Source organism: Cupressus sempervirens, chromosome 10 (assembly GCF_028749045.1).
Source record: "Cupressus sempervirens isolate cs-2001-9-10 chromosome 10, ASM2874904v1, whole genome shotgun sequence".
Lineage (NCBI taxonomy): Eukaryota > Viridiplantae > Streptophyta > Pinopsida > Cupressales > Cupressaceae > Cupressus > Cupressus sempervirens.
Genome location: NC_143127.1, coordinates 99,240,405 through 99,312,493, shown reverse-complemented (window position 1 = coordinate 99,312,493; position 72,089 = coordinate 99,240,405). Strand labels below are relative to the sequence as shown.

The window sequence follows — 72,089 nt, the reverse complement described above, 5'->3', positions numbered from 1 at the left end:
TAAAATTATTAATAAGATTATTAATAATTCTTAATTAGTTTTTAAATGAAAGTATTAACAAAGTTTTATTATTGTTTATTTAATAATAATGTATTTAAAATAAGGTTATTTTAATTAATAAAATTATTAGTAATTATATTAATTATTAATAATTGATAATTCTAGGAGTTGGTAATATAAGGATAGGTTAAGGGATATATTGTAATTCATAAGTACCTAAATTATACACTGGAAACGAGAATAGAAACCCGTACATTTGAATTAATGTTATATTATTAGGATTAAATCAAATTGTGAGACTATTCTATATATCTATGTGTTATCTGTATTATGGGGTGTTTAGGTTTTGTCCTAGCATTGACCAGTCCTAGGTTGTTACCAGAGGCTCGGGGATTATGTGAATGCGATGTTATGTTGTTTTGATCTCGATCTTTTAAACCCAACCCTGTTGATGTGTTGATATGCTCTATGACATGTTTATGATTACTGTTTGTTATTGCTTTCCAGTTTCCTTGTGTGAAGCTAAGATGTATGTATTTAAGATACCTGACTTAACCATTTTCGAGTTTCGATCAGTTATATTTGATAACCATTTTTGAGTCTCGATCAGTTATATTTGATAACCATTTTTGAGTCTCGATCAGTTATACTTGGATTGCTTTTCGGTCGCTTAAAAGGACTGAAGTGTTTGTTATGTTCTTGATGATGTCATGTTTTGACTTGACCATTTTGGAGTCTTCGATCAGTATTGTAATTTACTATTGAGATACTTTCTGGTTGCTCATTGGAGAACCATTGGATTTTGTGATTTATCATTGATGCCTTCAGTTGCTGATAGAGAACTGTCGTGGTCATATGATTATTATTTGGTGCTTATCTGTTGCTCATGAAGAACTGATGTAGTTTTGTGGCTTATCTTTTATGATGTCTTTTCAGTTGCTTGTATAGGACTGAGGTGGTTTTATTATGATTCTTTGATTTATGATTTCATGAGCCTAGGGTAGGTTATCTATGTGTAGTGTCGGGAAGTGGCTTGCAATGGGGATCGGGGCCCTAGGAGGTTGCCTGGAGTAACCCATTGTAAGTTGTTTTAATAAGTGAAAACATTTACACTAAATAAGGGAAAATGAACCTAATAAGATAATTGTATGTTCTCTCCCATGCTTTGAGTGCTAGTACAGACTAGGATGGGGTAGAGAGAACGCTTGGTTACGACCTTGCATTCCATAGTATGCCTCGTCAGTACGAGAGGATACTAATGGCCGCAGGGATCAGTAGGGACCCGAGATTCCTAAGGGATTGCTCGGGTAACTTCTACGTGACTTTTGCGATGACACTTTCCCGCTTGCATATTAGGTTTCCTACGTGTCTTGTGGTACCTCTGGGATTTAGATGTTGATCTTTTTAGGAACCCTTGAGTTAGCATACTTATAGGATTTCCTGGACTTAGAGAGTATTTATGATTATAGGTTTTGTTATCCTATTTGGGACTTGAGACTATCTCCTCAGCGCGGTGGGAGTGGACCATTTAGGTTCTACGCGGTCGGGTGGTAGTGCTTTTTACTCTTACCATTGAGATCTGTTCCATGGTCACCGTGGTTGGAGTGTTCGTGATTGGCATTTACCTTCACTATGTTCTTGGATTATTATGATGGATGGTTAGATTTTATGATAGATGTTTTATCATTATGGATGTATTGATGTATCATGTATGGGAATAGTTTCATATATTTTTACTGTACTTTGTATCATGGATTTGAGGATGTTGTATCTTTATCTTTACATATGTATATTCTTTTAAGCCTTTCATACCCTGTGACTTGTATAGTGGATGATTGAGCATTCCGAATTAATTTGCCAAGAGGCATTCAGAACAAATGTATTATATGGACATGGGACTTCTGATTATTCTTTCATATGTATGTGATAGTTGTTAGACTTAGAATTAATTAAATTTAAATGTGACTCAACGTCTTGGGATCCTTAAGGTGTAACTTGCAAGGTATGGTTATCGATGATTACATGTTATTGCTTCCGCTACTATGTGTTTGATGTGTATGTTATACATTCTTACTTTTAAAATAAATAAAAAATGTTTAGCAAACTTAGTGAAACTTGAGGTTTATTCTTTTGGATCCCTTGGCGGGGCGTTACACATCATACCCATACAGTGCCATAAAAGGAGACATTTGAATAGACATATGGCAAGAGGTATTATAGCAGTACTCCTCTAGATGTAGCCACTTCACCCAAGCCTTCTGCTCTCCTGCAATGTAGTTTCGAAGGTACCCCTCAACCCATTTGTTCACTATCTCTGTCTGCCCATCAGTTTGGGGGTGGTAGCTGGTACTCGGAGTGAGCTCTGTTCCACATAACCTGAACAACTCCTGCCAAAAGTGGCTCATAAATCTGTTGTCTCTGTCACTGACTATGCTCTGTGGTATCCCATGTAGTCTGAATACCTCTCGAAAAAATAGTTCTGCTGTTTGTGCTGCTGAATATGTAGACGAAATTGCAAAGAAATGTGCAAATTTCGTCAATCTGTCTACCACAACAAAGATACAATCTCGACCCTGTGCCTTGGGGAGGCCTGTGATAAAATCCATGGAAATGCTATCCCACTTCTTCTCTAGTATGGGTAGGGGCTGTAGTAAACCACCCGGAAAAGAATGTTCATGTTTGTTCTGCTGACACACAGGGCATTCCCTAACAAACTGAAGCACCTCTGATTTGAGTCCTTTCCAAGTGAAGCGCTCTCTCACCTGCCGATATGTCTTAAAGAATCTAGGATGTCCTGCCATTGGTGAATCATGAAATGCCCTCAAAATCTTCTGCTTCATAGCAGACCCGGGTACTAAATAAATCCTTTCCTTGTAGATGATCAGATCATTTACGACAGTGTATCGACTATCTTGAATAGCTCCTTCAATAATGCTAGATGCCCAACTATCCTTAGCATATTCTGCCAAGATCATCTCTCTCCAATCATCCATGACTATCCCAACAGCAAGCAAATGAGGCCTTCTAGATAAAGCATCTACAACAATATTTTTCTTCCCTTTGACATAGGCTATGTCGAAATCATAGGCCTGTAATTTACTCACCCATTTCTGTTGCCTGTCATTAAGGTCCTTCTGTCCAAGGAAATGTTTCAAGCTATTATGATCTATTTTTACTGTGAGTCAGCTTCCCACTAAGTACTGCCTAAACTTAGCTAGCGCGTGCATGATTGCTAGCATCTCTTTGTCGTAGATGATGTAGGTTCTCTCCACACCTCGTAATTTTCTACTCTCATATGCGATGGGATATTTTTCTTGCATGAGAACAGCTCCTATGCCCTCTCCCGAGGCATCACACTGCAGCTCAAAAGGCCTGGTGAAATCTGGAATGGCTAAAATAGGACATGTACTCATCAGCTCCTTAAACCTGTCAAAACAATCCCGAGCCCTCTTTGACCACTTGAAACTATCTTTCCGTGTCAAATCTGTAAGTGGTGTTGCTATCTGTGAAAATCCCTTCACAAATCTGCAGTAGAACCCACAAAGCCCGAGAAACCCCTTGAGTTGTGAAGTGTTCCTCGGTGGTGGCCAATCCAGAATGGTCTTGATCTTGTCTGGGTCAACCCGAACACTTCCTGCACTAATAATATGCCCTAGATAGAGCAACTTTGTCATCCCAAACTCACATTTACTCATCTTGGCATATAATGACTCCCTCTCTAGAATACTGAGCACTGTATCAATATGCTTCAAATGTTCCTCCCAAGTACGGCTGTATATCAGTATATCATCAAAAAATATCAACACAAACTTCCTCAACTGATCTCTGAACACTCTATTCATACAAGACTGGAAAGTGGCAGGGGCATTTGTCAACCCAAAGGGCATGACTAAGAACTCAAAATGTCCATAGTGGCATCTAAAAGTTGTCTTCTCCACATCCACCTCTCTAACCTGTATCTGATGGTAGCCGGATCTCAAATCAATCTTGGAGAAGTAGCATGCACCATGCAATTCATCAATAAGCTCATCGATGCGTTGGATAGGGTATCGGTTCTTGATTGTCTTCTTGTTTAGCTCCCTATAATCAATGCACATCCTCATTGTACCATCCTTCTTCTTCGCCAATACTACTGAAGAAGCGAAAGGACTTTTGCTTGGCCGTATGTGCCCCATGTCAATCAACTCCTTAATTGCCTTTTCTATTTCATCCTTATATCTCTTCGGATGGCGGTAAGGTGTGATGATAACTGGCTTAGCCCCTTCCTCTAATTCAATAACATGCTCGATTCCCCTATCCGAGGGTCTCCCTGGAGGTATCTCTCCAAACACCTCCGCATGTTTGGTTATTATTTTTTGTACATCAGGTGGATACTCTAGTTTATGCTGCTCTGTCATCTCAGGCATTACTCTAAACTCTGTTGCCCACTGCACCTGATCATGTCTAAAGAAACTCTGCATCCGCTTGAGTGACACCACTTGAAGTCTCCCATCTGACAAACCTCTGAGCACTATCCTTACCATTTGCCTCAAACCTCATTTCCATTTTCTCAAGGTTAAATGTAAACTCTACCAGAGACTTCATCCAGTTCATCCCAAGCACCATATCCTGATCACCAATGTTGACCACAAAGAAATCTCCTGTCATGTCATAATCTCCCAAACGAAGCTGCAAGTTGGAGATTTTCTTGGTACATTCAATTTTGAAGCCATCGGTAACCATCACCTTAAATCCCCTATGCTCCTCTATATGTAGCCCTTTGCGTGTCACAAACTTCTCATCAATGAAGTTATGTGTCGCCCCTATATCAATGAGTGCCACAACTCTTTGTCCATCCAAGGTTCCCCTAACTCTGAAAGTGACGGCCTCCTATATACTTGACAACTGAGCTATCGTGCTATCACCGCGTGCTTCCTCCTGTGAAGAACTATCATCATCTCCATCTGATTCGGATGACTGCTCTGAATCTCCATCTACTGACTCTTCGGCTGAAAAGTACTCCATCTGCTTAGCTTTTGCTTTCAATGGACACTTATGTGACAAATCCCAAGACTCCCTGCAATGAAAACAAAGCTTCTTCTTCCTGAGATCATTAAGTGCCTAATTGTCCAACCTCTTACTTTCCTCCTTAGTTGGCTGAACCTCTTTATGAAAAGGTTTCCTGTCCTTATCTTTCCTTGAAGGGAAACTCTTTGCCTGGAATTTATTTTTTGAAGATGAAGAGGAATCCATGTCACGAGCTTTCTTAATGGCTTCCTGCAAAGTGGGAGGGTTGAGAGCTTTAATCCACCCTCTCAACGAATCAGCTAACCCATCCATAAATAGAACTAGTATCCTCCGTTTAGATACATCTGTTACTAACACTGCAAGTTTTTGAAACTCTGAAATGTATGTTTCCAATGATCCCCACTGTTTAAGCTAAGCTAACTCCTTGAAATGGAGTTCTAGATCCTTCTTATCAAAACGTTCAATCAGCCTCTCTGTAAACTCCACATATGAGGTAATGTGTGCATGTCCCATAGTGACCATACCATGATGCCACCACTCGTGTGCTAACCCATCCAGATGAATTGCTGCATACTTAATAGCTTCTTCCTTGGGCATAGGGTTCAATTGAAAGTATGTGTCAAGCTTTTGAACCCAAGCTCTTGCTGTAGACTTTCCTGAGCCATCATAATATGGTAACTCAAGTCTCCCTACTTTCTTCCACAGCTCATAGCTCTGGTTCCTGTCATGTCCACGTGGCATATGTTTCATCCGCATATCCATATACTCCTTAAAGGTAATTGCAGCAGTAAAATCTGGCCCTCCGGCTTCCCAATCTCTCCTCAACTGGTCCTGTATATCAGTAATCTGGGGCTCTGGTATGAGCTGCTCTGGAGCTCTAGGAGGAAATGTAGGAATCATGGGCCTTGAACTCACTGTCCTAGCTCGCTGGGGTGCATGACCGAAATTGTTCCCAACTTGTTCATCTCCATTATGTGTCCCATCCTGATCATTTCCATTCTGATTGTTACCATTCTGATTATTTCCTCCACCCATGTTAGCATTCAACCCCATTTGACGAGCCATCATCTGCATCATAAGATCCAATCTCTGATTCTGTTCATGTGCCCTTTGTTCTGCTACTCGCTGACCCTGTACCAAGGTCTCTAATAACTGTAAGAATCTTTCCTCTCCAGGCTCTGGACCGGCATTCCCGCCTCCACCTAATCTTGTATTCCTGTCATCTCGGTCACCCATATTGCTGTCTTGATCAAAGAATACCTCTGCTGTGTCTGTATGACTGGATTCTATACCTCCCTATACGGATGAACTAGACTGTTTGCTTTGCAAGTCTGAACTCCTACTTTGTCTTGCTCTGGTATTGCGGAAATTATAAGGCCCCTGTCGCATGCTCAAACATAAATGCTCTGATTTTTAGTGTTTTGACATTTCATCAAACACTTTCCCCTCTATCCGCCAGTTCCAAATTTTCTATAAGACCTCCACAGGATGGCAGGACTTATAGCTCTGATACCACTGTAATATCCTCCCCTAATTTGAACTTTGACTTGCAGAAATTTAACTTAAGGAATATTGTCAAACACTTTGTATGCAAACTCATAAAGCTGATTTCCTCAATAAATTGCTTTCCAATGAGTAGATTTACGAACAACTATGAAGTGACATTAAAATGCATAATACACATCATAACATTTTCACAAACACTTGGCACACATTCAATAGTATATGAAAACTCTGGAAACTCTTTCAATCTGCTAATAAAGGGTGATTTTTAAATGTAGATGTGCACTTACAGCTGCCTTAAAGGCTGTAACAACTATTCAGACTTGTATTCAACAATTATTATGCAAAATATCAAAATTTGACAGAAGAAACTTGGAATTAGTTGCCGTAGTATTTTGCAGATGTAGTCGGCCAGCCCTCCAAACTTCTAATCAGCCGGAAAAACAAGTAAACTTGATACCAACACTGTTCACGCCGTACTGTAGCAAAATACTGTTCATGCCAACTATAGCAAAATAATGTTCATGCGGCACTAGAGCAATAACTAACTTCAGATCTGCACCTCAAACCCTTGTAAATTTCTTTATGCGAACGCCCCAAATGAAACCCAGTGTGTTTCCTGAAGTGAAAACACCCTTGATCCTCCTGACTGTGTCTTCCAACAGCGAAGAGAATGCTAGCAAAGAGGGATTCCGTCCTCCAAGCCCGATAATCAGATATCCAGCAACATAACATTAATCTTCATCCAAGCATACATAAAAAAAGCTCTTCCATTTCTTTTATAGTGTTCTCACAAGAGCTCAATCCTTCGTTTTCTCAATGTGGGATAAAACATAACTCCCTTTATGTACCTTATGTCTCCAATGTGTTATAAAAATAAAGGGAACTCTTTTAATTTAAATATTTCCCACAAACTATAGTCTATGCATTAATAAAGTTAAATATTTAAATTTAACTTTATAAAATGGCTTTATCAATGCATAACAAATCTTATCAATGATAAATAAGTCTTCCTGTCGATTTTAAACAATTACCATCGACATACCACTGTGACTGAATGTCCGGCCATGTCCAAGATGACTTACTATAAATAGTAAGTATGCCCAAAGTTGCCTCAGAACCCCTCAGAAAGACCTGCAACTGAAACTGTCTAGGTCAAATGGCCTCTAAGCCCTTTTAATGTCCTAGTTAGCCTACGGGACTGTGGGAAAATAGGCTAATGACAACATCATGCTATGAATGCTAGAAAGGGGACATTACACAAGACCCCAAGATAAAGAGTTTATTAACCTAGATGTTGGGGCATTAGAGGACATTTAGGACTCCTCTACAAGAATTATAAATTTTTTAGTGGGTTAAAGGAAATGTCTTCTTTGTATCTTCTTGTTGTTGGTTTGTGTTTTTAGTTTGTTTTGTTTCATTATTTCTCACCATTTCACTCCATTTGTGAAGTCTAGTTTTTTGTTGAGGAAATAACTTCTTTTTGTGTCCTATTATAAAAGGTTTAGAACCTTTTGTAAACCAAATTTTACTTGGCAATATTTAAAAATAAATAGATAAATAAATGTTTCCAAATTATTATTATTTTAATATTAATTATATTATTTATAATACTTTCCTTTAAAACTCATTTTGAAGGTTTTTATGACATAGTCTTCTAATTGTATTGAGTTGCAAACTGTATTATTTTTACCATTATTTTTTAATTTTAAATTATATTTTTACTATGTTGATGATTCAAGTAATGTTATAAGATATCTCATTATCATGTTACAATATGATAGTATTTGGATAGCTTGCCTCTAATTGGAATAACAATTCGTTATAATTTAAACAATGAAATAATATGTGGATTTTGTTGGTTTTCATCAAGATCGTTGCATTTGGAATGACATTGTCATAATGTCTAGCATGTGTTTTTCAAATGATAGTGACCTCTTGTATTTGTATGAGGAATAAACCAAGAGGAGACATGTTCCTTCATGGGGCATGTCTATTCGTTTATATAATTAATAAAATGATATATATATATATATATATATATATATATGAATCAGTATTATATTAATTAATCTCACAAGTTTATCTTACCAAAGCTACCAAACATCAACACTCCCTTTTAGCTAGGAAGGATAAACACAAGACGTATATTACACGATTGGTGATGTTAGGAATGACACAAATGAAATATTCAATCAAAAGATTTCCATTATTTTGATATCATAAGTATTGGTCTATATTCATCAAGTACTCAAAAGCTTTGATTTCACATATGATATCATGAGTATTGGTCCCCAAAATATTGACACATGATATTCACCAAGTATTCAAAAAGGTTTGATTTCACATCTGATATCATGAGTATTGGTCCCCAAAATATCGACACATGATATGCACCAAGTATTCAAAAAGGTTTGATATCACATCTGATATTAGAAGCATTGGTCTCCCAGAATATCAATGATATTCACCAAATATTCAAATAAGGTTTGATATCACATATGATATAATGAGTATTAGTCTCCTAGAATATCAATGATATTCACCAAATAATCTTTGAGTAATGGCCTTCCAAAATGTTGAGATGTAAAATATTCACCAAGTACTATGAGTAATGGCCTCCAGATCATCAAGTTGCACGACATTCATCAAGTACTCTATGTAATGGCCCTCCAGAACATCAATTTGCATAACATTCACCATGTACTCAAAAGCAAAAAATGTTTATAAGGTATGTGCACACACATTCTCATAATGCTTACCATATAAACATCCACCATGCAAAGTATAATCTATCATGATCGACATATACATCATAAGATATCCATTATAATAGAAAATTAAATTATTGTAAAGCCGTCACCTTTCAATAACTTTTGCAAATACAAGTGACATCATTTGGAAGTCATCACTTACTTGTGATGTATACAGAAGTCATCACTTCCTCGTGATGTACATTGGGGGTACGCCCATTAAAGTCGCATAATCACAAGTTATATTCATGAATCATAGTCCTCTTGATTGCTATAATTTATTGGTCACTAAAGAATCCATCTCAATATGGTTTACTCCATTTCAATCAATATAACCAAGAGCTCTAAAAATTGACTAAATCATATCCTTTATTTGCTCCCTCTCTTTTAAGGTTGCCTCCTATAATGAAATGTCAAGCTCCCTCTGAATCTCAATCTCCCTCTTCTTGCAATATTATTCTTGGAAGCAAAGATCAAGGCACATAGCTCTTATAGAAATGCGAATAAAATTTGACTATAAAAAAAAATTAAAATTTATTCTCTAGATATAATAATCAGAAAATACTTATCTCTTTTAATCAAAAGATGATGCTAGAATGATAAATCCCCTTAGGATCTAGGCAGATTTGCTTTTGAGCTCAAGTATAAGAGAGTTCCTCTTCATCAGGACTCTATTTCACATACCATATTACAAAACTATAAATAGATCTGCATGATATAGTTTCATCTTCTATCATATGAGTATAAGGGTTTCAAATTTTAATCTCTCTATCCTCTTATAGGTTCCTTATGACCTTCCCTTCAACTTCGATTTAATCCACTCTTACGTAGTCCTCTCTGTATATGGCTTGATAGACTTGAATATATATTCTAGATATTATATACACTACATAGTCTTCACACGTAACAAATCAGATACATATATATCAGATTGATAAACATGACAACATATTTCTTTTCTTTTCAAACACTCACTCCCTTGTCACCCTCCTATTTTAGTTATTTTTAATCAATTACTACTCTTAGTAAATTATAATCATCAGTTTAGTGCTTTACTCACCTCTCGACAACATTGTTATTAGTTTCTCTTTAAACATGTGACTGTTGATATATTTAGGAATGGTTATTAACAATTTATCTTAACAGCTTGACTTAGTCTATCATATATCCCTCATTACATTGTTTCCGTTCATTTGAAAGTAATGAGAATTGGGACTCCTGATGTCTTAGCATACTCATACTCATAAAATCACTACGGTATTCGGTCTTTGTCATCGGGAATTTGATCGTTCTTGACGCTTCATCGGGTTCCAGTATGGATCTTGGAAGGAATTCAGAGCGCTCAGTTTGCTTTGTCCCTACATTTAAATTGTTCCACAGTTGTGTCTAATTTTGAATAAAACTCTGATCAATACTTAATACGAGCTACGTCAGATATTTTATTTATGATTAGCGGCGTTTTTTAAGACCTGGCTCGTAGCTTTCACCGAATAGTTATATTTGATTGCACTTCTTGTTGAATCCCACTTGTTCCTATTTGATCTTCTTAAAATAAAGTCACTTACAACATTTAGAAATACGAGGACATCCATTCACTACTTTCCCAAGGATGGCCATATATTCCTTTTGATGTCAGACTTAAAAAGAGTTCTACTTACGGTAGTTCTAGCACTTGCCAAGATTTGCAGTTGTATGTCTTGTTTTGCAACTATGACATTAATCTTTGAATATATTATGAGTCCCGAACAAAGCCAATTTTGTTTGTATATAGGTGTCAACTTAGTTTGCCAGTTCTCTATGAAATGTTGGCGATATTTGACTTCCTTCACAATTCATTAATTACTAAGTTGAATCGCTAAATCTAAAACTTATTCTTTCTTTCCATTTTCGAATGCAAGCGTAGTGAGTTACCCTTTGAATAAGGACCTCTTGCATTCTCTGATTTTAACGATGGCTATCGAATGGTATATGCAGATCCAATTTGGAGCCTTCTACGATGAATCCTCCATTCCTAACCGTAGAACATAATGTTTTCCGCCAGTGAATTATTCCCTTCACACAGATGAATTTCCAATGATAAAAATGTTCATTGTTATCAATTGTTATTATGCATCATTGATAAGTCTTTTGGTTTTCTAATGCATCCTATTTAGTACCTCTGCAAAATATTTTTGAAATTTCACAGACCTACTAAAGAACCTGCTCTGATACCATGTTGGTTTTCATCAGGATCATTGAATTTGTAATGGCATTGCCATAATGTTTGGTATGTGTTTTTCAAATGGCAGCGACCTCTTCTATTTGTATAAAAAATAAACCAACAGGAGACACGTCCCTTCATGGGACATGTATATTCATCAATAAAATTAATATAATGATAGTTCATAGATATATATATATATCACAGGTTTATCCTACCAAAGCTACCAAACATAAACAAATTTATATGAATAAAGTGATTTCCGCAGAGGAATTGGATATTTCATGTATAAAGGAATTTTGTGATGTAAAATGTTGCACACTAGAGTAATTAGAAGGAATTTGTCACCAAATTAATATATAATCACTCAAATATCTATAAAAGAACACTAACGAATGTACTACTAACTTTGAATTTGCAATGGGTTGCTGTCACAAAATTCTAACCCATCATAACATGATCTTTTGAGCCATTCATCGCAGAGAAAGAAACTATAAGATATATGGCCCTTGTCAATGGGCATCGAATTACAAAAATTTAATGCTCTCTCCCTTTAAAAAATTAATACAATCACCACGAATTTCTTGGACAACTATTCCACTCTGTTAGTGATCTTCAATGTCAGCTACATCAGGGGAAAAAGATGGCTTTTGAGAAAACGACCCCAAAATGTTACAATTAGACGCGCCTCAGGCAGGTATTTACCAGTATAAAATGATTCAATAGATTGGTATGAATATTTAGGCCAAATTGGGCATCACCCTTCTTAGAAACCCAATGACTTTTGATTCTTCAGGTGCCCCATCATCAAATGCAACATAGTTCTTTTCTCTGTCATAAATGTGACACCTTGTCATGATTGTCTTCATTAAACGCCAGTTCCACTTGGCCTCATTAAGATACTGTGGCAATAATGAAATCAATCAGTGTTTCTACCTGACACTATTTTTAGAACATGACCATATGAGTCAAATTTAACTGCATTGAATTGAAAACATGGCTGACTGCACAGATACCTTGCCCCAATTCTTCCGGAGAGAATCATGAGCTAGCCTCAAGTTGTAACTTGGAATCCTTTGTGATATATGATGAGGAATATGCACATTGATGTCATGACACAAAATCTCAATCCTGCAAAATCACACCATTTAGATGTCAGTATATTTATCAATCTGACATGCCTTGTTTTCACAATATTAATTCTATATTACATTAACTGCTTATGGTCATTAAATGAATTAGTATTATAAATAATCTACAGATTAAATGCAAATAAAACAAAAGTACTTAAGAGTAATAACCCAGTGATCTGCAGCCCTAAAAGTCGCTTCCTAAGCGAAAGCATAACATGGCCTTTCTGATAAGACAGTAAGCTAATAGTAATTTATTTGACTGAGCTAGGTTGTTGTTACAAGTGAAGAGATAGCCTTCCACGAATTTATTTACATAGTTTTAATTCATTTTCCCCAGTGCAAAAAGAAAACAGGTATATTGCAGAAATGCAAGTGTCAAAGTTACATGAAAAATGCTACAATTCATAGTTACATGAAAAATGCTACAATTCATTGTGGCTGCGGGGAAACGGTGAAATTTGTCATGGCTGTAGGGAAAAAGGTCAAAATTCATAGCAGTTGCAAAGAAAAATGTTGAAACTTGTAGCAGGTTATCGCAGCATCATCCCAGACAACCCACGCAAAGATTTTCGAACCTTATTCACATCCTCTGCTTAACCAAACCTGAATCTGAATCTAGGCCAGACTGGATCCAACCTGGAAGAGGATTGAACTGGTAACATTGAAAAAATTGAGTACAAAATCGAAAAATCATGCAGACCCTGATAAAATAGATAGCTGATAACTAAAAGTGTGCTCACTTATGGAACTCAAGTGTACAGGTTGGAAAGTCAAAGCATCAAAGTCAGTTTCCTCTAACTAAATATCTCTCAGCTTTATTTCATAATTTTTTTAAATGTACCATCAAAAAAATTGAAAACACCAAACAGAAGGCCAAAAAATGAATGGATTCACATTTAGCAAGTTTTACTCCCAAACTCGGTGAGGATTTTTTTTGAGCTCTTCAAAAAATTGGCAAGTTACTCCCCACCAGAAAACAGTGGCAAGTATTCGCCACATATGCCCATCATTCGTCACAGTATACCATAGAAAATCCATTAAGACTTTCAAATCAGTTGTGGCAAAGACAGTGAATATGGAAAATAAAAACATAACATATTCTTATTAAAAGAATAATAAATATCAATGGCACACAAAGTGTGACTTTGGATTTCACGTTCATCAGTGTTTCATATAATCATGACACAGATATTTTGTCTTATTCAAAAACTCCTTCCAGCAGTTGAAACAGGGAAAACAATATGGTTCAAATAGTCAAAAGGAGATTCAAGAGAGATAAATATTAAGATTTACTTTATCTTCTTAAACGTTTCTTGGCTCATCTAATGATTTTTTACCTGTGTTCTATGGGGACACATCCCCTATTTTTGGCCCTCTAGGAACATCCCAGAGTTGTGTCCCCTTCCATTCCCCCGTCCCTGTCACCATATCCAAAATGCCGTGGAACAGTTTAATAACCAACACAAGGCAATGTTTTTTTTTAAGACAGAATGGTAGACACAAATCCATGTGGGCTTTGAGATTAACTAATGGTTCTAACTTAAGCTGGCACTATGATGAATCTATGTTTCATGCATGCATCCAAGTGTTGGAGTCACAAGCTTATTATGTGTCTCGGACAAGACAGTTTCTGAATTCACCATAAATGTTATCATTAAAAGTTTTCTTTTTTCTAAAGCATGATATATTTAATATATTTTGAAATTTTCATGTATATATGTATGGATTTGTATACTGCCATCCCCTACTTTTGGCCCTCTAGCAAACGTCCCAGAGATGCATCCCGTCCCCCCATCCCCAACCCCGAAATGCAGTGGAACATAATTGTTTGCTGCTTTGTGGGCCACATCCATCCCTTGCTTTTGTTAGACTTAAACATACCCAGAAGTAGTATACAGATACATCCCAAAACTTCAAAGCAACCATCAATTGTATTGCCTCAACTGCAATGGGTATGATCAAACAGGTCTCTGTCTAATGATTAATCACTTAGAATTATATTATACAAGGATACATCATCAGAAAAATAAAGAACACTGTAAGAATTGGCAAAGAAATTATTGACCATGCTTTGAATGATTGGCTTAAGTCTATCCAACAATACCTTGTAAGATTGTATGCAAATTTGTAATTCTTGCTACTATCTTTTGTTCTTATTATCTCTCTTTCTATATGTCACAGTCTTATAGTCTTGCCCACAACACTGCATGCATGTTGTACACACACACATTGAGGCATGCCCAAATAAGCACAAATACTTTTTTTCTATAAAAAAAACTTTAATTACCAGCTAGGATAGTCACAATGAACTGTTCCACCTAACTGAGCCTGGCCCGCATTCCAATCATCTGAAGACTTAAAAGGTATGTGCGGTGCTGTGTGATGAACCATTGTAAAAGTACTCATCTGTACATAATGGTAGAGAACATAACCACATAAAATAATTAAAATCATACTTATCATAGCTTTACCTACTTTAGCAGGCAAAAAACTTACTGGAAGAAAAGCAAAAGATGAAAAGAAATTCTATCAATAGAAAAAAAGCACATTATTCCTCGTATATCAATATAAAGTATATTGTGGTTTCCACAATCAGTAGTCGAACTAGAAATGAGGCAATAAATTCTACAAGAACACATACATCATCAACAGACAAGCTAAGCTTAAGAAGAGATCCTTACCCAGAAGTGATAACCAAGCCATGGCATCAACCAGAAGTTGATCCAACCAATGACACCCAGCTTGTATATTATCAGTGGCCATCCAATGGCCATGAATGCAAATACACATGCCAAACTTATTTTCACTCTACTTTGTTCAGTTGGCCTAAACCTCTTCAAATCAAAGTGCCATTGCAACCTATAAAACAGACAATTAGAAGTAATAACTAATTAGTAACAGATACATTATTATATATATGTGTAATAGAGGCTTACAAGCATAATAGGCCCATCCATGCATCTACAAATTATATAATACTAAACTGATTTCTAGAAATTAAAAAAGCTTCATTGTAAAACAATATGACATACCAATGAGCAATTGACATCCAAGGACGGATTGGACCTAATCCAACAGTCAATGCAATCCCCAAAACCTTGTTTCTTTCATACTCCTCCCTCCAAACAGGATGCCAGGCAGTATCTTCTTTCAGCCTATATACAGATAACATTGATGATTGATTAAATTGAACTACTAAACCATGTCTGAGTAAAAGGACAATAAACAAAGTTCAAAGACTCGACAGTGTAAAAAGGCATACACATATTTAAACAATAGAAACCCTCCAAATTGAGAAAAAAAAAATACTTTTATCATTTTTAATGTACTATAAGCACCATAACCACTAAGTGCACAGGAGAACTATGGAACTTTCAGAATTCAGTGAAATGAATTTCCTGGTTGAATGGCTTGGATGCACAAGAACACAGACCCTTCATTGATCGGCAATGATATGAATCCAGATAGTCAAGAAAGAATGCTTGTCATTATAAATTAGAGTTTTAAAAGCAATTTGCCAGACCATACATCTCCAGTCTAACTTCATTCTTTATAATCAATTCTGTAATGCTCCTTTATCAACTTGACTCTTACTAAAGAATACCAAACAGCATCTAAAAAATAATTCTCATGACAACCTGAAACAGTTGAAGCCAAGCAACATAAATCACGCAATGGATATTATTTATTGAATTCCACCAAAATTCAAGGAAAATCCAAGGTCAATGACAAAACCTGCATGCTCAATACTCAATGATGTTTCAGCAAAAACAGAACTTACAAATTATAGAAAGTCAGAAAGCATCAAATACTTGAGCACAGAAAATCAATATAACGAAGGAAAGCATGTATTACTTTGGAAATGAAAACCCTTGCCAAATAAGGAAGAGACATGTAGCTTAAATTTTTAAATAGATTGGATGCAAAGATGTCCTACTGACATGTTTGTCTTGGCATGATGTTTATCATGCTTAATGCGCCATGGTTCAAAGGGATATATCAGAGGCAAAAAAGCCAAAGTTCCCACAATATCCTCCACCAGTTTGTTCTTTGAAAAGGATTTGTGAGCACAATCATGGCCTATCACAAAGAACTGCAAAACAAAAACTAACAAAATTAAGAAAAACAGTATAGATGGTGTAGTGAAAATATTCTAGTACAAACACCATATTCTTTAAATTACACGGAAACTAACCCCAGTCACAGCAGTCCCAGTCCATGCCCAAGCCAAAGGAAGGAGGTACCAAGGTGATTTAGATATCAGATAAAGCCCCACAGCATAAGCAGCGACAGATATTCCTACACTTTTCCATGCCTTCATATCATTGACTTCAAAGACCTTAAAGAGAAAAGGAAAACATTGATTAAGCTCTAGCTACATGTTCTATGCATGTAGAGTTGTCTTAACTATCTTAACTTTTAAGAAAATACAAAATGTTTAAGGGCTAAAAAACCACCTCTCGTGGCAGCGTATCAATTACATTCTTCAGAGTTATATCACTTGGAACAGGCTCCCCAATCTGAGTGAAGCCATATTCTTCACAAAGGTGGTTCCTTTCCTCAAGGTCATAGAGAGTTGAAGGTGCAAGAGGCAAGGTCACAAATGGCGTATTATTTTCTTTATCATGTCCCCTACGGTGCCGTATTGACGTTCCCTGAGCAACTTGACAATCACACTGTTAACAGTTTTGCAAAAGAAAAATTCAAATTAATTTTTTAATTGACAATGCTCATACCTGACAATGAACTAGATGCCTAATCTTGGCACCTGCAAAGAACCCTGAAACCTTTTGGTCATGCCATTAACAGGTAATTCTATAGTAATCTACAAATTTTGGTATCCATATGAATAAAAAGAACACATCTTTCACATTTTAATCCCAAATGAAGAAGTTTTGGCAGACAAAAGTAATATTATCAAAAAAATTGAGATATTTCCAACTTTTTTGAAAAAATCAATTGCAATAGCTATTTTCATTATGCTCAGTTACTGATTTGGGTAATTGGGTACAGGTACATCCGTATATGTGTGTGTGTGTATATATGTATATGCATATATACATACATGTGTATATATGTATATGCATATGTGTGTGTGAGAGTGTGTACACTGTGTACAAAGTTCAAACATCAAAATTTTAAAATATAACTATATAACTATAAAGAGTGATCCTCATAAATCCATAATCACCAATTAATTAAAAATTATATACTTCATAATATTATATTCATAATTTGCAAAAATGATAATGTTCAAGTCTTAATATAAGGAAAGGCAGGGCGGAATTGTGGTCGAGGGGGCTTTATTCAGTTTCAATTTATTTATTTAGTTTTTTTTTTCCCATTTCACAGCCCTTTTTTGAACACCCGTGGAACTGGAAATGCCCAGGATCAGCCTGGGCAGAACCCTGTGGGAACCCAGGGAAAAACATAGTGTTGTTGACTCAGTGGCCAGCACCTCCTTGGAGATTCGTGACATGGCTTAACTGCCTCCCATGGGTCAGATTAAATCTGGCATTTGTATCGGGCATTGAAAGTTCAAGCTTTTGGTGCAATGGCAAATGACTCCAACAATTTGTATCAAAGCCTTGGGTCATGGGTTCAAGTCTTCCTTCAATGGGTGTTGAAGGCTCAGTCAGTGCTAAGGGGGAGATTGCTGACTCAGTGGTCAGTACCTCCTTGGAGATTCGTGACATGGCTTAACTACCTCCCTTGGATTGGGTTAAATCTGGCGTTTGTATCGGGCACTGAAAGTTTGCGCTTTTGGTGCAATAGCAGATGATTCCAACACATAGACCATCCCCGACCCCATTTATAGGCCTATATGCATGATTCTGATAACTTGGTCATTAAGTCATTGTCTTTGTAAAAATCTGAAGCTCGGATAAACAACCTTACTCTTGAATATGTTTCACCTCACATGACATGAAGAGGTAAAAAAATGTACAACGAAAGTAACGAGAATCACAACGATTCACATGATTCAGCAGTTCGATTCAAGCCAAGTGATTTTTTGTGAATGGGTGAATCAAATTGGCAATCTCTTGGCATGAATTGCCATGAATCGGCTGGAAAAATTGGGCAGCCCAATTGGGCAACTTAAAAACATAAAAAAAAATACAACTTTTTTAATAATTCTTTTTCACATTTCTCTTTCTTAAAACTCTAAAAGGCCTTCTATTTGTTGAGTATGACAAAAAGAGAGAAAAAGAGAGAAATAGACTTGAGCTAGAGCAGACAGACTTGTCTTTTCATTTTGTTTACAGATAGACATACGTTTCATGGATCTTCATCTTACATACATTTATGATTTTATGTCATTGGTTTTATGGATCTTCATCTTACATACATTTATGATTTGACAACATTTATAATTCTATATATCTATGTCATATGATCCTATGTTTTCTATTTACTTCAGCTACAAATTACAAATTACATTTTACATATGTGATGGATTTATCATTTATGGTCTTTGTTTTTGTATGTTAGCGTCTATTCGATGATGTTATAGTGTTTTTAAGTTATATTCAATAAAGGGTGCACGAAATAAGTTTTACATCGTTACAATCTCTAGAGTTTGAAGGTTTTCACTTTGCCAATTCATAGTCGATTCCAATCTGATTCACGAGTCGAGTTGGCCTTGCCAATTCTAAGTTTTGGTTCTTTGTGTACAACTATGCCAAAAACCATGTACAAGTGCAACTATGCCAAAAAATATGTACAACTATACCAAAAGCAGTGTACATCCATGTCAAAGCCATGTATAACTTGCTCAAAATGATGTATAACTCAGCCAAAATGGTGTATAACTCACCCATAAAGGCCAAAACTGGTGCGTAAGTCCTCAAAAAACAGTGTAATGACCCTTGTCTGCCATTACTTAATCTTTTCAATTCTTGCCCATTTCTTTCGTTGATGATCCCATCATTTTGGTGTATAATATTATTATATATCTTATTTAGAGAGGGGGTATGTCCCTTCATTTAATTTATTATATTTGTTTATTAATATTAGTATTATAATTATTATCTACTATTAGTAATAATGTTTAATTAATATTGATATTATGAATATATGTAAAAAAATTTAATCTTCAATTTATATATTTAGATTTTAATTTAACTATTATGTAAATTATATATTATAGAATTGATTATTATTTCATTATTAGAACATTACATTGTTATTATGTAATATATTGTATCATATTATAATATATCATTATTTGGTATATTATCTCTCTTTATATAGTAATTATTGATTTAATTATATAGATCTTTTACTAGTGGGGATATCACAATCCACCCCTCTCGAATTTGCTTGTCCTTAAGCAATTTATAACTCAAACTCATTCTTTTCCCTGCATATGTGTTAAAATACTTGCAAAGTACACATGTTACTATATGATGGTCTATGAATAAAGACACAAAGTAGACACATTAATGCAAGAAGACACAATGCAAACACGAGGTAGACACACAAATGCAGGAAGACACAAAGAAGACACAAAGCAAGCATATTAATGCATGAAGGCACGATGTAGACACATGGTATACATGTTAGAATCCTTCTTACAATTTGAAATAAGAAAAGGTGAGGAAATGTTTTACCACTTTGATCGTGAATGTCGTACTCCTTTCCTCTGTCTCGAAATCAAAAGTTCTTAAAGATGCATATTTTTAACAACTTTTCTTTAGCTAGTACTACAATAGGGTGTATAATTTCATAGTGAATGGTAGATTTACTACTACTCGAGTTTGGACACGCTCAGCTTGAGGCTCCCTCAGATTTTTATCCATATTGGGATTCTCTTGCCCCAACGCGACCAATTTACTCCACCCCCTGTGCACACTCCCTACCCACTAGGAACATGTTTAATTTTGATGTGGATGGTAGATTTACTGCTTCTCAAGTTTGGACACGCTCAACTTGGGGCTCCCTCAGATCTTTATCAATATTGGGATTCTATTGCCCCAACACGGTCAATTTACTCCTCACCCTGTGCACACTCCCTATCCATCATGAACTTAAGCACAAATATTTTAAATAATATCCCCTTCTGAGACCTTCCTTTATAACCCCGAATTCATTTGTTCCTCAAAGTCACAACTATAACCTTCCTTTCCAAATTTTTGTATTGAATATAAATGGAATCTTCCTTCAACTTTTTTCTTTTTTTTTTTGAAGTCCACAATATTTGATGAATATGAAATGGCTTCTTCATAGGATGTATCCTTAATTTCTTCCAACTCTCAACTTAATAGTTATTTTACGCTATATTGTTTGAACTTTCCTTTAATTGTCTTCTTATTAACTTTCATTGATACCTCATCTCTTATTAGAATTTGATAATTATTAAGATTCCAAAATCCCATTGAAATCTTCTCTATATATCATGCTATAACATGAGGATGATAACGTATATTAAGATTTACCTTTACTTCATCAACTATTCATATGTTATAATCCCCTTTTCTTATTTTATAGTTTTTTCCCTTAATACCTTTTATCTTTTTAAAAAAATATATATTATGGCTTATACTCTTAAAAGCCTTGTCTTTGGTGGTTCCCTATAATTTCGGCTCTTCCCATAAAAGTCTTCCATGTAAATCTTAAGCTTGATTTTCCGGCCCACTCTTATTCTTGGGATTTAATATAATATTGTGTGCTTTTCCTCATAAGTGTTAAACACAATATTCTACTCCCCTTCACTTTTGTAAACCTCTATATATGTCCCATTATGGATCACCCGAGAATCAAAATTACACAGTATGTGATCCTTATTTAGTCATTGTTTTTGCTGTCTTCACTAATTCAATTATTGCTTTGATTACTTGCCCTGAATTTCATTTGCTGTTCTTCTATGAGGATTCTTCACTGTTTTATTAATATCGTTGTTATTCCACAAAGAAGTCTCCATGTAATGTCCCTGGACTATGAGTTCTCGATACCATTTGTAATGCACTCTCTAATTCTGTTTTTTTATTGTCATTTGAATAAGCTTGATGGGAATGAATGAATTAGTGCAGATATTGTTGATCATTGCTGACCCATATCTTATTCCTCCTTGCTGAGTGTCATTTTTCCATATTAATTCCTGTGTCTTCTGTTCTCTTCATTGTCTAATGATTAGGTGATGACTGGTTCTTACTCCCCATTTTTCCTTCGTATGAATAGCTTTAATATATGAGATAAGGCTCAATGCTTTTATCATTACTAAGTGTCTGGGTTTGTAGTTTCGTTTGTCGATCAATCTGAACTTCGCTTTGTTTATTTTGTCTTGCTGCTCGCAATTACCTTGATTCTTAAATGTTTCCTTCTGATATTTCGATGGATTAATCAAAGTTTAGCTTGTTTGTGTCATATAAGATCACTTTTTATTTGCTAAGTCATTAATGGAGGTTCTCTTTTTTGCTTTTCTTAGAAGTTTGGATAAGCTCCTACTCACAAGATGGCAGGATAATGCTCTGATACCAATTGTAATGACCCTTGTCTGCCATTACTTTATCTTTTCAATTTTTGCCGATTTCTTTTGTTGATGATCCCATTTTCTTGGTGTGTAATATTATTATATATCTTATTTAGAGAGGAGGTGTGTCCCTTCATTTAATTTATTATATTTGTTTATTAATATTAGAATTAGAATTATTATCTACTATTAGTAATAATGTTTAATTAATATTTATATTGTGAATATATGTAATTTTTTTAATCTTCAATTTATATATTTAGATTTTAATATAACTATTATGTAAATTATATATTATAGAATTGATTATTATTTCATTATTAGAACAATACATTGTTATTATGTGATATATTGTATCATATTATAATATGATTTTATTTATATCATTATTTGGTATATTATGCCTCTTTATATAGTAATTATTGATTTTATTATATAGATCTTTTACTAGTGGGGATATCACACAGTGCACAACTCGAAAAACAGTGCATGATTCCTCGAAAGCAAAATGCACAACTGCTCAAAAACAGTGTGCAACCACTTAAAAATGATGAATAACTCCTCAAAAATGATGCATAACCCCATCATAAAATGAAGAGAAAACAATGCACAGACAAAAGAAAACCACGTCCATGTTTAACATATGATCATTATGGCCCAAATGCTTTGAAAAGAGTAAATCAGATCTTGGCCTTGAAGAAAAGAGTGGAGATTGCAGACCTGGGCTTGCAAAAGCACAATTTGGAGTGGCTTCTTTTTCAGTTTTAACCAGCAAAATAAACATCTGCATGACATTCTACATGTAATTCAAATAGAATTCGGATTTTTTTAATGTTGATGTGTGAATTAGTTCAAATGCAACTACAATACTAAGATTAGGTGAAATGCTTTATATTGCTTATACTTGTCATTTTGTGAATTTATCACAAGTATTTTCTTGTTTTACAAGGCTGAAGTGAAAATTCAGGTGCTCAAGAACGTGGAGGAACTATCGCAAAATGCTATATGAAGACTTATGAAGTAGCAAGTTGCAAGTGGTTTGTCAAGAGGACAAGCAAGATGATGTTCAAGGTTGAAGATCAAGGCCAAGGCACCAAAAGAGACATCAAGATTTTGTGTACAAGCAAGTACAAGGTCGTGCCAATGAGAAGATTTCCAAATTTTTAAGATGGAGAAGTGGAAGTAAAACAAAGATTGCAAAATAAGAATGTTGATGTGGCCTATGCATTTCCAACCAATCAGAAAATTCAAGTTTACACATGTCCACAAATAATCAGTCACATAATGCCAAGTGTACATGTTAAGTCCACATAAGGCTTCTACCTAACCTATTTTCTGATTGGTCAATCAAGGCATTATAATTTTCTTATTAGCCCATAAGGTGGTGCTTTATTGTAATTGGACAAGCATTTAATGCTTGTAGCTATTAGCTGGATTAGGGCATTATTGAAGAAAGCTCAGCTCTTGATCTGGATTTGATCTTGGCTCTTCATTTGTAACTGAATAACTATCAAAGGCCAAAGCCTTCTCATTTGTAACTATTTGGATTAGAGATAGATTAGCTAAGGGGAAGAATTGTTGAGATTGTTGATAAGATATTACCAAATTGTTTTTAATTCATGGTGAATTGTTATTATCATTTGTAGTATTGCATGGTTTCTAAGTTTTCTCACTTAGTTTAGGATTTTACTTCATGCTAAGTAGAATTAAGAGAAGATGAATGAATTACACTGTTGAATGGTGATCAATGGTGAAGCCAATGTCCATAACTTTTGGTACATGTTAACTGCAAGTAAATAGTGCAAGGTTAATTTGGGCCTAAATTGCCAGTGCTTAACTTCTATTGAAAATGTTCATTTAGATTGTGCCTTCATAGGGTACTTGAATGAGTATTGACAATGTCAAAACCATTCCCACATCCTTTGAGGATAGAACCCTCCTCTGCCTAGTTGATACGATGAAGCAAGGACCAATTAGAAGCTTACCCTATCATCAACAATGTCTTACATTCTCATAGTTGGATTAGCCTACTCAACTCTTATCCTTTGTTTAGTTGGAAGTAGTTGGAAGAAGTTGAAGTATTTGATATCCATTGATTGAACAACATATGTCCCTTTGTGATAACCAGCATATCATATCATTAAAACTGAGTTCAGTCCACAATTTTAAGGAACCTTGCGGTTGTCTCATTTGATCACACAATTCAGATACATTGTTTAGGATATGAGCATCCTTATTCAAGAGAGAGAGTTGGAAATTTTGTGTTTCATCTTGAAATACTAAGTATTTGATTTTGCATGTTGTAGTGACATAAAATTCACATCAACAAGTAACCCCCTCTCGCCACCTTCTTGCCAAGGTGGCAAGATAAGGTTACGCTTGCCACCACCAAGCTTAAGGCTTGGTAGACGATGATGAAGAAGCATATGTTTTGGTTTTTGCTCAGAGCTCCTATGCCGAGCATCATTCTTTCTTTTGGGGTTGTCATTGAGGACGCAGCTGGAATTGTGCAAACTCTTGAAGCTTGGCCTCTCACATATTCTGATCATTGTGCAGGCATGTGAATGATCATTTGCCACTGGGAACTTTCTTTGTTTACAATGACCTTATGGTTCCATTGATTTCATGATTGTTGGATTCATAGATTTCTTGCTTTGTAGTCTGACTATTTTCAATAAGGTGTAATTAATTTTATCATGTTCTAATTAATTTTATCATGTCCACAAGCAGAGCATTCTTAATCAGTGATATAAAGTCGTATGTTTTTTACTATGAAACTATTCATGGATTTCAAGATTCTATCTACCTCTATGTCGTTCTGTAAGCACCTCCACTGCATACTCTCAATCCAAATTTGTTTGGATGCACCACGGATTTATTCTTAATCATGAATTTAGCAATGTCATTCTAACACTTAGCTCTGCATTTAAAGTTTCTTTGATGGCCTTGAAATCCCTAATAAGTTTAGTTGCATTATAGCTTCTCTCTTTGTGTGTCAAATTTCTTAATAGATGCATTATGGTATCATAATAGTTCATTTTTGCACCAAGAATTCATGTCTCAATTGCATGTGATTTTATGTTTGTTTCTTGAAAAATGGTATTAAATGTCAACAGATCCATTTGATTTAGATCAGATTTGTGCATGCAATTTTGTTGGGTTTTGGAAATTGTAAAAGTATCATGCAAGCTGCACTTATTTAAGAAATAATGGCTTAGTTTATGGTTGTGAGAATATGCGAAAAGTCTGTTAGGACAGATTATGTAGGAACTAAGTCACAAGGTTCGAGTTCGAATCTAAGTTTGTCAACTATGAAGTTTTTTTTTTTGATAGGTAACATTTTGATTTTCATTGATAGTAAAAGAGATATTACATTGGATTGCCATTTGTATAGGTTGGCCATAAGCTTTACAAACTTCTATCTTCCCTACCCCATGGACGTATATAGATATTAAACAAAAAAGGGCATTAACACCCAATCAAAAACAAAATCACCCCAACCAACAAAAAAGAGACGTAGTTGATGCCAAAAGGCAATGACGCAAACAACCACCAACAACCACCTATGCTTAATCCATAAACCATTGTGTTGCCTCCTCCCTCGTGAAGTTTGGAATGGCACGGTCTTCCTGAACTGACATTGGCATGCCGAGAGGCCTAGTTCCTTGGAGATGCTTGCTGCCCATTTCACTTGTGCCCACCTCTTCCGTCAATGAGATGTCCAGCCACATTCCTTTCACCGTGGAATCCCCAGCATCATTCTGGACTCTCCTCTCAATCTAGTGTCACAAGGGAAAACCTAGTGTTGTCACACTCATACGAGGCGTCGGCTTCATGAATCTCCATCTCTCCTCACTCGAAACCCAGATCTTCTCTTGCAAGAATTTCACAATCTTCTTCCACCCTTTCTCTGTTTGCGGTATATACACCCCTTGTGGATTTGCCGATGACCAAACAATCAGGGGTTGAACCGAGGAACCCCCTCCCCCAATCAGCCTCAGTGGCTCCTGTCCCATTTCCAGACCCACACCCAAAACAACTCTGTCCATAATATCCTCCAGCCCCTGCAGCCATTGTGGGTCAAAGCATGCTGCCACAACCTTGTCGACTTCCTCCTTGGTCTCACCATCAAAGCCAAATGCCACAAAAAATGAAGTTACATCCAAGTTGGAGCGCCTACTCCAGTAGGATTCCAAATATTCCATTCCATACATTTTCTGGATGCCATCCAAGAACTCTTGGTCATTAAACAAGAAGATGTTCTTCAGACGCCTCACTATAATCTTCCCTAAATACAATTGCATCTGACAGTCTGATTCAAGTGCAAAGTTAGCCTCCATATCCGTCACTCTGCTGAAAACCCTGAGAAATGTCCTTTCTTTCCTCCTTAAAATCACACGCTTCGAACAATCTGGAAGCATTCTCTGCATAGGGTGCCATTTAATAATTTCAATCTCTGTCACGCATGAGGGATTGATATATCCTAAGTGCCATCGAGATTATTGATTCACGATTTGAGATTTGCTCCCATGATAATCGGTTAAAACACTTTTTTGGCCCCTTCAGTTTTGTTTTCCAATCTTTATTCCAAGTCGAGAAGCCTAAGGTCTTCAAAAATTTCATTATAAATCCCAAAGCTACATTCACACCCATGTTGGCAAGTTTGTTTGCTTCTCTGTATGCATGGGAAACCTTAAAGTCCTCAAACTCCAGTAACAAGCATCTAATCTACTTTATGTGCTTTTCAAGATGCCAAGCTTCCAGCTTCCCTTTCTTGATTCCGTTACTGATTATCTCTGAATCTCCTTCCAAATGTACTCGACGGATGCCCAATTTAACACCTAAGACTAAAGCCTCTTTAGCCGCTTCACATTCTGCCACATTATTCGTTCCATCCCTCAGTCATTTGGCCACAAAGCAAGGGTGTTTCCCTTGTGATCTCTTGCTATACATCCACAACCGGAGACCCCCGGATTTCCCTGAGCTGTCCCATCAAAGTTGATTCGTACCCAACCTTCCTCTAGTAGTAGCCAACACACCCTTTCCCTATTATGTTTAAGATCAACCCTTAAAGGCCCATTAACAAGTTCGTCAACTATGAGGTTTGGCAAGACCAAAAAAAAATGAAAAAAGTTCGACATTCAATTCACCTTATAATATAATGATGAATAAAAATACTGAAAAACAAAAATAATTATTTAAAGTATCAACAAATATACAATAAAATAATAAGACCATTAATAGATTTAAATTAATAATAAAAACAATAAAAGTATTAACGGAACTAAAAATAATGTAATAATATATAAAAATAATAATAAAAGCATCAACAAATTAAAATTAATAAAAATAATATAAAGAATATACATTAATGATTATACAGTAAAACTAGAAAATAAAATCACAAATACTAAAGTCTAAATAAAAATTTATATACATCATATTAAACATTCAAACAAACTAAAACTAATTAAAAATAAATAATCTAATAACAAATAATAAAAACACAGGGTTACAATATTAAAAATAATATTTTAATGAATAAACAATGATAACATTAAAAAATTACATAATGACAACCTAAGCCTAAAAACAAATAAAACAAACATAAAGTTTAAATGCAAATCATCCCCCCGCTGTATAATGGTGTTCTGATTGCAGATTTTCAGAATGTCATGGCGGGCAATGCTGCATATTACCAAAACGTTGGGAGTCATCTTAATGCAACTCTTCATAGGAGCTATGCCATGGAGATGGAATCAACCGTTGAGAAAGGGCTCCTATTTTGCTGAACAAGTAAATGGCTTCGCATAAGTGATCCTTCAACTGGTTATTTTAAGTAGGATTCATCCTACCTTTGTAGATATGTTAGGTTAGGTGTGTGTTTGGTGTAGTTGTTTTTCCTTGCTTTCCTGCTTTCTGTGTGTTTGCTTTCCTTTGTGTTGGCTGCCCTGTTTACCCACCACCCAAATGCATAGCATCTCCCTGTGCTATTTAAGACTTTGCAACCCAATGGACTAAGCACTGATCTTTGCTATTTAGTGTTTTTTGTAATAAAGGAAGTAGGTAGCCTATTGTTGTCTATGTTTTTGCCGAACTTTTTGCAAAACCAGAGATTGCTAAGTTCCTGCCTAAGCACTAACATGCCTAGTTCCCCAATCAGAGCCAGTTCTTGCCATGATTTCAATCCCTCTATATTTTTCAAGCTTCTAGCACTAGGGTTGAGTCAATACGATATCATATCTGAGTCTAGATTTCCCTTATGGAACTTCTCCTCTCATCTATCCCTTTGTGTGCACCTAGATGGACATTCAAAAGCAATCTAATGCATTCATTCATATTAGGTGATTAGGAAAGGGAGGGTAAGTCTATGCATTTCCTAGATGAGAGGGAAGTTGTTCTAAAATCCTAATAATTTGATCAAGTGTTCATGGTAAAGACAGGATGCATTTAAGAAAATCAAAGACATATTCAAAGAAAATGGCAGCGAAGAAATATAAGGAACAAGGCTAAAGATAATATGCAGATCGTGAGAACAAGCTAGAAGAAAGATCTATTGAATTCGATGTAGAGTGAACATTGAAAGATGTAAAAATGGCAAAGAGCACAGTCAAAGGTGGCGAAGACCAACGTTGAAATCAAATCAATGGCAGAAAATGCATCTAGATCTCCATGTCACAAGTTGAAAAGTCAATTGCTCTTAGAAAATGGATCCTTGGCCATTGGATGAAGAGAAGATCGAGTGTTTTCACCACGTCACAAGTAATTAGTCATAACCTAAGGTTAGCGTTGCAAAAGAGGGAAATCAAGTATGTGCAGCTTCACAGGGTTATGAAATGAGTTAAGGGTTTAAGCTATGATTCTGCGATGAAAGTAAACAGTTAAAGCTTTAAACAGTTTTCACAAGATCGCAGGGTTTCAGTCAAAGTTGAAGACCTTAGCTATGAAGTTGGGAAATGAAGAAACTGTCAATCGAAACAATCATCGCAATGTCACATAGTTAAATGGGAAGTTAATTTTAATGTTGCGAAGCTGCAAAGGATGATCTGGACAGTCAAGTGTAAGGTGACCGCAACATCGCAGATGAAAGAAATTTTACCTCTCAAACCGCAGTGAAGGTGCGAGACAGTCAGCCTAATGATCATCACTCGATCACGGCTTGTTTCTGGCTTGAGAAATTGTAAGGTGCAAAGGTGCGAATCGCATGACATGTGGAACAGGTGAACCCACTTTGCATAGCAGAACATTATGTTCCTAGCCGTCGGATCTTAAAGATCAATGATCATCGCACTTTCGCAAGTGATTAAAGCTAACCCAAAGTTAAGGCAGCGACAAAGTGGAAGCGTATAAATCACATGATTGTAAGGTCACAGGTAGGTTAAGTTAATCACAAGTCAAAGCCGCGAAACAGCAAAAATTGAAGATCGCAAGGTCACAAGCAATTAAGGGTAACCTGAAGTTAAGGTTGTGACAATGCGAGAGACGACAGCGCTAAAGGTGAACAGTTTTCGCAAGGTCGTCAGTTAAGAAGCATTCAATACATTTTAAGTTACGACCCAACAAAAGTGTTAACAGTTAAACCCTAAAACAAATCGTCACATGGTCGCTGGTGGTTAAATGAAACCTAGAGTTAGCACGGCGAAATGGCGAAAGCCATAGATCGCATTGTCACTAGCAGTTTAAGTCAACCTTGGGTTAAGGTCGCGAACAAGTGGAAATTGATTGATCGCATCATCGCATTGGAAGAAGATAACGAATGAATGATGGCTGCGAAGAAGCGAAAAGGGAAAATGTAAAAAGGTTTTAATGTTTTAATCATGATTGTTGATAGAGGATCGACGGTAGAGATTTAAATCTGCAGTGACCGTTGGGATATGAAATACAATTTTTGGCGCGAAGATGACTACTACAAATCAAAGAGGAATATGAATCATTTTTTAGGGTTTCTAACCATTTTTACTTTCCTTCTTTGATGTATTGAATTCTAACGATGATTGTTCGATTTCTGAGCGATTCAAGTGCTCTGTTAATGTAACTGATGAATCTGTAACTGGCCAAAAATCCTAAGAGGGGGCCTATAAATGTAATTTTCTAAGTTAATAGAAAGGATCGGCAAGTTTCATGCATTTTCTCCCCCTTTAGCGGAGACTATTGAGTGAGAATCGAGAGGTGTATGGAATGAAGGATTAGATTGATGTATGTAACTAGGTAATGTGATGTTATAATTCCACTTAGAACTAGCATGCCTAGGTTTCTTCCATTGTCTCCTTCGGCTGAGCTAACATGCACGTAGATTAGTCTTTTTGGAATTGTAGGACAAGTACTTATGAAGTTGTTAGTATTTGGGCTAATCAAAGTATTAGTACAATGTTAATAGCATGGGTAGTCAGAGTGCTATCTTTCATAAGTATTTCTGCTCTTTCCCAGAGCTGCATAACATCTTGCATTTTTTATGTGAAGTTAGGATTGAAGTGTGCTAGGAATTTGCCACTGGATAACCTTGACTGGTCAATGAACCACTTAGGGCCAGGGATGTTCTTCTTCCTTTACATCTCCTTACATCCCGTAGTCTTAGATGCATTTAAGAGTAAATTTAGTTAGTGTTAGACCTAAAATCTCACCTAGGTTGCTTATGTCTATGAGTAATCTGGTTAACCACTTCTGCTCTCAAGTTAAAAGCATACCCATAGTCACCCTTTTGATCACATAAAAACATCATTCCAAGTATATCTTGCATATAAGGGAGTTGTATCTTATAATTCAAAGGGCAGCGATATAACATGCATTGACCCATTTGTTGGCGACATCCTTTTGTTTCCTCACACTCTGGGCGTCTAAAGTCAAGATAAAGCCAAGTTAGAAAGAGGGACAAACTATTAACCAACACTACAAGGTCCAAACAGTGACAGAACATGCACACCATGGAAATTACATGTTGCCATGCAGAGTCCAATCGATGACAGAACATGGCTGTCAAGATTTGCCCTTCGAGAGAGCATTTCTAAACTCATGCATTACCAGTAATTGAAAACATTTACTTATAAAAAAAATTGCCAAAAACCCTTTCTTAAATCGTAGCTATTTTATTGACCGTACGAATTTGATGCGAATTTATATGATTTTTTTTCATTTTATGGGTTCGCTGAATTTCGAACCTAATGCCGAAAATTCGGCGAACCTTGTGACACAGTGTAGGAGTATGATAAATTGCATAGGACTCTTTAGCCCCTATCTATTGTTCCCTTGGTTTATACCCAAATATTGTGTGAGCCAACAACTTGAGTTAGGCTGAACCTTTGTTTATTGAAAAATTGTATTAAAACTCAACAAAAACCATTTGATTTAAGCCAGAGTTTCGCATTCAATTTTGTTGGATTTTGGAACCTGTAAGAGTATCATGCAAGTTGTACTCATTAAGAAATCCCAGCTTAGTTTATGGTTGTGAAAATTCTGTTAGGACAGAATCTGTAGGAGTATATACTAAGTTGCCGATTCGGATTTTGGTTCGTATGCGGGTTTGACATTTGGTCGAAAAAAATTTGGGCTAGGTTCGGTATGTTTTGGGTTCGTTTGTACAAGATTTTTTTTTTTTAATTATATATATGTAAACATATGCTATAGAAAATAAGTTTATAAACCACTATGCTAATATTTAAGCAATTTAGCAACATACACCACCATATATATTCACTATTTAGTTTGAATCGCATGACAAAATGTCAAAATACATCACTATATCAATATTTCAGTTCAAAAACAGTAATGCCAACATTACTAATCAGTAATCACTATCAATCATGTGATAAAAAATCATCAAGAATTCCTCAATATTAGGAAGCTACAGATTAGAAGCACAATTAGTGCCACTAGCATTAGTAGTCTTAGCTATGGCCTCAGGATCAACTTCAACATCACCATGTATCTCATCATAATGTTCACCATCATCAATTGCAAGTGCATTAAAGTGCGCTTCCAACTCTGTAGACTCTGGTTCAACATCCCATTGTTTTGCCTCCTCTTTGTGAGTTGTGAGCCTCAAGTTGGAATGCACAATGACCAAGTTACCTGCCTTCTTGGAGTTTAGTTGGTTGTATTTTATTGAGTGGATGAAGGAGTATGTGCTCAAATTCCTCTTAGATGATGATGAACTAGCAACCTATCAAGATTTACAAATTTGAAATTATAGAGTGAAGAGTTCTGAATATTTATGAACAAGAAATTATAAATTAGAATCTTAAGATTAAAGAACTTACCTGTGATAAAATTTTGACGGCAAAGGGTTGAAGTGCTGGTACATTTCTCCATGGAAGACCACCATTTATGAGCATCAGCATTGTTCTTGTCTTCAAGAGCATCAAGACCACAATCATCGGTGCTCGTGAAACTCATAAATTCAGACCTCACTACATGTCGTAGGTGCTTGGGAAAGAGTCTTTAGAGGGCTGCCTTGTACCCTTGAGCAACTTCAAGATCTCTGTATGGGGCAACTCTAGTGGTACTCTCCTTGAGAACAACTAGGCTATAGAGCCTAGGGGTCAATGCAAAGGCAAGTAGACGCAAAGGGGCAGTCATTTCGTTCCATCTCTCTACCATGATTACTTGTAGCTCCTTGAAGAATTTTTCATCAAGATCTTGCTCTTTCTCATTTACGATAGCTCTGATATCCTCAATCATGGGGTCAATGCCACTATATACCTCACCCAAGCAAGGCCTATCCACGTCAGTGTATCGGATCATGCTCAATATAGGTTGAGTGAACATCAGAAGGTACTCAACACAATCCCACCAAGAGTCTCGTAGTATCCTTTTCTTAATGGAAGCTGCCCTTTCACTACTAAATTGCCTCTGTACGCTCCAATTAGCATTGGTTACCATTCTAGACAATGCCTCTTTAACTTTGACAAGGCATCTCAAAACAATAGTGTTGGAGGCAAAGTAGGTCTCAGTAACCTATTTTAAGATCAAAACAATAGTAGATTAAAAATTTAAAATCAACTAATCTATTTAAATTTAAAAACATAAAAAGTTTCCCAAACTAATGTGACTAGATTTCTAAACATGTTCAAATTTTAAACAATTGAACTTTCCTTCAAGAATTGTCTAAATATAGCTTACGTCATATGGTGGTTTGTGACAAACATTTGGATATCTTGTGCCTCTCCATACATTTTTTTAATCCACTCAAACTTGGAGCCAATTTTTTGCAGCATTAGGTTGAGTGAGTGCACAGCACAAGGTGTCCAAAAATGTGTCAGTACCGCTCCTCAACCAATAAGCCAGCAGCCCTACAATTCTTGGCATTGTCAGTTACTACTTGAACAACAGTCTGAGGGCCAACTTGCTCAATTAGCTTAGATGAGAATGTTTGCAATGAAAGGACCGTCCTTTACCTGACCTTCACAATCCATAGCTCTCAAGAACATTGCACCTCTTGTAGACATTGCAATAACATTCACCAAAGGATGGTTCCTCGCACCTTTCCATCCATCCAATAGTATTGTGACACCTATTTCGTCCACGAATCCTTGATGAGCAGCATGGCACCCTCTACACAGGTCACCTCATCAAGTAAAGTGGTGTGTATCTTCTCATAACCAGGCCCCTTGAACCTCTTTGGAGCTCATTAATTGCTCTCACCATGTATCGCCAATATGGTGAGCGAATAACATTAAATTGTAATTCATTTGCATATACACATCTTGCTATGGCTTGATTGGCAATGTCTCTAGATTCATTTTGAAATGATACTTCCAATGGTCCCATTGCTTTCTTACTTAGAACCTGTTATTGAGGAGAACGTAAGAATGGATGACCCTTAGCTAGTGGTTCACTGGTAACGGAAGTTGAAGACATAGATGACATTTTCCCTTTCTTTGAAGGCCTACCACTTTGGAACGGATGAGCAGCACTTGCCCTCACGGCAACTTCATCTGCTTGCTTTTGATCTTAAATGTATTTGTTCACAATGTGGTTTGAAAGGAGGGTTTTAGGTAGCCTTTCATTTACTCTCGGCTTCCCTATACAAAATTTAATGCCTTTCAGAGGAATAAAGCACAAATGGGTTTTCACTCTACTATACGAACTACTTGATTCCTCTTTGCAATGGCTGCAAATCCATACAACCTCCTCCACCCGGCATTGATCGAAGTATTTGCACATATTTCCATATCAAGGAGCATCTGTCGATTTTGAAGTGTAGGTTTCCAATGCCAGAACCACTTGCAGCCACTCTTAGAATGATAGAATCTACAAACAATAGATAACAAAAAAATAAAATGAAAACAGTAATAATATTATTAAGATGAGAACAAAATTACAACATATTCATTATATTCATATTATCATTTCTTCAGACATCAGCAATCAAGCACATTGATAAATCAAACCAGAGATTACTAATTTTTTCAGGCTACAACATTCATCCTCACTAGCCACACCCTCCTCATATAGATGGCAAGAGCAACGAGGCCAAGACAGTTAATAATCGGCTCTTGGGCCTGTTAATGTGTGATAGTTTCAGTTGGATAAACCTATGAGATATAGTTATATATGTGTTCATTATTATATGAGATAAATTAATATAATAATAATATATATAACTGTGGTTAATGTCTATTCATGTCTTACTCTTATTTATTTGAGGAAAGCTGCCTTTGGAAAACACATGCCAATTATCAAGGCAGTGCTTAATACATTTGCAGCAGATCCTCTCGAAAAATTCAACATGGTATCAGAGCACGTTTCAATCCTGGGAGAATTTATATATAATTTCAGTTGTAAAGATTTTACTTGTTTGGGATAATCTAAGTTTGATATCATCAATGTCAAGCTAGTGGTTTGCAGATGAGAATAAGATGTTTATCGATCAAGAACTTTTTAGGATAACCTCTGCATTAGACTTGGCATGTAGAGAAATGTATCACTTCACTGTTGTATTTATTGCAGAGTACTGGAAATTCTGGTTCTAAATTGGTAGACAAGATGAGCCTCCATCACTGCAGTTTTGGGGGCTGTACAGTGGTTCTACTTTTGTGAACTTGTCATTACACAATCACAAAAGGATATGAATTATGTATCTGATCTGAAGATATGGTTATGCCTCAGATGTAATTTGTATCCGAATATGTTTCTAAATGCAAATGATGGTACAGTCCATGAGTCGAAACAAGGAGGATGGCGTCGAACAAACTATTCACTATATATCATTCTCATGAGAATCTAAAATGTTGGCAATCTGTATGTTGATCTTGAACTACAGTGACTCGATGGTGTTGTATGGTCACCCGAACTATATAACAATGTATCATTATCCAGCATTGGTATGATACGTTACAAAGATTTGCTTGTGATCCTTCATACATTCACTAGTTTTATGACCACCTGTTCACAATGATGTAGAGATGCACCGCTTAATTGTTGGGTATGAAGATCACCGAAGTCATGTATTTAATATTGCAAGAGTTCCAAACTGACTTGATCACCACATGTATCATTGAATGCTCGGGCATGTATGGGCCGCAGTTATTTCAAAGATGTTGAATGCCAGCATGTCTTGATCTTTAGTGAATAGTACCACAATCTCATAAAGTTCATCTGAAATTGTAGTAACACAATGCCACCCCAAGAGTATAGACACTGATATAAATAGAACATCGACGCATTTATATGTGTCATAGATAGCAATAAATATCATCACCTTCTTATTGCAGAGTTGTCCACTCGATATGTATGCAATCAAAATGTGATAATCTTTGCAACCACCTGCAAGAATGCCATGATGTGATTATACCGATATCACATTGGTATGTAAGAAATATGATCTCCAAGAATGTCAATAGTAATAAGAATCAAAGATCATTATTGGATGATGTGGGATTTGTGACTATGCAACCTAAGGGCATACATTTAGTACTAAGGTAATAGAAGTATTGGGTAGCGATTCTAAAGGCAAGTAAAATATATATTTTTGTTTTGTATGTAAATCGAAATAGCATGAATATATGAAATATATCTGTGTAACATCTTTTAATTTAATAATTTGACATTATGAAATGTAAAAGAATTAGTTGATGTACATCAAGATAGTAATATAACCTCTTATAAATATAAGTGAGTATAGATTAAAGTATATCTTTAAATTAAATATTTATCTACATTGAATTAGAATGATCTTATATTATGCAAATCATTCTTATTTATATTATAAGAGTTAAGTTCATTGATCTTTTCCTTTGAGAATTTTATTGCAGGAAAAGAAAGATTGAGATTCAAAGGGAGCCTGACATGTTACTAGAGGCAACCTTGAAAGAGATGGAGAATATTGAGGATGTTATTAATCTTCAATGATCTCGGTGTTATTGATTAAGAGGGAGTAAACCATGATGAGATGGATTCTCCAGTGATCAATAAATTGCCACTGTCAAGAGGACCTTGATTTATACGTCGTGAACATGTGATTTTAATGGGCCTGCCCCCTATGTATATCATGAGGAAGTGACGACTTCCAAATGATCATCACTTGTATTCGGAGAAGTTGTTGTAAGGTGACGATCTTACAAGAACTTGTATTATGAGATCTAACGATTAAGTATATGGTGAATGCCTTGCATCTCAGCATTCTGGGAGGCCATTACTCAAAGAGTACTTGGTGAATATCAATGATATTCTGGGAGGCCAATACTCTTGATATCAAATGTGATATCAAACCTTATTGAGTATTTGGTGAATATCATTGATTTTCTGGAAGGCCAATACTCTTCATATCATATGTGATATCAAAAAAAAAATTTAGTACTTGGTGGATATCGAATGTCGATATTCTAGGAGACCAAGACTCGTGATATCAAAATATTGAATGTCTACTGATCAAAGATATTTTTATATTGTGGTGATATATGATCCTGTGTTTATCCTCCCTAGCTAAGAGGGAGTGTTAATGTGTGATAGGTTTAGTTGGATAAACCTATGAGATATAGTTATATATGTGCTTATTATTATATAAGATAAATTAATATAATAATAATATATATAACTATGGTTATATATTAATTATAGATTAATATAATAATAATAAATAACAATGGTAATATTTATTATAATATTAATTATTAATTAACAAATAGACATGTCTTACTCTTATTTATTTGAGGAAAGCTGCCTTTGGAAAACACATACCAATTATCACGGCAGTGCTTAATACACTTGCAGCAGATCCTCTCGAAAAATTCAATAGGGCCTAGGATAGATAAATAAACTAGTTGAAAGTGAAAGTATAGTATACGGACACAATGCCTCTATACAAATGTATAATAATATACACATGTACAATGTCTCCACCTCTACCGTGAATGGTCTATGGAGAAGAAAAAACGACAACCTGTAAGTTTGTAACCTGTCTTTTGGATGCACAATAATGTTTTTGCCCTACACGATAACCACAATAAAGTTTTTGCCCTTTTGTATTTCTAGATGCACGATACTGGTTTTGCCTTTTGGATGCAAAAGAAAAATGATGCAATAATGCAAAATGATAGACAAAATGTCTAAAATGCTATGTAAAATGCAAAATTAATGCAAAACACTTTATCGTTTTAGGCTTTTAATTAAAAAATGTTTTTAAAAAAGAGTTGAAAAGTCAACAACGACCAAAGTTGTTGGTCATACATTCTAGGTTCCAGATGGAGTCGACGTGTTTTGTCAACATTTGCACCATAGTTGACCAAGGTCCTTCCCAACGAATGAGGAGCGAATTTTCTAGTCTACAAATGTGCCTTGAATTCGAACCAAATTCGAATATGGACAAAACCAACTACCAACTTTGAGGTTGCAAGGACGAATATGGCTACTTAGAATATATAGCTTGCATGCAGTTCTAAATAAGGTCTGCTTTGTTGGGACTCCTTAACCCTTGTGTATTGTTCCTTGGTTTAAACCCGAATGTTGTGTGAGCCTGCAACTTGGGTTGGCTGAACATTTGAAACTCTTATCCATGTTATCTAAGTCCAGCCCCAAGATGTGTAGTATATTGTCTCTGCACTTCATTTCCTTGCAAAACATGAAAACACTTATGTTAAGTTGGTAAAATGGAAAATGTGATGAAAACTAAGAATTCTGACTAAGCATCACATGGTTTCAACTTGGCACTGAAGTTGCATTTGTATGAACCCATGCATTGATATTAAACTTCTGCTTCTGATTTGGGTTCTGAGTCCTGGTTTTCAAAGTAAAAATCAATTAAATTCAATTTACACATGCCCTACCTCTGATTTCATTATTCTGGCATGGCAAAACCTAGTTATAATCCATACCTGATCGAATTGTTGAAAGAATTCTGAATTTCCTAAAAGCTTTATGTTCTGGTTTCCAGCCTCTATCCACTCATTTTGCACTTACAATGTCTGCTTTGCTCTTGTATTTATTCTCAGGTCTTTATCTTTCATTTATAGGCGTTCACTCCAAAAGTCATGTCTCGTCATATGGCTGACATGGTCTAATTTTATTGAGTTTATACTTCAATTTTGCCCTCATAGACGACTTGATTAGGCAGTTCTCATGGTTCACATTTGCTCTAATGACAGGGCGAAAATCTAAGGGTGGTTGGAATTACAACCCCCCATGGAAAATTATTTGAGAATTCATTCTAGAGTTTCCCAAGTTTGTGTGTGTAACAAAATCAACTTCCCTCCTGTTCATTCCAATTTTTATTGTTTGAAAATCAATTTCTTCTTTCCATCATTTAGTTTTCGTACTTGCAAGTGAGATTTCTTCTTTCCATCATTTAGTTTTCGTACTTGCAAGTGAGATTTCTTCATTTGCCAATTGATTTTCTCGCTTGGATGAATGGTTTCTAAGTTTCTTTCTTCAATTGATTCAGATTTGATTAGAAACATTCAAATTTCTTATCAAATTGCCCAGATTTCTTCATTGCAGCACTTGAATACTGATTTTGAAGGCATCAATTTGGTTTTGAGTTTGAAAGAATATTTGCCGAGACTCGGTGAGATTTAGAGGGTGCTTGGATTTCAATTCCAAGGCCAGTCGGAAATCCAACTCCATTTGGAATTTTGTTCCAAGGGAGGTCAGAAATCCAACCTTCCTTGGAATTTTCCAATTACACATCTCCATGTTGATTCCAAGTTTTGCTCATTTTTTGCCTTGGACTCCTCTTTTACATGCACATTGAATTCCATTTCCACTAAAAGTACCACCTAAACTTGAATCAGATTTTCGAATGTACACTGCATTTCATGAGCTTAAGTTGAATTCTTGCCCAAAACCTCATAACAAATTGCAATTTCAGCCCTTGTCTGTAAATTTCTTGATCTCGTAAAGGGCAGGTTTGTTGAAGGCATTGGACACTAATTCCAAGACAAGTCAAAATTCTGACCTTGCTTGGAAATTTATTCCAAGGCAAGTCGGATTTCCAACCTTGCTTGGACTTTTTCCAAGTTAGGCAATTTTCAAATAAATTCTGAGTGTGAAACACCAATATGCAAACCACCAATTTCCTCTTATTTTCTTAATCTTCCTTGATCAATTCAAATCAGAATTCCAATCAATACAATCAGAATTCCAATCAATACAATCAGAACTCAATCATAAAAAAAAATTCTCTTTTTTAATCACAACTTGGGTAAGTGTTGTATGGAGTTGCAATTTTGTCAATGTAAAATCAGAAAAACGTAGCTTTGTGATGGGCATTTTTATCAAATTGGAAGCAGTAGTTTGGACAAGGTTTTGGATTTTGCAAGTGCAACAAAATTGCATTGTAGGGCGAATCACAATTTGACCAAATGCTGGACCATGACTTGACAACTTTAAAATCACCTCATGATTCACGCCACTAGACATTGACTTAGCTCTCAAACTGGCTCAGATTTCACATTTCATTGACCTTGCGACTTCAAAACCACTGCCAAACCTAGACTAAACCAACTATTCTACTGCCAAGCAAAAAGAGGGGGTCCCCATTTGCAATGGAGCAATGGTGTAAAAATGTCACAACAGGATGAAGAGTTGCCATATACAATCCCTCAACTGATGTGTCCTTTCCTCAATGCAAATCACTACTCTTCCCTGACCACCACTAGGTTTATTCAATTAATATGCTAGTTGATAATTATTGCCCCCTTGTTATCTCAGTCAGCCCTTTGAATTAAATTCCTGCCTCCTTTTAATTCCATTAGTCCAGGTTGGCCCCCCATATAGAAATACTATACTATTTTGTTTTTATTTTATTATTTTTTTGATCAGTCCTGCTGCCATCGCCTGAGTTTTGTGGCTGCAGCCCTATTTATATGGTTGCAATTCCATTTATTGGTGAGGACATTATTTGTGGGCAGAAAAGCATATGGCAGATCAAATGAATGTCATGATGGGACAGGTGCAGGAAGCAATTGACTCAACTGATGCTAAATGAAAAAAAATAAACAGCCATCCAAGACTGTGGAGGCATCTGTGGTTGCTCCTAAGGAAAGTGACAGGGTGGATCCAGATGAGAATGCTGATGGTAACTTGAATAGAAAACTTGTAGGTTGATTAGTCCTACATAGTTAAGTCTATTGTTTTGTTTGATGTTTAGTACTATTTGTGTACTTTTAATATCCCTGGATCTCATATTAAGCTGTCACTTGGCATTTGACAGCTCTTTAGTGATAATATGGTATTTCTTATTTTAGAATTGTAAAAAAAAATGAATACAACATCTAAATGACGATCAACATACATTAGATGTATGAAACACTGACTTGATTGTCAGTGTGGCTCTGCAACAAAACCAGAAATATAACCAGTTCAGCAATTTTGCACATATTTTGTCCTTGAACGATTGATGTCAATGCATGTGTGCATATGTATTCCTTCTTTGCAATGCAAATAGTGCTTACATAAGTATCTTTATGTCCCTAATTATGATAAATTCCCACTGCACTGTTGTGGTTGGTTAATTTTCTTTTTCTGTGTGTAGTTGTTCAAAGTTCAAACTTTGTATAGTTTGAGAGATATCCGAATCCTTAATTGTCTTCCAATCAACCTCTGATGAAACTTTTCATGTTTCGCCATTTGAGGCTTAAAGGAACTATAACTTCTCTCTGAAGTTGATTTTTGAAAAAATATTAAAAGCATTATTAAAATAAGAGAAAAATATAACCAAATGAAAATATTAGGCTCCCACTATCACTTACCATATAAACCACAGAGAATGGATTGAGAATTTATATAGCCATGTATCCCACAGAAGAAGTGGGAGTGTTATTGTCTTGGAACGAAATATATTTAGGAACTAGGTCCTTGTCATAAAAAGAGGCATCTTAAGAAGGTCAATCTCGAATATGCTCTAATGTTCCTAGATAGCCTAAAGATGTGAATGATGTAAAATTTTAGTATAGACATAATAACTACAAGACTGCGCTTTGTATAACCTTACATTGTTCTAGTTAAAATAATTAAACATCTAAATTTGCTATATGTCAGCATTTTAACATTCAATAGCATATTTCAAAGGAAAGAAAATTGCACAGTAAGCTTTGTGATATTTGCATATCTTTTCTTCTAATTGCCCATGGCCATCTTTCAGGTTCTCTTGACATTGTTTTGCAATCTTAGGCCCTATATTGTTGCAACAAGATCAAGGTTAACTCAGAGATCTATTAAAGATATATATTGCTACAATGATCGTTACCAAATCCAGTCAGAGTGAATGAGATATGCTTCTTGTAGTCGTATACATTGGCGAAGACACAAAATATGATGAATGTGGAGAAGAAACATGTATTTCCAGTGGCCTATCATCAAATTATGTGTTATGTTTCAAGGAGGCTAACACATAACTTGATGATACATAATGGCACATTTTAAGGCTAAAGGAATGTTGTGATAATATAGTTATTATAATATTGTATTGAGAATTATTGATAAAATTATGCAATAATATTATAATATAATTATATTATCTCAATAAAAATTTAATTATTATATTATCAATAATTATCAATATAATTATTATATCATAATAATTATATTATCACAACCTTTATGTTATTTATGTCGGTCTAAATCATCCTTCCAATGCTAACAACAACAGGGGATAGTTACATTCTTATCCTTTATTTTTGTACAAGTGCGTGTTAGAGAAAGAGTATAACTTTGAACACGCCGTAGGGGAAATTTATATATAGAATCCACCGAGGTTATTTTACTTTATTCTTCCTTTACTGACTTATCACTGCAATTCTGCTTCTATGGTTAAATAATGGACCACTGGGAAAACAAATATAGCTGTTCGTGAAAAGAAACATATTTTTCACCCCATATCAACTCAGACTTATAGTGTATATCAAAGTGGATGGATGGGAAACACTTACAGTGTCAGTTTTACAGATTTGTAATTATTAATACTTTTCCGAGAGTTATCCATCTTCAGATGAATGTAAAGTGCTCCAATAAGTATCCAAATGACTTGAGGTCACAATCACACCACAACAATAATGGAAGGACACAAGGTTCACAACTACTCTGTTGGATACTTATCAGTGCATATCAGATCTATGTTAAAGATAGATTGTTGCATACATACAACAAACATGTATGCGCGTATGCCCACCCAGCAATCACGCACCAATGATTTAACAGTTGGGAATTCTTTAATGGATCACTTGTTTACCAGAACAGGCTAAAAATGGTAACAGAGATGCAAATGTGAATTAAAGAGACATATTCTAAACCCTATCTGGCACTACACTAAAAGCCAGAAAAAGGATTTTGCATTTTTTTCCTGGTCATCTTGAATTTGTAGTGTTTTCTTAGCAACACCCAAACATACACATACAAATGTATTCATCTTTATTGAAAATTTCTAGCAATGACTGCATTGGCATATAACCGAAGCAACTCAACAGGTTTTCGCCAGAAGCCTATGATATGGAAAGGTTTAAAAAACAATAAATAAACATTTTTAATTTTCAGGAAGAAAACATACTTGAACGACCTAATGCAGAGAACCTGAGAGCACCGGCTTGAGTAGAAGTACGCCCGGTCTGTGGTTTCTGCAAACCAAACATTCAGTTATTTCTCAAAACGACAAAATTCAAACCAAATTCCTAAAAACCCTTATATTGTTATCAAATCTCTTACATGCAGAAGTTTCAAAAACAAACAGTTCGTGACTGTTTACCTTGAAATGGAAACCAAAATTGCCATTAGCAGTAAGGAGAGAGAAGGATGCCATGGTCTCTTCTCTGCTCTGCTGGGCTCCGCAGCGCAGATAATAAGACAGGCAGAGATGAAGGCCTTGTTAGTTCTTAGATTGGGCAGCCTCCACGTGGCATTTTACGTGGTCGGAGGATTGCAGAATCAAATTCTCTTTGTGCTAGAGTTACCCCGGGATTTCGTGCAGCCGATTTTTCAATTTTGTTTCTTATTTTCTGTATGGTTAAATGTCTGTGAATATGAAAACAAATTAAGGCTCGTGATCAATGGAAAACACTCCCAAAGCTAATCGAAACTTAGGAAATTTTACAATGACAATTTAATTCTACATTGAATATAGGATACATTGACGCAATTGATGCGATTGGTGGTTTAATAGATTGTTTGGTCACCTGATTAAAACCATTTTATTTCTCGTCTTGAAGTAAATGTATTTGCTTCTTCAAAATAAAAAGAAAGATAACAATTTTCCAAATTATTTAAAATTTAATTTGGTAAATTTTTAAAATATTCAATGAGTATGTTGTATTTAACTTTGTGTTATTATAAAAAATAGTGCAATATTTACTCAAAAAAAGTGAGGTTATGAAAAGGTCAAGAATCAAGAGTCTTAATAAAAGGGCCTAGTCTTGAAATAAGAAATATAGAATTTGGCCAAACAAAATTTAAGCAGTCATCTCTATGCCAAATGGAAGAGGATCGTTATCATTTGGCTTCTCCTAAATATCATTAGAGTTGAGTTATCAATTGGCCCCCACCTAATGAACACGTTATCTTGAGCATTCTCCTCTAGTGGTAGCTAAGTGGGATTTAGAGAACATGATGTGGTACATGAGGAGATTCATTAATGTTTGGTTCAATGTCCCACTAAGGAGAAGGCACTCACGAGGGCTAGATCATCCTCTATGACTAACAAAGTCCATGCGACTCTAAGGTATCAAACCATGAGAGTGAGACTCACAATCACCATGGTCATCCTATGGAAATGTAATGGAAATTATGATCCTTTTGCCTAATCCTAGTCTAATATATAATTTATTTTGGACTAACTCTATAGGATTGGGTTTAGTCTGTGATTACAAACTCATCATCTAAATTTGGATCTAACCATATGTAGTATATTAATGTGTTTCTTACCTAGTTATTATTCACATGGTGTGCTCTTTTCTTATATTTGATGACTTGTAATATTAAAATATCTAGGTTAGACCATAGAATTGTGTATACTAGATCAAAAATAGCAATATGGTGTATGGGACTTATCACTCTTTTTAAGGCGCCAAATCTAAGTGTTTTTCTCTTGATTCCTCTTTTAATGTTCAATGGGAGAAATTGCTTGAGAGGCGAGAGATTCTAAATGAATTCAATTTAATGCATTTGAATACTAGCACAACACTAAAAAAAATCCAAAATTTAGGTCAACTCAAAGTGAAAAAATAAAATGAAATAATTGATGCAATCATATTTCCATAATCCATTAGAAATATGTATAACAATTTTCTAGAATTTGTTTGTGTAAGAATTTTTAACATCAACGTTTTAGATCACACACAATGATCCATCATCAGGATGAAGGAGAGTGCAAGAGAATAGAAAAATAAGGCAACGTCAAGCCCACCACAAGTGCATGTACAAATAATTGATAAATGCAATATGTAGATGAATGCATCACTAGCTTATATATATTTAATAAAATATATAATACATCAAGAGATATCCAGTGCGAAGCTTCTATTACACTTAGGGTGAATATGATTAAAATAGGTGCCTCAAGAAGGATATCTCTTGGTGTATTTTTATATATAATAAAATAAATATAAACTACAAGCATTTACAACACAACATATAAGACATTAAATAAATTGATATATAATTATATTATATTAGGATTTAATAAGGGTCAATATTTTAATTAGGATTAGGGTTTAGGGTTAGGAAAAGGTTGGGGTAAGGATTAGGGTTTAGTGTTTGAGATTAGGATTAGGATAAGGATAAGGATTAGGATTAGGATTAGGATTGGGTTTAGGGTTTGGGTTATGATCTTATTTAGGATTAGGTTTATAGGTAGCATTTGATATCTAGGTTAGAGTTTAGAGTAAGGGTTAGGATTAAGGTTTAGAATTTATATTTAGGACTATAGTTAGAATGGTTGGTCAAGGTAATGATCTAGATCTTGGTTATTATTATGGTTAAGGTCAAAAAAAGGCAAGGGTTTAAGATTATTATTAGGATTTAGGATTAGGGTTATGGCTACATTTAAGCAATCAAGGAAGGAGAAATTTCTAGGAGAGATATCCAATCTTATAGCTATAGACAATATAATGGAAATGATACAATAAAGTAATAAATAACACCAAAAAATAAGCAATAGTGAAGTTCAATTTACATCAAGTTGGCCTGCAGATGTAAATTACAAATATGTAATGCCCCGCCAAGGGATCCAAAAGAATTAACCTAAAGTTTTACTAAGTTTGCTAAAAAAAATTATTTTTTTTAAAAGTAAGAATGTATAACATACACATCAAACACATAGTAGCGGAAGCAATAACATGTAATCATCAACAAACATACATAACAGGTTACATTCCTTAAGGATCCCAAGACGTTGAGTCACATTTAAATTTAATTAATTCTAAGTCTAACAACTACCACATCCACATGAAAGAATAATAAGAAAGTCCAATGTCCATAATATACATTTGCTCCGAATGCTTCTTGGCAAATTAATCCAGAATGCTCAATCATCCACTGTACATGTCACAGGGTATGAAAGGCTTAAAAGAATATACATATGTAAAAATAAAGATACATCATCCTCAAATCCATGATACAAAGTACAGTAAAATAAGTGAAACCATTCACCATACATGATACATCCATACATCCATAATGATAAAACATCTATCATAAAATCTAACCATCCATCATAATAATCCAAGAACATAGTGAAGGTAAATGCCAACCAAGAAAGCTCCAGCCACAGTGACTACGGACGGATCTCAATGGTAAGAGTAAAAGCACTACCACCCGACCACGTGGAACCTAAATGGTCCACTCCCACCGCGCTGAGGAGATAGTCTCAAGTCCCAAACAAGGTATCAAACACAAAACACAAGTACTCTCTAAGTCTGGGAAATCTTAAAAGTACACTAACTCAAAGGTTCCAACATAGATAGACATCTAGACCCAGAGGCACCACAAAGACACGTAGGGAACCTACTATGCAAGCGGGAAAGTGTCATCGCAAAAGTCATGTTGGAAGTTACCTGAGCAATCCCTTAGGAATCTCGGGTCCCCTGTGATCCTGTGGCCACTAGTATCCTCTCATACTGACGAGGCATACTACAGAATGCAAGGTTGTAACCAAGCGTTCTCTCTACCCCATCCTAGTCTGTACTAGCACTCAAGGCATGGGAGAGAACATACAGTTATCTTATTAGGTTCATTTAAGTCAGTATTTAGGTGAGATGTTTTCACTTATTAAAACAAACAACTTACAATGAGTCATGCCCAGAGCCACTTCGGGTCTCCCATCCCTCATTGCAAGCCACTTCCCGACACTACACATAGATAACCTACCCTAGGTTCATGAAATCTCAAAATCAAGAATCATAATAAAATCACCTCAGTCCTATACAAGCGACTGAAAACATCATAAATATAATCTATAATCATCACATCAGTTCTCCATGAGCAACTGAATAGCCTCAAATAATAATCATAATGATCACAACAAATCTCTATCAGCATCTGAAGGCATCAATGATAAATCACAATATCCTATGGTTCTCCAATGAGCAACCAGAAAGAATCCCAATAATAGAACACAAAACTGATCGAAGACTCCAAAGTGGTTAAGTCAAGTAACTCAAATACATACACCTCAGTCTCACACAAGGAAACTGAAAAGTAATAACAACCAGTAAAAACATCCATATCATAGAGCACTCCATTACATTACCATGGTCGGGTTAAGAAAGATCGAGACCAAATCATCATAACATCACATTCCCAACCCCGAGCCTCTGGTAACAACCTAGAAACTGGTCAATACTAGAACAAACCCCAAAACCTCAAAATATAGACAACAAAATAATCTCATAGAAAAACAAAGTCATCACACAGTTGGATTTGAACGATAATATACTGTTGAGTTAAGGTAAGGTTTATGTTCCAGTTTAATGTCTATTTCAAGTAACTAAGTTTTCGCAACTACCCCTTACGATTAACCCATTTCTATAATAACTTCCATTAAATCAATAATCTAAATCTACAATTTAATCAAATAATATCTATTAATAATTAACTTTAATTCAACTAATTCTAATTAAGTTAATTATTAAATATTAAACTATGTCAATAATATTTAATTAATTATTAATATATATTAATAAAATTTATTAACAATATTAATAATTAATAATTTTAATTCATTATAAACTAACTTTAATAGCATTACTAATCAATTACTAAAAATAAAATACAATTTATTAATAATACTATATTTAATAAATTGTATTAGTTATAATCTATTTTTAATAAATTAGAAATTAAAAATCATATTTAACAAAATTAACCCCGAAATGTCTTTTAAAAAAAACGTATTAAAAAACGTTTTAGGCCCGCCGGCCTGCAGACTGTGGTCTGCCGCAGCAAGGTACTGTTGCATCAGCAGTACCTGCTACCACAGTACTGCTATCGCGGTAGTACTTGTTGCGATGCGGCAAACAAAGGAAGGGGCGGTGGGGGGTGGTGGCCCCGCCTCCCCAAAACAAATAATTAAAAATAATTTATTTAAAAAAAAAAAAAAAATTATACTTTAAAATATATTTGCTTAAACAATTTTGTTTTTATATGTAAATTTTTTTTGCTTAAAGATTAAAATTAAATAAATAAAATAAAATTATATATATATATATATATATATATATATATATATATAATTTTTTTATTTTTTAAAACATTAACAATTGTAATCTAATAGAGAAAATAATTCCAACCCTACGAATTTTCTTTTTAATCTCAAAACTCTCCCCAATCAATTCTCTCTCGACTCCATTTTAATACAATCCTAAATCCCGATTTAATTTTGTTGAAGGATGTTCCTAAACAATTTTTCAATCTAGATTTACAAATGAAAACGAATAGCAAAAGATCCAGAATGAAGAAATGATACACTCAAGAAGACAAGATTCTTACAATCACGAAGTAGACAGAACATATTAAATTTCTTAAATCATTTAGGGGTCAAAATACCAGACCCTACCTGAACCTGATGCTAATACTCAATCCCCAAAACTGTAAGAGAACTCACTCCTCTTCAATAACTTTCTTCTGAAAATCTTTCCTAGAATTCTCCTTCTGAAATTTGCTTCCCAAAAACTCTCCCCAAAATTCCTGACTCCCAAAATTCACAGTCCAAATTCGTGTTTCTCAAAAATGAACCCCAAAGTTGTGATAAGGAGTTTTCTCCTCAAATCGGGGCACTAATTGTGCGTTCACCCGAGAGGACTCTTTGCTCCATTGAGTTAACTCTAAAATAAATTGTATTAATCTTTGCTTTATCTTTTTAATGCACATTAAGTTGAATCATTAAATAACTTTATTTAATATTTCACTTGACTTCTATTTTAAATTAATTTATTACTTTAATCTCATGTGCACTTTATAAAATTAAAATAACATTATTATTTTCTATTCTTTTATCTTTTAATTAATTTCTCATATTTAAACTCATGCTTAGATCATGCGATCTAGAAATCTTTAATAATTTAATATCTTTTCCACTTTTAATTTATTTAAGAAACTTTAGTTGATAAAATATTTATTAATTCAATTAATAATAGTATTTAGCATTTATTTAAAAATGAACTCTAAATATATTATTATTAAATTAAATAAATATTATCACATTCTAAAATTATACTTAAAACTTTTATCTCCAAATTCAAATCTTTTTATTTAATTAATTTCTTAATTAATTAAATATAATTAAATATTAAAATATCATAATAATTTTCTATTAAATTAAATCATTAATTAATCTTTTTAATTAGAATTAATTAATAGAAAACACATCAAGGACTCATAAGGTAACATACGAAAATCCATCATAGAAAAACACATACTAAATCAAGTAGAAAGGGTTATAATCACGAAATTACATCATTTGATGCATTCGGAGGGTACTTAACTCAGATACTTGTCCTAATTATCAATTAGGACAATTGGCTAAAGGGTTTAGGATTTGGACTTAAGAGTTTATCTCCCCTCTCTTACCATTGAGATAATGTGATAGGGTACGCTCATCTTGGCAATTCAGGGAAGTCGATACTCGGTACCTGCAACCTGCATAAAATCCACGCATGTACAAACACAATATTCTAAGCTAAATAGACAATGGTAGGCAGTGGTGCATCGCGTAGATCCCGACTAGCAGGTGACTACGACTCCCTTCCTTAACCACATCAGAAACACCATACATAAATAAAACAAACACGCACACCATACACATACAGTATGGGGTAAGTATCCATAAGAAAGCACATGTGATAATAAACCATCTAGCTAATCATCATCGATAACTGAAAACATTGAATAATCATCATACATGCATGAAATATAGAGTACCAAGTAATCTCATCATATAATAAACTGAGTGTAAAACAACAACTGATAATCTCTAAAATAATAATACTAATCATCAAACATAAAATTGGCCTAAAAGAGTTTGGCAAAGATAACTGAAATGCGACTTAGGGGTAGGCACTACAAAATATTCAATAGGCATGCATCAATACTAAGTACATAAGTGTTATTCTTGATCTTCACTTATCATATCTCTTAGTTATTCCTACTGCTTCCTCCTACCTAAACAAAAACTACTACCCTACTTCTATACAAGATTGCTAGCCACAAGTTGGCTTAATTGTTCATTAATCTCCAAGATAAAGAAACATGTTTAAAATGATATAGGCTATGACCCAAATCCATAACAACACCCCCAAATAGACACATCATGATGTGTGAACATATTGGAGGTTGCCACATAATTAACATCGTGGAATAATTGGTGAACCCACAATAGTGGGTTACGCTTTTTTGCCTAAAAGGACACTGAAATGTACATTCTAAAAATAAATGCACTTTCGGGCACATATTGTTGTTAAACTGTTACAAATTGGAAGATGAAGTAAATTAGAGTCTTTTAGTATTTTCTATCTATATTCTAGATGTATTTTCAATTTTTTTTTGGAATTGATTTGAATCATTTTTTCTTTCTCCCACAAAAATTGGTATGTTGATAAAAATAAGATTGTTAAAAAGTGACACTCACTTCATAGAGCACAATTTTCTAAAATAGATATCGAGTTGATTCTTTCAAATTTAGTTTTATAATATCTATATTTAGTGACTACAATTGGTTTCATGACTCCAGCTTGAGTATATTTATATTTTATTAATGTTTGAAGTTGAGTTAACTATAATTTTGACATACACTCACTTCATAGCTTGTAACATGTTGTATATTTGTCCAATTTCAATTTTGTGTTTTCTTAGACAGAATACTGCAATACCTAGTGCATAGATATTTGTATATAAAAAATCTCTCATTCATTATTTTCCTATGAACATCAAACTTAGAATATATGGTAAAATATCTATTGTTTGTAAAACTAAAAACATGAAGTTATAATAAACTTAATTTATATTAACATTATAATCATTGGAAAAACTATCTTGATTGGTACCATATTAAATAGAAAGGATGTAAAATGAATTCATTTGACCATTCAAAAGGTAAAGTGAAAGTGATATATATTGAGTATTTTATTATGTGTGAAGGAGACTCCACTATAGGTATGACTGAGGACTAGAGAGGCTATATCAAATATTTTAATTTAAGAGGCTTTGATCTAACCATTTTAATTAATTCCTTCAGATGGGACCTCTCAAGGCTTAAATCAACAAATTTTCTTTAAAATTTGTTACTTCAACACAAATTAGCATGTCCAAAGTGGTGTAACCCACTATTGTAGGATCACTTTAACACACCATTAGTATTTGCATGACATAAATCTCCATTGTAAGTTGAATCTTGTCAACCTAATTGTTAGAACAAGAAACCAAATATAATACCATACAAGTCATAGGATAACTTAATCAAGAAACATCAGATAGAGTTGTGAAGCTTGACATAGGATCTCCATAATGCCTAGAACACACCATAAGGACCACATAAGATAATGAGCCATCTTGACTAATCACTACCTAGAACACATAAAATTGCCCAATCAGAACAAAATGTAGACAAAATAAAAGTAAATATTTTGGAGGATGCAAGATTGCACCCAAGGATTCTTACACATTAGACAACCCCTGTGACTAGGAGATATTCCATAAGCAAAATTTATGAACATCTGATAAGATTCAAGACATAAAGCCCATGCTCATTCTTGACCCATATGCCTTCCTCATCTATAAGGTGTTGTTTATGTAAATGGTTGTGCAACTATCCAAATACACAAACCCAATATTATACCATCAAACATCATGTACTACTCTTTGTAATCACCCAAAAATGATCATCTAGACTATTAGCCCCCTTCTCAACATTTTTGCTAAATTATTAAATCATTTGCCTAGATCAAATCTTTAAAAATCAATTTATTTGATTTTATCCTATAGTTTGACCACTATATCCTAAAGTTCATATTTAATTAAAAGGAACATGTCCCCATTTAATTAAATAAAAGCACCCATTTCCCCACTTATCCTAAGTTTCACGCATAAAGTATTTTCCCCAATTTAGAAATGAAAGAAAAACTTTTTGTCTCACATAGAGATGCAAAAGTCAACTCTTTCTTATTGGTGGAAATGACCTTACACATGGATTGGGAAAAAGTAAACTCCCTACCCTTGGTTGGATCTTATTGCCTCATGATCTCAATACTTCTTTAAAATGGAGATCTCTCTCCTCATCTAAGGATCCAAATTTGAATTATTGTTATGCTGCAGGTTTTTCTTAATGTTTCTTGGAGCATTTCTGGGGAACTTCTATCTTCTCTCCTAGTCTTGCATAAGCATGCTAGCTTAGTTTCATAGTGCATTAGCATAGTTTCTTTTATGCAATAAAATAGCTCACATAGTTTAATTAGAAGGATTTGTAACACTCTCATATTGCTAGTTTAATTGCATTCTTTTCATCTCATTTAGCTAGTTGGATTGTTGCATCGCATTCCATGGATATTATTGGACACTAGCATCCTTACTTTTGTCTTTGAATCTCTCATCTAATGGTGTACTTGCAAGGGATTGCATCTCTTAGGCTCAGTTGAGAACCCTCTTGTGCTCATTTGTATTCCTTTGTACTCAATGACTAGGGAGCTCTAGGTGGCCATTTGGGACTCTCAATCCATGAGATCTCTCAAATAGAAGGACCTAGAGAAGTGCACATTTTGGTGTGTGCATTTTTTTATGCCCACCATGGGGTAGAACAACTCTATTTTTCCTCTCCTTGCTCATTTTTATCATTTCTACATTTTTTTTTGGTTGTTTTTATTTTTTGCTGACAAAACCATTGTGTGATACTTTTCCAATATCATGTGATATTTTTTTTATATACTGGTGCGATACTTTACCAGTTAAAATATTGCACGCAATGTAGGACTTTGTTGCACCACATTCACAAGTTCTATCATCCTCCTTAATATAGAGTATCACACGAACCTAAAATATTACCCAACAATACAAGAAAGTATAGCACGACAGTTGTGCAATGAAAATGATTGCCTAGTTTAGGGCAAAGGGAAGTTTTCATCTTTGATTGGTATTTTGAGTCATTACAAAATCTATTTTCAGGTTTTCTACACTCTTTGTTGTCTGACCAGTGGCTTGCAGGTTCATTATAGATTTTTTCTAACCCTTGTTGATATGCTAACTCATTGGTTTTGTAAGGTTACCTAGTTTTCTTACAAAATATTTATCAAAAGAACGCATGTCAAAGACAATTGCTAAAAGGGGCTACTAACATTTTTGCAAGGCTTCCTAAGAAAATAAAAATTAAAAAACCAAGTGTGCTTGTTTTTATTCATTTCAAGTGTGACATATACTAGTTGCTTTATTCTATTAGGCACATGAAACTTGTGAGTAGATTTCTTTGTTGGTAGGAGAGTATGCTCTTCACCCTTGTGGTGAATCAAAAATCTTGACCATTCATTGAGTCTTGAAAGTGAGTGGCATATTCCACTTTTTAGTGGTCTTAATTGACTTGTTTGTCGTGTTTGGGGGGAAGCATTTAGAATAGGAGAGTATGCTCTTCACACTTTGGGTGAATTAGAAATCTTGACCTCTAGGCATGGATCCATTTTGTTTCTATCTCCTAGTGAGATATTACATTTAGAGGGTCTTCTATTGGTGGAAAGATACCACTAGGAATGACCCAAAGTGGAAACGAGCACAACCCAGCTGACCTAACCCACTATAATCACAAACCCCTTAACAAAGGCCAAAGCCTTGGTGAGCGTAGCAGCTATCTTTGTTTAATAGAAGTGCTTGTGGGATTGGGACCATGAGGAAAGTACTAAGAAGGAATGCTTAAGGTACTCTTGTGGCCATGAGGTTTGTTACCTACCGCAAGGTAGGGCATCCTATTCATAGGTGCAAGAGGAGTGTTGCGAACAAGACCCTTTCTAAACACCATAAGATTAGAATCTACCCTTATTATCCTCTCAACATCTTGGTGCAAGGATTGATCCTAGTGGACCCAAATCACCCCAAGATTTTACACTCATGATTTGTGTTGCTTTGGTTGTGCCAATGACACCTCCATGACAAATCCAACATCTATTATGGAAAACCACTTTATGTGAGCCGATGGAGCATCAAGCGTGGGCCAATTTGCTGAGTAATGATCTACGACTTTAGGTAGTTTTGATTGGAATATGTTTTTGAATGTAACAAGACCCATGGAAATAATTTGGACATACACATGATGTTAGTGTTCATAGGGTTTTTTTTTTTATATCATAATTGCTTATGTTGGCAAGGTCACTTTGTCCCTTGTTCAATTGTTTAAAGACATGTTCATATCCCCAATTGTTTTCAGAATTTTGTGTTTACTATTGCAAACTAAAGTTCTATTCTGTCACGATTGTATTTTGGCTTGAAACACTCAAAAAGTTGAACTAAAATATAGATATATTAGGCCACGAGTCACACATTGCAGGGTTTATTGGTCCTTTGTCGTACGTATGTCTAAGAAATATTGTGCAATACTTCATATCTACAAAAGTATTGCATTTCTTTCATAATTGAGTCTAGATTGCATTTTAGTTGAATCAAGGGTGTTTTTCCCTAGTCCTACTATAGTTTGGTCTGAAATTTTCATGTCTAGTATGGTTTAAAGATGAAAAGATGGGTATAGTCTCTCAGATACAAAATTATTGGCACTCTTGTTCACTTGTCAAAAACTCAATTACCTTATTCTTTGGCTACTTTCTATTGAGCTTCTTGCCCAATTCTTAGTTGGAATCATTATTGTTATAAATTCTTGAGCACTCTTGATAAGCCACTGGCTTCATTCTATTTTTTGACAAGTAATCATTGTGACCATACAAGTTTTTACCCCAAAAGGCTCTATTTTATGTTACTATGCTAAAGAGTACTCCTTACATGTCGGTTGTGACTAGGCTCCAAGTCGATTAATGAAATCATCATTTGTTTACCTTTGCGCAATTGACAACTCCAACTATACGTTCACATAAGCAAACCTATGAGGAAGAACATGTTCTTTATAGGCAAGAAGAGGCTAACATTACAACTTGGCACAATCCACTATATCACTTTGACAATCTCTTTGATACCCCCTTTGACACCCCCAGGGTTGTAGACAACATTTCACTCACCATGAATCTCAAAGAGAGGAATCACCGCCTAGAGGACCGTTTCACACAAAATAAACTAAGATGGAAATACCATTTTTGCAAACAAAACCATGTGAAAACATGTTAGTATCTATCAAGATATATCACAACAAGATCATAAATGCTCATACTCCACTATACAAGTGTGAAAACTGAATTACATGACCAAAAGCATTAAAAAAATGCTCAAAAATACATTATGCAATACTTTTTACTAATAGTAGGAAATACTTTATGTTGTTTTGTATTGTGTGATACTTTGTCAAGTACTCATGTGATACATTTTGCTTGTGCGATATTTCACACCACGCCATGCAATATTTGAGTGCTCCTTGCATGAAAGAGGTTCCTATAGTCATGTGATACTTTATTGTATCACACGATATATCTTACAACTCTCATGCGATACTTTTAAATTATCACATGAAATTTCATACAAAACCTATACAAACCTACAAAAATGGCTCAAAAAAATCATCAAAATGACCTAAAAAGTGCAAAAAAAGGTAAAAACTTACTAGGGCACCATAGTCGACAGGTTGGTTATGCAATCGGTTGTGCTTGAAATGATGTCTCTTGGTCAAAATTCCTTCCTATGCCATCACTATCTCTCTCAAAAGGCTCAAAGATCTAAAAAATGGCTAAAAGACAAATGAATTGAAAATGACACTTAGACCCCTTATATAGTCTTCCGATCTAATTTTGACCTAATTTTTGAAGTCCTCGAAATTGAGAAAAACTTGCACCCCTAGCTAATTTCGACTTCCTAGATCCATTGTTGGGATCAAAATTGAAATTCAAGTTCATCTTGATGATCAAAATCATGTTTTAAAATTTCTTCCTTATTTTATGCAGTTGACTGACCTTCTGAGGCCTAATCTTCAAATCTCGCTAGAGCATCATCATTTCTTCATTTATTCATCATTTCTAAAGTTCTTTCCTCCTTCAATTCATTTTATTTTGCTTCCATATCATTCTTCTATTGTATTTGACCTAATTTTAATGCTTTATCTTTCTCAGTCAACTTCAATCAAATTGGGGATTTTATCACTTCCTTATGGTCACTCTTGGGTTTTAATCACTCATCTATCATCATCAACCTTATTTTATCTAAATTTGATCATATCTTTCTCATTTCTACATTCCCTTTACCTCATTTCAATTTTGATCTCGGGGGTGAGAATACTCTATCATCACTACAAATTGCTTACTTGTTATGGCTATCTATTTCTCAAGTGCATATGCTTGACCTTTCTAGTTGCTTCTGATTCGTCTACTTTTCTTGATGTTATTACTCTTCTTAATTTCTAATATTATTTCTTTCTCCTAGTGTTTAGTGTTGTTGCTACTAGGTTGCGCATTCAGGAGTTTCTATCTCCCTCTAAATTTAGCTCTTCAAAATCATATCTCTTTATCTGTTGCTGCCTACTTGGCTTCTTCAATCTCTGATGTAATGTGTTCACAAATCAATCACACATTAGTTAAAGAGAATCACCCAAAAATGGTCATCTAGACTATTAGCCCCCTTCTCAACATTTTTGCTAAATTATTTAATCATTTTCCTAGATCAAATCTTTAAAAATCAATTTGTTTGACTTTATCCTATAGTTTGACCACTATATCCTAAAGCTAATATTTAATTAAAAGGAATGTGTCCCCTCTTTAATTAAATAAAAACACCCCTTTCCCCACTTATCCTAAGTTGCATACATAAAGTATTTTCTCTAATTTAGAAATAAAAGAAAGACTTTTTGTCTCACATAGAGATGCAAAAGTCAACTCTTTCTTATTGGTGGAAATTAGATTGCACATGGATTGGGAAAAATTCAACTCCCCACCCTTGATTAGATTGTCTTGCCTCATGATCTCCACCATTTGTACTTCTTTAAAATGGAGATCTCTCTCCTCGTCTAAGGATCTGAATTTGAATTATTGTTATGTTGTAGGTTTTTCTACAAGTTTCTTGGAGCATTTGTGGAGAAATTATATATTCTCTCTCATTCTTGCATAAGCATGCTAGATTAGTTTATTTAGCTAGTTGCATTGTTGCATTGCATTCCATGGAAATTCTTAGACACTAGCATCCTTTCTTTTGTCTTTGAATATCCCATCTCATGGTGTACTTACAAAGGGCTTCATCTCTTAGGCTCAACTAAGAGCCCTGTTATGCTGATTTGTATTCATTCCTTTTCACTCCATGGCTAGGGAGCTCTAGGTCACCATTTAGGACTCTCAATCCATGAACCCTCTCAAATAGAAGGACCTAAATAAGTGCACATTTTGGTGTGTACACTCTTCAATTGTTTCCACAAACTCTACTCTAATTCTCTAACTCACGCCAATTTCTTCTATCTTTGTCTCTCCTGTAGTTAGAAACCAATGTTTTTTCCTTCTTTTATTTTTTGACTCCACTTCTTAGTGACTTATTTACCTCTGACCTACACACAAGATCCTACTTCTTATCTGATACTATTAGGATCAAGCAATAGTGAGAGAAGGGTTAATCAATATTGAAACACTTTTACACCAATCAATAACCTCCAAACTTAACCATAAATATTCAAATATTTAAATATAGGAAATTAAACCATAAAGAAATAAAGAAATAATAAAACTATGATTTATTTTTGAAGAAACCTTGGTTAAGGGATACCCCTAGTAGGGATGGTATGCACAACTATATACTAATCTAGAAATACTTTGTTAAGAGGTTTGATCCTATTAGAAGTCATTACATACATTTAGTACATTGGTCTTGTTGGTGTTTTGAAACATCATGGTTTCAAATTACCCTGATGAGAACAAAATACATCTAGGAGCAACTACTTCCCATCTACAACATATCCTTTCAAACACTGTAATGTCTCCTTTTTTAGCATTCATAGCATGATGTTGTCGTTAGCCTATTTCCCCATGGTCCCGTAGGCTAACCAAGACACTAAAGGGACTTAGAGGCCATTTGGCCTGGATAGTTTTAGTTGCAAGTCTTTCTAAGGGGTTTTGAGGCAACTTTGAGCATACTTACTATTTATAGTAGGTCATCTTGGATATGGTCGGACATCCAGTGGCAGCGTTATGTCGATGGTAATTGTTTAAAATCGACAAGAAGACTTGTTTATCATTGATAAGATTTGTTATGCATTGATAAAGCTATTTTATAAAGTTAAATTTAAATATTTAACTTTATTAATGCATAGACTATAGTTTGTGGGAAATATTTAAATTAAAAGAGTCCCCTTTATTTTATAACACATTGGAGACATAAGTTACATAAAGGGAGTTATCTTTTATCCCACATTGAGAAAACGAAAGATGGAGCTCTTGTGAGAACACTATAAAAGAAATGGAAGAGCTTCTTTTTAGCATGCTTGGAAATATCAAAGAAATTGGGAAATTTGCTGGAGATTATGTCTCAATAGTTTGGAGGATGAAATCCCTTCAAGCTGAAAATCTTGATGCCATTGAAAGATATGGTCTTGAGATTCAACATAGTAGTAGTCTGAAAAAGCGGAACCGAAAAAGAAGGCTAAAAAAAGCAGGTACAAAAAAGCTGTCTGAAAAAAGTGGAACTGAAAAAGCATGTTGAAAAAGCGGGTACGAAAAAGTAGGCCGAAAAAGTAATTCAAAAAAAGCAAAGTAGAAGGGGCAACATAGAAGAAAATTATTATAGCCATCTACAACCAGTTATAACCTGTTAGGGTCATTACAAACACTGGGCCAACTATAAGGCTAGACCCTTCTTTTACTTCAGGTTCTGCAAAACCTAGGTGGGTTACCTATAGATTCTTTATATGGTACTAGTTGTTCAAAAGCATACACTAATTCTAAACAAAGCAGATAAAACCCTTATTTCTCCTATACTTATGCAATGACAAAGATATGCAGTAGCAAATTGCAACTCTATGAAATCCACAAGTTGAGTGAGGGTAATACTTTTTAGCTCTTCAACAAGGAAAATATTTTGATTAATGATGTTGAATATCAACACAACCCAAGTATGCAACAAAAAACACATGCAATCTCCTAGATGACCGGTCCCTTATCCATTGGGCATAAGCTAAGTCAAAACATATACGTGGATACCTGAGATATACTCATATATTTAGGTATCTGATCCATCCATTCACCTTGTAAATAGACGTTTATCTTCAAAAAAAATCTCATACTTACTATAATATTCTTCTGGTGAAACCTGTAACCCTGTTAAGGTAAATAAGCATTTACTTGGCTCTTTGTTCCAATAGAAAACATATCCAGACATACAATCTTAAGGGATTGCAAATGAGTTTAAGCTCTTTGTTCTTAAACACAAAACATTATAAACAATAGAGGAAGGTGATGAGAATCAAAATGAAACTAAGAAAATGAAGCTTTGTATTAATCTCCTTGAAACCAATACATCATGGTATATGCCAAAACTCATAACATACACAACAAACGATTGTATAATATGGATGCTTCAACAAAAACTATAATTGTTGATTATAACAAAGATAAATATTGGAGAAAATGGTATTACAGTCATGAGAAAAATTTCAACCTAACTGGAACTATCCTTGTGGTATCACAGCAGTGAAAAAACATCCAAGAAACTAGAACCCTATGGTCTCATAGTAAAAAAATAGAACCAACCAACATGGTATCACAATAATGAAACATATCAAAAACTAGAACCCCATGTGAATAAGAGAAGAAGAGAATAAATAGACAAGAACTCCCAGATTAGATCTGATGTTGTCATTTGTCCACCTGAAAAGCTTCCATTTGTTGATGCAAAACTTCTCTCTACTTTCTTTCAATAACTTGAAAATCAAATTTTTTCATTACTACTGAAGAATGATTGAAAATATCTTCAGGATGATGGAGAATGCAACTAAAAAAGATGTCAGATCTGATATTAAAACAAGGGCAAAAACACTTGCTAAAATGACTTAAGAGGCAAAAGAAACTTCTTAGAAATATTTTCGTCCAAATGTGGAGCCAACAAAATCCAACATTTGCTCTCTAACCAAATTTGATGTTTCATCATGAAAATTTATCATTTTGCTAAGAATGTCCCCATTTGACAATTTTTTTTGTAGCTCTTACCATTGAAAACATATGCATTCTCTGACTATAGATCTGGAAAGCTCGTCTCCTCTCGATTCCAATGGTATACTGCACTATGCATTTCTGATAAAAATTGCCACTCTGGTGTGCATTTAAAAATTTTGGCTCTAGGCCATGAACATACCATTTAAATGTTGAAAGTATTTAACTTTTTAATAAAGTATGAACTTTACATTACATCCCAAATTTATTTTAAAAATCTCAAATCTTCAGAGTGCATGTAGGCTGGAGATATTTCAATAGTTGATTTTATCACTTTACCTTGTTTCTCACCAATCCCTAGGTGCCACTTGTCAGTTCTCCATGCGGGATAAAAAAGATCCCTGCTGAAAAACACGAGATGGGATAACATGCAATGTTAACCCACCGCAAAAATGTAGAGTTGACCCGTATGGAATAAATCTAATTTTCCCCCAATAAGATGAGCCATTGATGTAGATCTTTATTCTAAAATAGATGGCCCAGATGCTGCAAGAAATCTCTTCAACAAGGGATAAAACACAACTATAGATCCAATATCTCTTTTTCAAATGGACAATTGAGATGCTCTTTTAAAATTATCCCCATAAGTGCCCAAATCCAATGGCCATCACATACTCGCCAAAGACCCAAGTAATGATGCAAAAATACGATCACCATCTGATTAAAAATAACCCAACATAAGAAGGATCTACCATGTGGCATCAATATGTTGGTTCGTACATTCCCAAACACACATTGGAGGAGGCAACATGCGATTTCATGATTTTGCAGAAGCAAGAAAAGTCACTCCTCAAAATAACAAAAATGGTTAACACAAAATGTTAACCCCTTTAGATGTGTGTGTTAACCCACAACTTGACACATGAAGGGAACTGAGTTCACTCAGCCAAAGGAAAAATTGAGTTCACTTGGAACATGAAGGAACCAAGCCAACTTGGCTCATGAAGAGACCAAGTTAACACGAGATGTTAACCCCAACCAAAAAGCATGTTAGCCCACATCAAAGAATATAGCCCATTGAAGATCTCTTAGATCAGTTATTAGTAATGGGTTGAATGGGGGGCAAAATGGTTGGAAGAGACTTATCATTATAGGATGCAAGCATATATTGAATGTAAGGTATTAGAAACATTAAACACCTCTTAGACCTCAAAAGTACAACTAGGTACACATGCATTAAATGCGCTCATAAGACTCGAAAGCTTGGAATGGTACTCAAATTAGGAAGGCAATTTTGAATACCAACAAGTCCTTATTAGAGGACTTGACCTTGTTAAAGGTGTCAACCCTATTAAGAGTTGTATTGCAATATAAATCTTGTTTCTTAAAAAGGACTCATTGTCCAATTACAAGAGTAGTAGTTACAATATAAAAAATGACTATACCGACATTACAATGCTTGATTAGTCACAATGTATCTTGCATATGATATGTTCTAGCATGAAGGTTCACATATAACCATCACAATAACATCATAGTTGTTGGAATTATAGATGGAGTCACTGAGAGGGGGGGGTGAATCTGTTACCACAAAAACAAATCCATAGATCCCTTAGATGTCAAACAAGTTACTTACTGCTATCACTCAGTAAACATTCACAAAAATGTTGTAACTCAGTAGATTAACTTGTTACCGATCTTTAAGCATTCATAATTATTAACATGCATGCAAAAGTAAATAATATGAGCACAAGAGACACCGGATTTAACGTGGAAACTCAATATGGGAAAAACCACCAAGTAACTAGCTACCAATTTTCACTCTTCTGAAGTGAGCCCTATTAGGAGCCAACCCTATTAAAGGTTACAAAACACACTATTAGGTGTGACCCTGTTACAAGATTTAATCACCATGCTAGGAGTGGCCTTGCTAGAGGTCTTTAGAACAATTCAACTAAACTGTCCACTTGGTTAGAGGATTTACAAAATGGCTATTAAACCAACTCTATTAAGAGATTTAGGAAATATTGTTACAATGGTGAGAAGGTAACAATAAGTGACCTAAATGAGATGCAACTGAACTTTGCTGATACAGATCTCTGCTTTGCTTCAATAGATCCTCATTGATCAAATACAACTTTGCTTCTCCTTAGGATATCTGATCCTTCTTCAAAATTCTCTTGCATTGCCTCTTCACACAATTAGCTCATTGCATACTCGTTACTTACAATTAAAATCCACAATTTGACCTTTTATTTATACATTACAAATTTTCAAGTCGGCTCAATTACAAGTTACATTTACCAATAAACCATACATCAGTCGGCTACAAATATTACATTAAACAAATAAACTTTATTTCCCAAGACAATGAAATCCTTCATTGGCCGACCCTACTTGGTAAACATTGCTCTGGAAACAATTTTTTGAGTTAACCATCTCAACTCGGTTAATACTGCAAATTATGTGAAATCCTTTGGCTTTCGAGTGAACTCAATGAGAACTGTTCTCTGCCATATTTTCCTTTGATGACCAAGTAAGCTCAGTAGACATTGGATTTCCTTTGCTAACCTTGAAAGCTTAGTGACAACTGTCTGAACAAGGTAAAGTCTGAGATTTCTCTGTAGACACTGTAAATCTTCTTTGCTAACCTTTTGAGCTCGGTAAACTCTATCTTTTGCCTTGCTGACCAACTGAGCTCGGTAGACTCTGACTGATAACTGATATGACATTTGTGTAACATTAAAGATGACACATAATTGAACAATTGTATCCAACAATCTCCCTCTTTGGCATTGATGACAACACAACATGTCATAGAAAAATGAAATTTGAAAACAAGTTTCTGACAGAATGCTTCTCCCTTTTATATTTCATTCCACAAGACTCCTCAAATACAAAAATCTTCCTCTTTCATAGTAATCTCTCCCTCTTGCATAAACTCTCTTTTTCTTGCAGATTTTAGAAAGATATGACAGTAAACTCTCCCTCTTTGACAACACTTGCCAAAGACAACACAACTCAAATGAATTTCAATGTACCTTAAGTACTGATTCATATGCAATGTCTTCATTGTTTTGCTACATCAATTAATAGATCTTCAATTCTGTTACTATTGATGCATCACTAAAATTGTATTTTAGTGAGCTACAGATAGGGGAATGACCCCTAACTTACCTCTTAGATACAATAATGCATCCTTAGGTAAAGGATTTATGAATATGTCAGCAATTTGTTCCTTTGTATAGACATATTCTAATCTGATCTTCTTATCTTGCACCAATTCTCTGACAAAGTGATACTTTATAGCAATATGCTTGGTTTTTGAATGCATCACTGGATTTTTGGATATATTAATTGCACTTGTATTGTCACAAAACATGACAACTAGTTCTTTAATCTCTACCTTCATGCCTTCCAATAATTGTTTAAACCAAACAATGTTTAAACAATTTACTGCCGTTGCAACATATTCTGCCTCTGCTGTGGACTGGGATGTACAATTTTTCTTTTCACTTGTCCAAGAAACCAACCTTTTTCCAAGAAAGAAAGCTCCTCCACTTGTACTCTTTATGTCATCAATATTTCCTGCCCAATCTGCATCAATAAACACTTTTAAATCTAGATTTCCTCCAAGTTTATACCATAATCCATAATCTTCAGTGCCTCTCAAATATCTCATGATCCTTTTGATTGCCATCATGTGATTTTCTTTTGGTTTTGCTAAAAATCTTGCTACAATTCCTATTGCAAGGGAAATGTCTGGTCTTGTATGCACTACATACTGTAGCTTTCCAATCATAGATGTATACAATGTCTGATCCACTTCCTTTGATTCATCATTCTTGGTAAGTTTCAATCTAGTACACATTGGAGTCCCAACTAGTTTGCAATCTTCCATACCAAACTTATTTAGTATCTCCTTGATGTATTTTGATTGAGTGATGTAAATACCATTCTTATTCTATTGAATTTGAAGACCAACAAAGAATTTGATCTCATCAAACATTGACATTTCAAATTCTTTGTTCATTTGTTCTAAAATTTCTTTGCAAAGATCATCATTTCCTGTGAACAAAGTATCATCTACAAATATTTATACCAAAACAATCTTATTATCTGGTCCTTCCTTAATATACAAGCTACTATTATCATTAGTTCTTTGAAAACCAATCTAAATAAGATAGTTATGTAATCTCTCATACCATGCTCTAGGGGCTTGTTTTAGACCATACAATGCTTTATGTAATTTGTAGACCATGTCCTTCTTGTCTGGATCAACAAAACCTTCAGGCTATTCAATGTAAACCTCTTCATCCAGTATACCATTGAGAAATGTTAACTTGACATCCATCTGATAAACTTTGAATCCTTTGTATGCAACATATGCAAGTAAGGTTCTGACACCATCCAATCTTGCAACAAGAGCAAAAGATTCTCCATAGTATATACCTTCTTCTTGAGAGTATCCTTTGCATACTAATCTAGCTTTGTTTCTTACACCTTACCATCTTTATTTAGCTTATTTCTGAATACCCACTTAGTTCCAATCACATTTTTGTCTTTAGGCCTAGGTACAAGATTCCATGTTTTGTTTTTCTCTATCTACTCTATCTCTTCATTCATACCCTCAATCCAGCTTTCATTTTCTAATGCATCTTTGACACTTCTAGGTTCAGATTCAACAAGTAAATGAGTACCTTTCAACTTACTTCTTGTCATAGTTCCTTCAGATTTATCTCCAATGATCTAATCTAGTGTATGATGCCTCCTGACATACTTGGCTAGCACAAGCTCCTTGCCTTTTGAATGACTTGCATTGTTATCTTTTTGTGTTTTAACTTCTAGTTCTGGTTGCTTGGGCTCAGCAGCTATTGATTCGATAGCTTCTATTTGCAACTTAGGTCCTTGCAACTCGGTAGGCATTAGCTCGATTTGAACTTCCTACAACTCGATTATAGAAGACTCTGGAGTAGAATATTTCTAATTGACAGGAGTACTTGGCACTGTAACAGGTTCAATAAAAACAAATCTCTTGTAGTCTTCTAGTTCCCTTTTTCTTTCTTCTTCAATTCTTTTTGTAAACTCATCAACTTTCACATGTGCACTTTCTATGACTTTGTGAGTAGACAAATTCAAACATCTATATGCTTTACTCTTGCAAGAATATCCCAAAAATATTCCTTCATCACCCTTCATGTCAAATTTACCTTTTCTAGATTCTTTCAAAATGTAACATTTGCTTCAAAATACTTTTAGGTAACTTACATTGGGTTTGTAGCCATATCATAACTCATAGGGAGTTTTGAATAAGTCCTTCTTTAGTAGTACTTGGTTCAAGGTATGAACTGCAATGCTGATAGCTTCCTTCCAGTATTTGATAACAATGCTCTTTTCAATCATTAAGGTTCTTGCATAATCCATGATAAATATATTCCTTCTTTCAGCTATTCCATTTTGTTTAAGAGTTCCAGGTGCTGAAACCTACCTTTTGATTCCCCTTTCAATGCAAAAGTTATTGAACTCATGTGAAATGAATTCACCACCTCTGTCTGACCTCAAGCATTTCAGTCTTTTGCCTGTTTCCTTCTCTACTTTGGCCAAATATCATTTGAACTTATCAAATGCTTCTGATTTCTCTCTTAGGTACATGACAGTCATCATTCTTGAGTAATCATCAACAAAAAGAATGAAATTTTTTTCACCAGTATAACTTTCAATTCCAATAGGTCCACACAAATCAGTATGCACAATTTCTAAAACTTCTTCAAACTAATAGTTCTTACTTTTAAAGCTAGTCTTTCCCATCTTGCCAATTTGACAATTCTTGCATAGACCAACCTCAGGTTCCTTTATGTTAGGAATGCCTCTTACTTTCTTGAATTTACTTATTTTCACCAAGTTATCAAAGTTCACATGACACAACTTCCTATGCCATAACCAACTTTCTTCAACTTGAGCAATAAAACATGAACATTCACCAAGTTCAAGATAAAACAAGTTACCTTTTGTTTGAGTGCCTGATCTAATTAGCTTTCCTTTGTCATCCAATAGTCTTTCTTTTCCATGCATGAATTCCACTTTGAATCCATTATTGAGTAGTTGAATTGTATTTTAGTCCTTATACCCAATATTCATTATCGCATACAAGTTCTTTGGTTAGTGAGATTCTTCCTTTTCCTTTTATGCAACAAGGTTCATTATTACCAAACCTCACACTGCCACCATCATAGTCTTCAAAATGTTCAAACTTGGTTTTATGACCAGTCATGTGATGAGAACAACCACTATCTATAATCCATGTATCATTTTTGCTCAAATGAGAAATAAGTGCCATTTCCTCATCATTATCATATTCGTCCTTTACAAAAATGTAAATAATTTCATCTTCTTCTTCATCATCAGAATCATTAGAATCCTTAGCCATGAAACATGTTTTCTTACCTTTGTCCTTGAATTGTTTGAAGTCTTTCTTAACATTGCACTTGTGACCTTTCTTCTCATATTTGTTCTTCTTATTTGGGCACCTAGCAACAATATGTCCAATTTCTTCACAAGAAAAATAGATTAGAGGAACCTTACCTTTGTATTGCCCTTTTCCTCTTGAATATTTCCTTGTTAGCAGAGCTTCAAGCACCTCAAGATCACTATCAGAACTCTGTTCAGATTCTTCTTCACTATCTGATTGAGGATCCTTTATCTTCTTGCCTTTCTCCTTGAGTGAAAGCTTGGCTTCAAATGTTGATTCAATGTTCTTGGTAGCTGGAACATAATTATCATAGTTATCTAGCTCGAATGCGGTCAATCTTCCAACTATGGCCTCTAAATTTATCTTATGATTTGCTTCACATCTTCTTTCTTGAATTGCAAAAACTTTGATTGCATAAATGGGAAGTAGTGTTCTAAGAACTTTACTTATAATTGTGTCCTCCTTGATATCTCCTCCAGATGCTTTGATTGCACTGACACTTGTTTTAACCCTTTCAACATATTTTTCTATGTTTTCATCCTCTCTCATCCTCATCTGATCAAATTGACCTCTTAAACTTTTTGCTTTGGCTCTTCTCACATTATCATCTCCTCCATAGATTTACTTTAGCTTGTTCCACATTGCAAAAGTAGTTTTGCAATCCTTGATATCATCAAATTCTTCATAACTTAGGGCAGATGCAATATCTATCGTCATGTTGTTGTGAGTCTTCTTTTCAACAATATCATTGACAAATAATGTGCTAGTAGGCTCTACATATGCTTCATCCAAATATTTCAGTCCTGTATCTCCAATGGAGGCTAGATGAAGTCTCATCAATCCCTACCATGCTAAGAAGTTGTCACTGTTAAGTCTTGGAATTTCCCTCTTGTAAGACATCCTGATCTTTACCTTAGATCCTTGAAATATTTTCCTGCAAGCACCAAAAACTCTAATTCCAATTTTTGAAATTATAGATGGAGTAACTGAGAGGGGGGGGGGGGGGGGGGTGGGGGTGAATTAGTTACCACAAAAATAAATCCACAGATCCCTTAAATGTCAAACAAGTTACTTACTACTATCACTCGATAAACATTCACAAAAATGTTGTAATTTGGTAGATTAACTTGTTATTGATCTTTAAGCATTCATAATTATTAACATGCATACAAAAGTAAATAATATGAGCACAAGAGACACCAGATCTAACATGGAAACCCAATATGGGAAAAACCACCAAGTAACTAGCTACCAATTTTCACTCTTCTGAAGTGAGCCCTATTAGGAGCCAACCCTATTAAAGGTTACAAAACACACTGTTAGGTGTGACCCTGTTAGAGGATTTAATTACCATGTTAGGAGTTGCCTTTCTAGAGGTCTTTAGAATAATTCAACTAAACTGTCCACCTTGTTAGAGGATTTACAAAATGGCTGTTAAACCAACTTTGTTAAGAGATTTAGGCAATATTGTTACAATGGTGAGAAGGTAGCAATAAGTGACTTGAATGAGATGCAACTAAACTTTGCTGATACAGATCTCTGCTATGCTTCAATAGATCCTCGCTAATCAAATAAAACTCTGCTTCTCCTCAGGGTATTTGATCCTTCTTCAAAATTTGCTTACATTGCCTCTTCACACAATCAACTCATTGCATACTCGTTACTTACAATTAGAATCCACAACTTGACCTTTTATTTATACATTACAAATTGTCAAGTCGACTCAATTACAAGTTACATTTACCAATAAACTATACATTAGTTGGCTACAAATATTACATTAAACAAATAAACTTTATTTCCCAAGATATGAAATCCTTCATTGGTCGACCCTGCTCGGTAAACACTGCTCTAGAAACAAATTCCTGAGTTAAACATCTCAACTCGGTTAATACTGCAAATTCTACAAAATCCTTTGGCTGCTGAGTGAACTCGGTAAGAATTGAATCTCCTTCGTTGACCATGAGAGCTCGGTAAGAACTGTTCTCTGCCATATTTTCCTTTGATGACTGAGTAAGCTCGGTAGACACTGAATTTCCTTTGCTAACCTTGAAAGCTTGGTGACAACTTTTTGCACAAGGTAAAGTCTAAGATCGCTTGGTAGATGTTGTAAATCTTCTTTGCTAATCTTCTGAGCTTAGTAGACTCTATCTTTTGCCTTGCTGACCAACTGAGCTCAGTAGAGTCTGACTGATAACTGATATGACATTTGTGTAGCATCAAAGAAAACACACAATTGAACAATTGTATCCAACAATAGTATCATCAGATTAGTCCACAAATTGTCATGCTTACACATGAAATATAACTTTCCTCTAATTGTTCTCCCAGACAGCTAGCAAAAATTCTTCAAAAAATGCATTGTACAATCTCCAAATATAATTATTAAGTTTTTTTTATCAAGGATTAACATCTAGGAGGTCTTCCCTACAATTCCAAGTAATTGAATTGGTAAAAAAATTCAATTCCTTAGGCCAATTCGCTTGATCTTCAAAAACTATTCTTGAATAACTCTTGCAGTCTACTCTTTTCCATCTCAAAATTGTGGAAAATACAATCTAACCATAGGTGAACATATCTAAAGCACACACAAACTGTATATTATCATTTCCCAAAATTGTGGCCATTTTTTATTAATATACTTTACTCACTGATTGTATTCTATCTTCCAGCATAATACTTAGTCATTTTTTATTTATGCGCATTACTAAATTTGGTCATTAGATCCAATGATTATACCAACTGATTATAACATTTATGCCTTCAATGTTGGTCACTTGCCAACAATCTCTCCCTTTGGCATTGATGGAAACACTTTGTGAAAAATGGCTAAGTGTTAATGCCAAATTAGAAACTTACTCAAAAAGATTTATCTTTATAATACCCCACTTATATCAGACTTTTTAATTCCTCATTTTTCATTTACACTACTCCCCTCTTGACATTAATGGAAAAGGAAAGAATTAAAGATTCTATAGACAAGTCAAAATTGTCCATCAAAGCACATTGTATGATATACAAACTTCAATACATCTGCAAAGTTTATGCTGAGGGATTCAAAATTTATATCCCAAGATTTCTTTAGGCTCTCTACTACCTTATGTTGGAGGAAACAATTCTTCAATTGTACATTGTCATTGATGTTTACACAAATGTCAGTATTAACCGAGTAGTTGGGTAAAGAAGACTTTCTAGTATTAACTGATCAATTAGTTAATAAAAGGATTCATGCTTGTAGTATTGACCAAGTGGTCAGGTATCAAAGGAGAACAATATTGATAGAGTTAGGAATGAAAGGAAATCAGTATTGACTGAGTGGTTAGGCAATGAAGAAGTCATAGTGTCAACCAAGTCTTCAGTCCTAGTGTTGACCAAGTGATGACAAAATGAAATTATCAAATATTTTATTAATTGAGGCTGACTATTTGGATATTTAATTATATTTTGAAAGGGTATTCAAGCCAACTTTTCATAGCTTATGATATATAAGAAAGGTCAAGTTGAGAGGAAAAAATGCAACAAGTGATATATCAAAAGGATGGACATGTGAGCAAAGGCAAAAAGGTAGAGCAAGAAAGTGTGAAAGATAAACCACAAAGGAACATATGATCAGGAAGGATCTAGAGGTCAAGCCAAAATAGAGATATGAATCTACAAAAAAAATTTCTTCACAAATTAGGTCAAATTATTGTTTCTTTCTAACCATTGTAACAATAAAGAAATCTCTTTAAAAAGTTGACTTTACAATCATTTTGTAAATCCTCTAATAAGGTGACATTTCATGATTGAAGTGTTTGAAGACCTCTAACCAGACCACTCCTAATAGAGTGATTTAAAATCTCTAATAGGGTCATCCTTAATAGTATGTTTTGTAACCTTTAATAGGGTTGGCTCCCAATAGGGCTTACTTCAGAAGAGTGAAAACTATTGTGACTAGTTGTAAGGTGGTTTTTCCCAAATCGAGTTTCCACATTAAATCTTGGTGTCATTGGTGTCATGTCATTTGCTTATGCTTTATATTTCTACAACTAAGTTACTAAAGGTTAAAATAGATCAATAATCTTAAGATTGCTTTGTTAACTAAGCATCAGTAATATTATAGTGTTAACCAAGCTATTTAGTATTACATGATCAATGAAAGTTTATATTGACATCTAAGGGACAAGGATTTGTTTTTGTGGTAACTAATTCACCCCTCCCCTCTCACAAGGAGGCCTTTGCTAGTTCTAACCAATCTGCATAATCTGTTGTTGTTTGAAATGTAACCACAAAAGAGATATATTTTTGTATTTTATGTTTTATGATGAATGTAGTTTATCGATGCAACTATATGAATTCCTATTTTAACTAAGTGTCTAAAAAGTAAATACAAAGATAGAGTAACGAGAAATTAAAGAAAATAACTAAAAAAGAAATTCCTTATAGACATAAGACAAAGTGCTCGCAAATTTATGGATTTGATTGTGTGTAATTTTTTCACATCAACATTTCGGATCATACTACATGATCCATCATCAGGATGCTAGAGAGAAAAGAGAACATGAAAAAATAGAATGCAGATCCAACCAATTGAAGAAATAGAAGGGAGCGGGGAAGGGGAGGAGAGAGAGTTGATGAGACATCCCACCAAACCCACAAGAAGAATAATGAAATAAAAATAAAAATAAACCAAGAGGGGAATAGAAGGGGGAAAAGGAAAGACACCTAACAAAGGAAGCCACCAAGCTAAAAAACATCTTTAGAAGAGAAAGCCAAAGGAAAAAGGAAATCGATGAGAGAACACAAACACAAAGACGAAATAAAAGAGCATCAAATTGAATAAAACCAAAAGGGAAAAAACAAAGAAGCTAAAGAAATGGAAAAATAAAAGGAAACGTCAAATATACCAAAGGGGACTAAGCAATAAAAGAAGAAAGATATATATAAAATACACCAAGAATGAAAATGAATAAAAGAGAGAAATGTGAACCCGCACACTCATATATAAATAAAGAATATACAAATCTAAAAATATCTAAAAAAGTGTAAATATTGAAAAAAAGATTTTATATATAATATTATTATATATATTTATATATATATGTAATAATATTAAAAAAAAAAAAAAAAAAAAAAAAATATATATATATATATATATATATATATATATATATATATATATATATATATATATATATATATATATATATATATATATATATATATATATATATATATATATATATATATATATATATATATATATATATATATATATATATATATATAAAGCCTATAAACCTATACAAATAACCACGAAGATGTAAAAACAAAAATATAAATAAAAGAATGTAAGAGAGATTAAAATAAATAAAAGTGTAAATGAATAAAGGAGCTAGGGGGGCAACAAAAAT

At 34.6% G+C, this 72,089-nt stretch overlaps 1 protein-coding gene across 2 annotated transcripts; it reads right to left on the bottom strand.

Annotated features, from left to right (window-relative positions):
* Window positions 1-11,793: 11,793 nt before the first annotated feature.
* Window positions 11,794-43,337, bottom strand: FAD6 (fatty acid desaturase 6). 2 transcript variants are annotated; one of them, XM_089807285.1, is made up of 11 exons: window positions 43,238-43,337; window positions 43,043-43,109; window positions 17,333-17,376; window positions 17,054-17,251; window positions 16,792-16,935; window positions 16,538-16,689; window positions 15,629-15,751; window positions 15,278-15,455; window positions 14,884-15,002; window positions 12,480-12,594; window positions 11,794-12,365 (listed from the first exon to the last, which is right to left on the bottom strand). In XM_089807285.1, the coding sequence occupies exons 1-11, from the start codon at window positions 43,289-43,291 to the stop codon at window positions 12,204-12,206; spliced, it is 1,356 nt and encodes a 451-aa protein (XP_089663411.1). In that variant the 5' UTR covers window positions 43,292-43,337; the 3' UTR covers window positions 11,794-12,203. The 2 variants fall into 2 exon arrangements, with proteins under 2 accessions (XP_089663411.1, XP_089663412.1); XM_089807286.1 differs by having other exon boundaries at window positions 17,333-17,364.
* Window positions 43,338-72,089: the final 28,752 nt, after the last annotated feature.

Excerpts from the sequence above, each read along its gene's own strand:
- FAD6 (XM_089807285.1), bottom strand. The coding sequence starts at position 43,291 with ATGGCATCCTTCTCTCTCCTTACTGCTAATGGCAATTTTGGTTTCCAT. Across the intron at positions 15,456-15,628 it reads TGGATGTCAATTGCTCATTG|GTTGCAATGGCACTTTGATT; the intron begins GTATGTCATATT and ends TCTGTTTTATAG. Across the intron at positions 12,366-12,479 it reads TCCGGAAGAATTGGGGCAAG|TATCTTAATGAGGCCAAGTG; the intron begins GTATCTGTGCAG and ends TTATTGCCACAG.